At 35.1% G+C, this 63,945-nt stretch overlaps 5 protein-coding genes across 5 annotated transcripts; 2 read left to right on the forward strand and 3 right to left on the reverse strand.

Moving 5' to 3' along the window:
- The first annotated feature begins 1,192 nt into the window (after positions 1-1,192).
- LOC145617994 (uncharacterized) lies at positions 1,193-7,524 on the forward strand. The gene is made up of 9 exons (XM_081672771.1): positions 1,193-1,344; positions 1,528-1,656; positions 4,602-4,663; positions 4,762-4,998; positions 5,096-5,263; positions 5,402-5,451; positions 6,030-6,159; positions 7,017-7,054; positions 7,189-7,524. The coding sequence occupies exons 1-9, from the start codon at positions 1,323-1,325 to the stop codon at positions 7,283-7,285; spliced, it is 933 nt and encodes a 310-aa protein (XP_081528897.1). The 5' UTR covers positions 1,193-1,322; the 3' UTR covers positions 7,286-7,524.
- A 15,385-nt stretch (positions 7,525-22,909) lies between these two features.
- LOC145616863 (uncharacterized) lies at positions 22,910-26,221 on the reverse strand. The gene is made up of 4 exons (XM_081671582.1): positions 26,208-26,221; positions 23,735-26,139; positions 23,098-23,656; positions 22,910-23,054 (listed from the first exon to the last, which is right to left on the reverse strand). The coding sequence occupies exons 1-4, from the start codon at positions 26,219-26,221 to the stop codon at positions 22,910-22,912; spliced, it is 3,123 nt and encodes a 1,040-aa protein (XP_081527708.1).
- Positions 26,222-26,254: 33 nt separating this feature from the next.
- LOC145616865 (uncharacterized) lies at positions 26,255-26,872 on the reverse strand. Its single transcript, XM_081671583.1, has one exon. It carries the CDS (start codon positions 26,870-26,872, stop codon positions 26,255-26,257), a length of 618 nt encoding a protein of 205 aa, XP_081527709.1.
- Positions 26,873-29,577: 2,705 nt separating this feature from the next.
- On the forward strand, positions 29,578-41,153 carry LOC145617273 (RNA-binding protein BRN1-like). The gene is made up of 9 exons (XM_081671971.1): positions 29,578-29,929; positions 30,127-30,209; positions 34,142-34,193; positions 34,331-34,456; positions 34,625-34,704; positions 39,472-39,654; positions 39,843-40,161; positions 40,484-40,627; positions 40,703-41,153. The coding sequence occupies exons 1-9, from the start codon at positions 29,749-29,751 to the stop codon at positions 40,828-40,830; spliced, it is 1,296 nt and encodes a 431-aa protein (XP_081528097.1). The 5' UTR covers positions 29,578-29,748; the 3' UTR covers positions 40,831-41,153.
- Positions 41,154-46,416: 5,263 nt separating this feature from the next.
- LOC145616866 (uncharacterized) lies at positions 46,417-47,869 on the reverse strand. Its single transcript, XM_081671584.1, has 3 exons — positions 47,527-47,869; positions 47,061-47,188; positions 46,417-46,941 (listed from the first exon to the last, which is right to left on the reverse strand). Exons 1-3 carry the CDS (start codon positions 47,867-47,869, stop codon positions 46,417-46,419), a joined length of 996 nt encoding a protein of 331 aa, XP_081527710.1.
- Between the last annotated feature and the right edge of the window lie 16,076 nt (positions 47,870-63,945).

Below are 63,945 nucleotides of genomic sequence, written 5' to 3' on the forward strand. Positions count from 1 at the left end.
CAAAAATGAACATTGGATGATGCAATACTTCTTATAATAAAAATGATATTAACGCAATAATCCTCATAAATAAATTTTCTCTCATTATTAATTATAAAAAGTTCTTAAAATTTAATTCAGAAAATATAGTAATTTGAACAAAAAAACTCCTTGTTATAAAAATGAACATCTAATGATACATAAATGAACATTTACTAATACAAAAATGAACATGTTTTAAAAATTTACAGAAAATTCATAAATGAAAAGGGCGGGGACGGGGCACGCGCGGAGGGTGGGGGTGCATGCAGTGTTCCCTACCGTGGAGTGTAGGTAAAATTTTGTAGCACGACACAACATGAAACTCAGGGGCCGGTCGTAACTAACCCCAAGGCACGTGGGCCTAGCAAAAGCGTGACTTGACACGACCAATAGCCATCTTTGGCCTTGTTTGGCAATTGACTATTGGTCGTTGGCTGCCGGCTTTTTAACTTGGCTTGTTTAACTAGCTGTAAGTATTGGTTGTTTGTGTTGGCAAAAATTGCAAGATTAGCCGAGATAGACCGTAGAAATGGAGGTTTTTTTTAAAGTTGAATTCTATGTTCAAGTTAAAATGGGATATTGAGTTCTAAAAATTGAATAAGGGTATTTTAGTCTTTTATTATTTTTATATAAATAAATAATTCCTGCATTAGGTTATTTTATATTGCATTTAGTACTAACGGGGCGTTTGGAATGTGGGAATGGGAGTTTGGGATTAAAATGTGGGAATGAGATTGGGAATTGTTGGGAATATAGAAAAATATGACAATACTTTATTTGGGTAGTGGATGGGAATAGATGGGGAATAAATAACAAAAATACAACATTACCCTTACTAATCTTTCTCCTCTATTTTTTCATTAATGGCAAAAATGTCATTTCCTACTTATTCTCATTCCCACCCATTTATTACCTACCCTCCCTAGGTAATAAAATGGTGGGAATTCACCCTATTTATTCCCACTTTCATTCCCCACTTTAATCCCATTCCCATTTAACAAACAAGAGATTTTGTTGTTCTAAAAAAAAAACAAGAGATTTTGTTTTGTTTGGGATTAAAATTCCCATTCCCTCCCTCAATTCCCATTTGCCAAACACCCCCTAAAAGTCAAATGTCCCAATTATTCTGGGACGGAAAAAGAAGTGATACATTGAAAAGAGAGAAGGGAAACGCAAGTACGCAACTCATACTTTTACACTACCGATTATTTCTGATTTATTCTCCGATTTATACTACCGTGATTGCACCTCCATTGTTCATTCTTGTACAGATTCTCAATCGATGACCAAATTCTTTAACAATGTCCATTTCTAACTCCTCAGGTTTTTTCTTTTCACTTTCTCATTTGCATCATTTTGCTCATTTTGAAATTTCTTGTAAAAAAAAATTTAAAAGAAATCACCCATCTTGAAATCATATTTTTTTTTTTTTTGATTTTTTTTTTTGGAGATATGTGTTCTAAAAATTGGGAATTTAATCTTGAAAAAAATGCAACATAATTGCAGGTTCTGTAATGGATGTTGATGATAAGAAGAAACACAAATGGAGTTTGCCGCCATTATCAACCATTGTTTATCACTTTGGTACAAGTGGGGTTTCCGTTGCCACTGCTACAGCTGTTACTCATCCTTTAGGTTTCAATCTCTCTTCTTTTTTTTCATTTATTTATACAATATCCTTTTTCAAATGCTTTAATTTGTTTGGTTGCTTGGTTTATTCATCAATGAAATCTAATTTTGGTGATGGGTTTCTCATTAGTAGTGTTTATTGTTTAGGAGGTTTAAAATGCATTGTTGTGGATCCACATTGATAATTATTTTGTATGGATAACAAATGCTTTTAGATTGAAACACTCTGAATTTCTGCACTTTTTTTAGTACTAATTTTGACCAATTTTTTTCAAAAAATATATGTGAAATTAAAATTTTAATTTGTAAAATGCTGTTAAATTATGTTTTCAGAACATCATTTTTTTTACTCTATAGTTTTTCTTGGTAGAATATAAAGATATATGGTTAATGTTGTGCGTTGGCAAATCAAAGTGTTGCAACTAAGAAAATAGAAGTGGTTTGAATAGGTTTTGTTTATGGACTTATTGTGATGACAGGAATATCCTATATTCATGGCCAATGGAGATGTGCTTTGCTTATGGTTTTCAATTATACTACTTTGTATTTGCTTTATATGACTTTGACATGCCTACATATGATGTTCATGTTTGGGGGTTAGACATGGTTTTGAATTGTTATGTAGTGGTCTAGTGGGTAACTACTGCGGATGTATGATCCTCTAAGTCCATCCTACTAATATTGCCCCATATTTCTGTTTCGGATGTCCCATTCAGTTTTCCCTATTCCCTTAATGGTATATTTTCTCTACTCAACAATTCATGTGCCTAAAAAAAAAAATCCTCCCACATGCTTTGACTTAGCTCTTAAAAAAGTGAATTAAGGGATAATTAATCTTAATGGGACAAAAGAAGGTTTTTGTGTGTGTGTGTGTGTGTGTGTTCGTTTGTTTGTAAAATTTACGGGGTTTAGTTCATGATACGGTGGTAGCTATCTTTGAATTACAAACTTGTGGTTTAGCATTGATGAATTGATGGCTTGAACTAGATTGATAACAAAAATGCTGGGTTGCCTAATACGTAGTACACACCAATACGCGGAATAAGTGAAACTTCACAATGCGCTAGGTGGGAGTATTGTAATATGTTTGAGGTTTTATGTAATACAATTGGGTCATAATACCATATGAATAATACACCCTAAGAAATACAAAGTTTTTTTTTTTTTTTAAAAAAAAAAAAAAAAAAAAAAAAAAAAATTATTATTAACAGAAAATTGGATGAATTGAAATGAAAGACTTAAATCTGGAGTTCAGGGAGAGGAGGGGAGTATTAGGTAACCCTGCAAAATAAACAAACTAAACAGGAAAGCAAAAGAAGGAACCACCCTCTTCCAAAGCTTTTATGGTGTTTGTTTGAGTATTAACTACCTCATTGTTTAGTTTGATTGTAAATATAATCGTAGCAATCTTTTTCATTAACTAATCTATAACAAACAAACATAAAGTTGCTGAGTTCCACAAGACCTTTCCTTGCCCCCCTTGTGCCTCCAAAACACAAAGGAAACTTTGAATTGCTAAAAGGCATCTAAGTGATTATGTTTCATATCCAATGTTTTAATGCTAATTCCAATGAAATGTTACTATCTTGCAATTCAAAATACGTGCCTGTTGCCTGTCCAACTAACTTTATGGAACACTGTTCTATTGAATTATACTGTTAAAATATCCTTAAATTCATAGAGTTTGTATAAAAATCTCCACGTGTATAGAAAATTGTGAAGATCGAACTCTTTGCTGTTATTTTTTGAAATTATTGTGTGAGGATAATTGGAAGTATCTGTGGCCAAATTGCTAAATATGGACAGTCCGGAAGGGGAATAGCCTCTGCAGTATATAGCAAATTACTTCCTCCTTTCCTAAAAGATGTTCCTGTTTTTACCTTTTTTTTTTATTTTTTATTTTGAATATTGTTATAAATGTATTGGGGAACAATATCATAAAAAACTTTAAAAGGTTGATACTTCATATCAAGACAAATCAAAGATCCCATAAGAAATTTTTTTTTCCCCATATATTCATCAAGAGAGTCCAGTATTTCATGTTGGAATTTATAAAGTTTTAAGATGGGAATAACTTTAAGATATGGAGATAGTAGTTAATTGATATAGGACAATAGGAGAGCCACCCCAAAAGCTAGCTCAAGGGGAGGAGAGCCCATTGTCCTATATAAATCCCACATCAATCCCCCATATGACCGATGTGGGACTCAAGTCCCATACCTTGCAATGGATGGTCCTATAACATTCGCCCCTCCTTAAAGAACCAACGTCCTCGTTGGTCACGGCCACGTTTGGTCACGGCTGGCTTCATCCAGGCCACCACTCCGAGGTTGGCTCTTTAAAGGACCGATGTCCTCGTTGGTCACGGCCACGTTTGGTCACGGTTGGTTTCTTCCAAGCCACCAGCTCCATGGGCCACCACTCCGAGGTCGGCTCTGATACCATTGATATAGGACAATAGGAGAGCCACCCCAAAAGCTAGCTCAAGGGGAGGAGAGCCCATTGTCCTATATAAATCCCACATCAATCCCCCATATGACCGATGTGGGACTCAAGTCTCATACCTTGCAATGGATAGTCCTATAACATTAATATGTAAATTTACTCAATTCTTAGTCTCGGATATTATTCCCGTATGAAATTTCTCAGGGAGATACTGTTATTTTCTGTCAGCAAGTTGTCATTTCGTATTAGCTGAAGGATTTTCCACATGGATGGGTTTGGGAGTGGTAAGCAGCAACATTAGGACCTTTTGCATGGCTGTTAATCTTGTTTTAAGGACTTATAATACTGTAGCTTTTAATGGGTCTGATTGATAGGCTGGGTTTATTTGTACTTTGAAGATATAATGTGACCATTCAGTCTGTTCATATACAATATGAAAGTGTGAAACCAAGTATCTAATTTGGAAAATTGCCAGCACTCTGAATACATTGATTAAATTCTTGCAGATGTTCTCAAAGTAAGGCTTCAAATGCAACTTGTTGGTCAACGTGGACCTTTAACTGGATTGGTAAACATCTAGGTTTCTGAAGGTTTATGTGCCTTCTCACCTTTAATTTTGTGACATTGAAGACAATTGAATTTTCTAGTCATTTTCAATCTCTGCAGGGACACATCTTCACCCAGATATTGAACAAAGAAGGATTTAGTGCATTGTACCTTGGATTGACACCTGCATTGACAAGGTCAGTTCTATACGGGGGATTACGTCTAGGTCTGTATGAACCTTCAAAGTATGTGTGCGAAGCGGCGTTTGAATCAACAAATTTGATTGTAAAAATAGTCGCAGGAGGCTTTGCTGGTTCTTTTGCAACTGCGCTGACTAATCCTACTGAAGTTCTGAAGGTGTCATATTGTACTCTCTCTCTCTTTCTTTCTCTCTCTCTCTTTCTTTCTCTCTCTCTCTTAATGCCTTTTGTAATGAAGCAACTCTTTGCATCAGGTTCGCTTGCAAATGAACTCAGGCGCCAAAGTAGGTGCTATTAGCCTAATGCGCAAAATTGCTTCAGAAGAGGGTATAAGTGCTCTTTGGAAGGGTGTTGGTCCTGCTATGGCAAGAGCTGCTTCCTTGACTGCATCACAGCTTGCAACATATGATGAATCTAAGCGAGTTAGCAATGCTATTTTCTCTACTATTTAAACCTTTTAGATCATCATAACTTCATAAGTAGACATCGATATTATTAAACATCTGATGATCGTTGTTCAGCTCCAAATATTCTTGCTTTACTATTTTCTTGCATTGCAGGCTTTGACAAGATGGACCTCTGTTGAAGAAGGATTTTCTTTGCACCTCATGTATGCAACAGTATTTCTGGCTTTTTTTCACTTATCTGGGTGCATTCTTTTTTAGCTGTTATTGTTTTTCGCTTTTTAAACCCCAAAATGTCATGAATGTTATATCTGGAAGTAGTCCTCTTGGTTTTTGACTTCAGCATGTGGCTAATATTCTGCATTATCCATGATATGCACGTATAAATTATTTCTTTTGCTTACAAAGTTACAATTAATGGAATGCAGAGTATAGTTTGTGCTTAATCTCCAGTATAGTATTTTTAATACAACTAATGAACTAAACGCAGGATCATGAAGATCAGTATGATGTAGCTTACAGGTTAGCTACACCTCATTAATGTAAATCTTTGACATCCCATGCGAATTTGTTCATTTTATCTTCATTTGCAAACTAAATTTCAGATTTAAGAGTGCTGTGAAAGGCATTAGATGTCATGCCCCCTTCAAATAAATTATAAACAAGGGTTTAATATCATACAGGATTAAAATAGTGAGACCAACAGAGTAGCTCTTTTGTTAGAGTTTGTGAGTTGTCAACACTCTACAGGTTTCCTGGGACTGACTCTGTATATTTACAATAGGTCAAGTACTATAGCTGGGGTTGCAGGCACTCTGGTCACGGCACCCATGGATATGATCAAAACCCGTCTAATGTCACAGAAGGAATCAAGTGGCAGGAATTATAAGAACGGACTACACTGTGCCTACCAGGTACTAAGATAGTCTTCATACTATATTTCCACTTGCTCATATGTTTTATATTCCTATTGATTTCAGTGACTGCTTAAATCACAATTATTATTAAGGCGTTAACATTATGCCTTAATTTAAGTGTATAAGACCGAAACTTGTATGTGAATCTTAACCAAGAATCCTAGATATAATTGAAGCTTGGATTCTGTTGTTTCATGCATTAACAGGGAATTGAATGCTATTTTCTTACTCTGTACTTCCTAGCTAACTTATCACCCATGCTAAAATGACTTCCTTGACTTTTAGGTTTAGGTGTCACTCATAGTTATTGGTCCTACACTTAAATCGGTCCCTGTCTTCTCATCTTGGCACTATTTGCTTTTGACAACATGAGTTTTATTCTTGTACTTCTGAATAGGATGCTCATTGTGAGAAAGAGATAGTGTTAATTTTTTGCATCTCATTGCTATCAGCTGTCACAATCTGGAAATTAGCAGTGCTCCCGCGATTCCATTCTATTATAGGGTGCCTCAAAATTCTCTCTTTATTTTAATTATTATAGTCACATTGCTACAATTTCTCTTTGTATTCACTTTTATTATTTTTAATTTACATTTTACAAACTTTCTTTAATCACCTTGCATGCTGCCATCTGCAAATGTGAAATTAAATTTGAGACAGATGAAGTATTATAAATATGAAATCTTCAAAGAAGGCTTATTTTTATCTCTAGCGGTATAACTTAATGACTTGCATCTACCATAACTTGCACGTTTTTTTTGTACAGATTTGTTACATTATCAGCATTGAAATGGTAAATTAATCTTATATGGTAATTGGTATTCAATTTCATCATATCATTTCACATGTTGCAGGTTATGCGCTCTGAGGGTCCTCTTGCTCTTTACAAAGGGTGAGATTTCACATCTATATCTCTACTGATACTTGTCCTGTCCATTTTATCTCGTACTCTACAGTTATAAATGTAGTTGTCTGAGTTATGATAGCAGCTGGCTGAATGAAAACTTTGTTTCTTTTCTACACCAGGGGCTTTACAATTTTTGCACGTTTGGGTCCACAGACAACAATCACATTTGTACTTTGTGAGAAACTCCGGGAATTATCCGGACTCCGTGCCATTTAGTTCCGGCGAATTTCTGGCAGCACTGTTAAGACAAGATTCTTTTTTCTTTCCATTCATTTTTGGTGATCTGAAGGGGGGAGCGGCAAAAATAGCGCCCCTTGGTTTTGCAAAATCTGATCACCATACATTCTTCTGATTATATGTAGATTTCGTTTGTGAAGATTGGAAAATATTGTTTTGAATTATAATTTTGTAAACATTTAGTTGTTATTTCGTCAATTTGGATACTCAGCTTGTAATCAATTACTTTGGTGAGGACATGAAGAGCAACTGTCATGATGAACTGTAATGTCCTGTTCAAGCAGGCTGTCTAACACCAATAAAAGCAGTAGTTGCTAACTTGTTGGGATTTTTCTTTTTCTTTTTCTTTTTCCTTTTCTTTTGGATGTAACATTAGTTAGAGTTTAGCTAATGAAGCGATTAGTATGTAGAGAGTTTAGAAATAGTGAATTTTCTTTATGCAAACGAAACATCCTAAAGTAACTTACTGCTCATTTGCTGTTCTTTTTGCTCATTTCATAATATTCAAATGACCAAAAAATGCCGACTCTATGAAAATAGAGATTGGAATTGAGATTGAAAACAATATGTTAAAAATCTAAATCCCATGTTAAATAAGTTAGGCCTTGTTTTGTACACTTTTTTTTCATGCATGATCCAAGATTAATCTATCTATCTATATCTATAATGTGAGTTGAGCTGGCAAAAAGTTGTGTTGTGTTCATGTTTTGTCTCTTGTCGATTTCATGTTGTTCACAAAATCTATCAAAAATGTAAAATGTTAGATAATTGCATAATTTGACTACTTTAGCAAAATGAGTTATGTCGTGTCGATGTCGTGTTTTCTCTCAGTAACATCGCACGTGTTCAAGTTGTGCCGATTTTGATCGTGTTGAAAGTGCAACTGGTACTCAAAAAGATGGTTGAATTGAGTATGGGAGAAGTTCGTTAATTTATAAATTTTTTTCTCAAAATAAAGAGGAGAACCAACAGATTTGGTTCCTCAACAACGGACATAGAAACAATGCGAGAAACAATAAGAACACAGAGATTTACTGAGGTTCAACTTAATCCAGAGCCTACGTCCTCCTTACCTTAATTACTCTTATTAATCAACTCGAATAACAAAAGCAATTACAATGATTGTTCACCTAACTTTAGATTAACAATCCCCATACCTAATTCAAGGTGCAGTGTGACTCGCACTTGAACTCACAAATGCTACTCAATCACTAACCCCTTAGTGATTCAATTACAATACTCAAGATCCCTTAATAGCCCTTTCTAGCTCACAAAGCAAAGGTGAAAGGCAATACTGAACTTAATAAGGTGTGTACTTGCACTAACAATTCTTAAACTGACGAACTGTTGCTTAGGAGTGTTTTTGAACTTTTCGAATGGAATGATCTCTCAATATATACGTGAAAAGCGTCAGCCTATAAACTAGAAATGTGTTTATCTTTAAAGTACGTGCTTGGGAGATAATTCATTCCGTGACCTAGAAAGTTATATCTTAGGTTGAAGATCCTTTCCTTAATAAATCACTCGCACGAAAGAAAACATGTTCAATATTATTCTGTTTCCTAAAATAGAACTTGAATAATTTCATAAGATATATGCGAAATAATTTATTTCCTAAACTGATATAAACACGATTTCTCTTAGCTAGAATATATCCCTTTTGCTAAAATAAGTTAAGGGCAGAATCCTCAATTTTTGGAAATACAAAACATTCAACAACCAATTGTCCAAGTTTAGTAAACTGTCAATTTAGTTCTATTTCCTAAACTGGTAGTGTCCTAAGTACCAAGCCAACTTTTACTCCTTAATGAGAAGCCTTTCACCAATTCATTCAATTAATCCTACACACTTTACAACAAGAAGACTAAGGGCCTGTTCTCATTGACTGAACTGAGCTGAACTGAACTTATTAGAGCTGAACTGAACTGAATTGAATTGAAATGAATATTTTATAAGAGAAGGAAATTAGGAGTTGAACTGAACTGAAAATAATCGTATGAGAACAGGCCCTAAGTAAAATAAAATTCCTATTATAATGATCTTCAAGTTTGTTTTCAAGTCTTGAAGCTTCCTTTGATCAGTACATTAGATTTTCTTCTTTTTCTCGAACATCATTCAAAAAATGAGCCTAAATGAATATAGTAACACCTCAAGCATGTCGTATATGCATATTTATAAGTTTCTGATAGATATTATAGGATTATTATAATATTTGTCGCAGAGTAGGATATATTTGTATATATTTGTGATATAGTTTAGGATTATTATAATATTTGTCGCAGAGTAGGATATATTTGTATATATTTGTGATATAGTTTGTATTCTTATCGTACTAGGTTTCCTAACTAGATTAGGACTAGTATTGTAACACTATATATATTATTCAATGGTACACACTCCAACCCAAGGAGTTTTCCCGAAATCTAACATGGTATCACAGCCTAGATTTTTTAGGGTTCCACAAAATTAATTTTTTTTTTTTTTTCTAAAAAATCCGATCCTTTCTTTGTTTCTTCCGCACACTCTAATCCTTTGTGGTATATCTCATCACCTACATTGCTACCGTTTTTTGGTTCACTTTGACTTTGCTGCAACATTAAGTTCCTTTGTTAAATCTTATTTTGGTTTCCAGTAACATACTGTTTCGGCATACTTAGCAATGGCCAAGGATGATGACCCACAACCCACACCTCCTCCTCCTCCACCATCTAACTACTACCACCCTGCTAATTCTATTAGCAATATCAAGAATGAGGTCCCGGAAATTCTTGATCGTGACAAAGGGAATTATGGTAGTTGGGTTGAACTCTTTGAGATTCATTGTCATTCCTGCAATGTTATCGACCATATAGATCCAAAATCACCTCGTCCTACGGACCTCACCTCGGCGCAGTGGAACCGCCTTGACTCAATTGTGAAAAAGTGGATTTATAATACAATTTCTGCAGACTTACGAAGCACGGTGTTGTACAAGAATGCTACGGCACAAGAAACTTGGGATAGACTCGCTAATATTTTTCAAGATAATGGTGAAATTCGTGCTATATACCTTGAAAATCAATTTAACAATCTTTTTGTTGAGAATTTTCCAGACGTGTCTTCTTATTGTCAGAAATTGAAGGAACTCAAAGACCAACTTGCTAATGTTGGTCAACCCGTATCCGAGAGAACTTTGGTTCTTCGTCTTTGTGCAGGTTTAATTGACTCGGACTATGATGGAGTGGCTCAATCCATCACTCAAATTCGCCCTCTTCCCGGATTTGATGAAGCAAGATCAAGAATTTTGTTAGAGGAGTCAAGAAAATCGGCTAAGGAAAATTCCGGGCAAGCCTTTGTAGCGCAACACAACAACACCACCACCACCACCGCGGCAGCCGCCCAACAGCAGCAACCACCGCAGCAACAGGGTAGGGGTGGTGGTGGCGGTGGGCGTGGCAGCAAGGGGAGGGGAGGCAAACCCAAAGGGAAAGGCAGGGGGCGTGGCCAAGGGCAAAACCAACAGCCACAAACGGCCCAGGCCCAACATAACCCCCAAAATCAGTCCGCCCCAAGTCAGCAACAGCTCTGGGCTAGTTTTCAGCAGTGGGCCCAGCAAGCTTCTTGGGCCAAACCTCCTACTACTTTTCCAGTCCAACAGCAGCAATCAATTCTCGGCCAGCCGAGACCCCAACAGGCGTACTCAGCCCAATACGGGCAGCCCATGACACCAACGGAATTGGCATCCTCCTTCTCCACGATGACTCTTCCAAATCCCGACAATCAGTGGTACGTGGATTCAGGTGCAACATCTCACATGACGAATAACGCTGGTAATCTCTTGCCCTTGTTTAATTTAAGCACTAAAAATCATATTTTAGTTGGTAATGGTCATCGCATTCCGGTAACAGGTTATGGTCATGGCACCCTTCCCCATACTAAAACACCTCTTGTCCTCCGTGATGTCCTTCTAGCACCTCAACTCATAAAGAACCTTATTTCAGTCCGTAAATTTACCTCTGATAATTTAGTGTCTATTGAGTTTGATCCTTTTGGTTTTTCTGTGAAGGATCTTCGTACGGGGAACATAATAACGAGATGTGATAGTTCGGGAGACCTATATCCAGTCAGAACCACTCCGTCAGCCTGTCTTGCTACTTCCCTTACTGCTGTCTCACCTTCCACTTGGCATAGTCGTCTAGGACACCCTGGAGCTCAAGTTTTTAGCTATCTTAAGTCTAAAAATCATATTTATTGTAATAAGGAGCATGACTCCACATTTTGCAATTCATGTCAATTAGGAAAACATACTCGACTTCCCTTTGATAACTCTAATAATACTACAGTTTGTGCTTTTGATATTATACATGCCGATTTATGGACATCTCCCATTCGTAGTGCTCAAGGTCACAAATATTATCTAGTTTTATTAGATGATCATACTCACTTTGTGTGGACAATTCCCTTAAAATACAAATCTCAAGCTTTTCAATCATTTATAAATTTCCGAAAATATGTTGAAACCCAATTTGAACGTCAAATTAAATGTTTTCAATGTGATCATGGTAGGGAATTTGATAATGACCCGTTTAAGCAAAAGTGTATTGACCACGGAATGCTTTTCCGCTTCTCTTGTCCACACACATCTTCCCAAAATGGCAAAGCTGAACGTATGATTCGTACCCTTAATAATATTAAGCGTACAATTCTTTTTCATGCGTCTCTTCCCCCATCGTATTGGTTTTATGCTCTTGAAACGGCCACTTATCTTCAAAATATTTTGCCAACCAAAGCCCTTAAAAACAGTACTCCCGCTCTTGCCTTGTTTGGGAAAACTCCTTCGTATGATCATATTCGTGTCTTTGGGTGTCTTTGTTTTCCTAATTTGTCTGCCACAGCTCCACATAAATTAGCTCCTAGATCAACACCATGTGTTTTCTTGGGTTATCCTATTGATCATAGAGGGTATAGGTGCCTTGATCTCACCACCAATAAAATCATCATCTCGCGTCATGTCAATTTTGATGAAACCGTCTTTCCGTTTCGGAATTTAGCACAATTCCGCAACACTGACTACGATTTTTTGGTGGATGATCCTCCATCTCCTGATTTGTTGCATCCCTTTTTACATAGCCCACAACAAACAACCCAAACTCCCTCTCAAACCCATAATCGTGGCTCACAAACCCCAGCCCATAACCACGGCCCACCCTCTCCATCATCTACAACTCGTGGCTCACAAACCACACCTCAAAACCGAGGCCCATCTCTACCTTTAGTCAGCTCACTTCCAACCACGCCCTCCCCATCTCACCAGTCCACATCGCAGCAAGCCTGCGACAGCCCACCTTCAGCCGCGGCAAGCCCGCGAACTTCCCTGTCCAGCCCAAACACGACCAGCAGCCCAGGTTCACCAACATCAGCTTATACCCCGCCACCATTGCGTGGTGTACCGCCCATACAACCCACTCGGCCACCACCTCCCTCTCCCCGAGTTACTCGTAGCCAACGGGGAATTTTTAAGCCAAACCCGAAATATTGCAACCTCACCGTTCAACCTTCGGGTCCTCATCATCATAAATCACCCCTTCCAAAGTCTTATAAACAAGCTTTAAATGACCATAACTGGAATGCGGCGATGAATGATGAATATAGTGCTTTAATTAAGACAGGGACATGGGAATTGGTGCCTAGGCCTACGGGGGTGAATATTGTTAATTGTATGTGGCTCTTTAAGCATAAATACAAGTCTAATGGTGATCTTGAAAGGCACAAAGCTCGTCTTGTATGTGATGGCAGGTCGCAGGAAATTGGTGTGGATTGTGATGAGACTTTCAGTCCGGTAGTTAAACCGGCCACTATTCGTACTGTTCTCAGTTTAGCTATGGCTAAAAAGTGGTCGATACATCAACTAGATGTCAAAAATGCCTTTTTACATGGTGACTTGCAGGAAACTGTTTACATGCGCCAACCTCCGGGTTTTATTGATCAGAAAGCACCCACTCATGTTTGTCGACTCCGCAGGGCTCTCTATGGTTTGAAACAAGCTCCCAGAGCTTGGTACCAACGCTTTGCAAATTTTCTCATCAAATTGGGTTTTGTCATCTCTCAGAGTGACAACTCTCTGTTTGTTTTTCGAAAGGGTGATGATATGGCATATTTGCTTCTATATGTTGATGATATTATATTAACTACCTCTTCTGACAAGTTGCGTGCAGGGATCATATCTCAGTTACAAACTGAGTTCCCTATGACTGATTTGGGTCCGTTGAGTTATTTTTTAGGGATAGCGGTAACCCGTACTCCCTCTTATTTGCTACTTTCACAGGGAAAGTATGCACAGGAGATTTTAGAGCGTGCAGGTATGGGCTCATGTAAACCTGCAGCTACTCCAGTTGACACTAAGTCAAAACTTAGTGCAGATGCAGGACCATCGTTTCGGGATCCGATTTTGTATCGTAGTTTAGCAGGTGCTCTTCAGTACCTCACATTCACTAGGCCAGATATTGCCTATGCGGTACAACAGGTGTGTCTTTTTATGCATGATCCTCGGGAACCTCACTTTGAGGCATTGAAACGCATTCTGCGTTATGTTCAGGGTACCATTGATCACGGCTTACATTTATATCCGACTGTTTCGCATCGACTTATTACTTACACTGACGCTGACTGGGGAGGTTGTCCCGATACCCGACGTTCCACATCGGGCTATTGTTGTTTCCTTGGGGACAACCTCGTGTCTTGGTCATCTAAGCGTCAGCATACTTTGTCTAAGTCGAGTGCAGAAGCGGAATATCGAGGGGTCGCGAATGTTGTCTCAGAGGCATGTTGGCTTCGTAATCTTTTACTTGAGTTACATTGTCCTCTACGGCAGGCTACTATTGTTTATTGTGATAATGTCAGTGCTATCTACCTTTCTGGCAACCCGGTACAACACCAACGCACCAAACATGTGGAGATGGATATTCATTTTGTTCGAGAAAAGGTTGCTTTGGGACAAGTTCGGGTTTTGCATGTTCCTACTAGATATCAGTTTGCAGACATTTTCACCAAAGGCCTACCACGAGATTTATTTTTGGAATTTAGGTCCAATCTTAGCGTTCGCCCTCCTCCCGCTACGACTGCGGGGGTGTGATAGATATTATAGGATTATTATAATATTTGTCGCAGAGTAGGATATATTTGTATATATTTGTGATATAGTTTGTATTCTTATCGTACTAGGTTTCCTAACTAGATTAGGACTAGTATTGTAACACTATATATATTATTCAATGGTACACACTCCAACCCAAGGAGTTTTCCCGAAATCTAACAGTTTCCAACACTTGAAACGAGCTCTAATTATCATATATCTAACTTTTGAGCTTCAATAGGACATCAAACATATCAAAAATGAGCCTAAAATGGCTACTTGCCTATAATTATCAAATGAACATATTGGCTACTTGCCTATAATTTATATTATCAATCAAATGAATATATTAACATCTAGCGCTTTGTTTGGATGGCAAATAAGGATGGAAAAGAAGGGGAGGGAAATAGGAGGAAGGGAAAGGAAGGGAAAAGAAAGGGAGGCGGAGGTGAACTCCATTTTCCCTCCGAATCTCTCCAAGTTTGGAGGGATTGTGCTTATCCCTCCCTCTCCTTTCCCTTCCTTCCCTCAATTCTTTACCCAAACAAGAGAGTTTCTCCCCCTCCATCCCTTTCTCTTCCCTTCTTTTCCTTCCATTTTCTTCTATCCAAACAAATTGTAAAAGTTTCTAACACTTGAAACGAGTTCTAATAATTCTCCTATTTCAAACTTTTTTGGTTTAATATTGGCATCAAACGTAGCAAAATGAGCCTAAATGGCACTTACTTGCCTATTGTTCATTTAATCAATCAAATGATGAATATATTCCTACTAAGTGAAATTGATTGATAAGACTATGTTTTTTGTATGATGATCTCGTCTTTCGACAAGTATAAATTGTTGATAAGGAGTGACTAACTTAATGGATGTGCATACTTAGAAGGAATTGGTTAAAAAGGAAAGTTGGTTTCTAATTATATTGATTGTATGTTTGGAAAGTGATATTTATGGAAGTTGTCATAATTTGAAAGTTGCTATTTTTGGAAGGTTTTAAATATTAAGTTAGTTTATAAAAAGTATATTATAATCATGGTTTGTCCAATTAAAAAATTCCAACGCATGTTTATTAAATAAAGATCTTAAATGTACTTGACATATTTTACCAACCTGTACTTTCTATTTTGTTTGGTTTGTCCTATTTTTTATTTTTGGTAAGCAGTCGTGATTTTAGGTGTGGAGTATATATGCGTATCAAATACTCAAGATTGATCACATAGCCTAAATTTTTTTTTCCTTTAAGTTTCATAATAAAGTTATGTTTGAGTGATTAAATAACATTAGTTTAGTTTCGTTTTGATTTTCAATTAAGTTAGTTTCTTTTCCGCTGCTAAGTTTGGTAGTTCTTAAGTAATCATTACATGATCAATAATAATACACCCAAAATTCTCTCTATAGTGTATTATGCGTATTGTTGTACTTCCTCCGTCCCAAAAAGAACGACCCATTTGGGTTGATTACGCGGGTATTAAGGAAGTTAAGTAAAAAGAAGTAAAAGTATATTGGAAAGATAAATTTACATGGTGTTTGTAAAAAATAGAGAGAGAAAGTAATAAAATAACATGGAAAATCAAATTTTTATATGGGGAAGCTAATTTTGCACAAATATTGTTGCAAATTGGTGGGTGTTTTAATGCAAATGGGTCATTCTTTTTGGGACAAAGTTTTGGCCAAATGGGTCGTTCTTTTTGGGACGGAGGGAGTAGTATTTATATAGAGACTAATTTGGGGTTTTACAAGATTACCTAAGACGTACTTTGGTTGATGAACAAGGTATGAACATCATGAGTTCACCATTATACCTTTTAGCTTGACTTATTCTTGCTCCAACAACCTTCATGGTTTAATGCAAGGGTAATTTAAACCATATTTGGAACAATAATTATTAATGACATCTTAGTTTATTCGAAGATAAGAAGTAACATGAATGAGAGAAGTACTAACCAACTGAGGAGGTGTGAGTTTTGTCTTGAAAAGGTGAAATTTTTAGGGCATGCTATATCTCACCAGGGAATTATGGTAGATCCTGAAAAGATAGTACAGTTAATGGATAGCCAACAACAACCAATGTGACCGAAGTGAGAAGTATCTTAGGATTACTTAGATATTACAAAAGTTTTGTGGAAGTTTTTTCCAAAACTGCGTCTTCGATGACGAATCAAATCAGGATAAATATGAAGTTCCAACGGATCAAGAAATATGAACTAGAATTGCAAGAATGGAAGAGGTGGTTAACTATCATATCAATATAGGCACCCCCCATCGGAATGGCAGGATTCGAGGTATATAATGATGCATCGTTGGAAAGGTTATGACATGACACATGAGCATCTAATTAAAATTGCAAATTCTTCTAATAAATTGGCATAGCTTCAGTGGTACTTGAATACTTCCTAACATTTTTCATCCTTCTTCCTCATGTTCACCATTAAATAAAGACCAAGAGCATTTACACCCAAGTCTAGCAAGCCAATAGCACAATTCGACTAAATAACAACCATCCTTCATAGGCCACCAATAATCCAAATTCACGCACTAATCATCATATTAGAAAAAACGAGACATGAGGATATTAAGATCACATATCATGTTTATTGAACATATATAGATTCTAGCAATGATATATTCCAACATCTAACCCTTGTTAACAATAAATGTAAGAAAAGAGTGACTCATACGTATCTCTCATTAAAGTCATGCGCTACCACCATGTACACCTCAATTGATAATCGTCAATATTCTAGGCGTAGATTCTTCCATAGTTTGTTGCTTATCTTATATTTTGAGCTCTTTTTTTTTTTAACTTGCCACTTATTTAGATTAATACGACTGTAGTAGTCTCTAGTAAAATTGAGAGGCACTGAGTAGCAGTAATATGCCACTTTTTTGATTAAGATGATTGTTTAAGCCTTTAGAGATGCGCGAACTTATATTCCAACCGCTGATTATCAGTGGTGAGTATTTAAACCCTAATAGTGTTTCCACATCCTTCTACACGTATTTAGATAAGATGACTGTAGAAGCCTCAAGAAACACGCAAACTTTCAATCTAACCGTTGATTATCAACAATTAGAATTAAAACCCTAATAGTGTCTCCACATCTCTCTCTATATATACCCATAGATCTATTGAGTATAGAAAATTGGGATTTCAAAACCCTAGAGATTCTTCTATTCTCTCTCTCACAGTCTCACTCATGGATGGTGCCGTTTAAAACCCTAGAGCTATTGAAGATGGTGATGTTTATCATTCGGTAGCCTCAAGTCTATCATTATCGCAGACAGATATTTCCGACTCTTCTGATGATGGATGATGACTTAAATTATTCTACTTGTAGGTTATTTTTTTTTTTTACTCGTACTTACCCATATGAGGTGGTGTTGGAGGCTAATAAGCAGAATGAAATCCTCAATAAGAGGCTTCAAATGTAACACCCCGACCCCAAACAAATCAGGGAGGGGCCTATTGTCACGAAATGCGCATCGAGGGCCAACAACTGCCCCCACAGACCAACACAAGTCCTTCCGACGCATTTTGTCCTCACTCATGCGCACCCCGGGAAAACTTCCCAAGAGGTCACCCATCCCAAGACTACTCCCAGCCAAGCACGCTTAACTATGGAGTAGTCTTAGCATATGAGCTTCCTAAAAGGAAGATGCATCTTGTTGATATGAGTAGTATATCAAACTCTTTTAAAGCAATCATGAGGGGTATTACATCAAAAGTATCAGTATGAAAACGTATTAAATGGTTCTTTATCACACGTTAAAGAATAAGAGATAAAGAAATATGATGTTGTGTTGGTGAAAACTCACGATAATGTACTAACATTGGTGAATCTAGCATAATTTATAAGGGTTTGAAATATTAAAATTAAATTTGAATCAAATAAAATAAATTTTTTGATATAAATCATTTAGAAAACTTGTAAAAACATTTTTCTAATGACTTACAAAAAAAATATAATTCAGTGAGAAACAACAATGTATTTTTGTATGAAAATAATTATGAGTACAATTTTATTTAATAAATCATTACGTGAAAATAACAAATTATGAGTAACTACGTAAATATTATATTGCACATAGTTAACTCATGTAATTATGTGTATTGATACATTACTTAAAATATGTATATTATTATTATTCACATAAACATATTAAATAATTCAATGTTAAATAAATAATTATTTTTTCATTTTATAAATATTTTAAAAAATAACTTTTAGTTAAAAACAAGTGGGGTTGGTTTGAACTTAGATTAGGCCCAGTGTACTAACATTAGCTGAAAATAATATACATTTTCCAGACGTTATAATTTTAACGTCTTGCGTAAATGGTACAATTCTTATAGTACTCCAGCAACATTACAGTCCCATCTAGAGTTAAAGAAAAAGAAAAAGGTTGCCTAAGATTAATGAAAATATAGAGTTTTTTTTTTTTTTTTTTTTTTTTTTTTTTTTTTTTTGTTGCATTTTTTTAGAATTTTTGAAAGTTAGTATTCCTATAAGATTTTGGATCTATTTGGGAACCTTACTTTAATTCAAGGTTTTTGTCCCCTTTCTATTTTATTTGATTAATGCAATTTTTTTCTACGTTATAATTATGATTTTTTTTTGTCATTTTGATAATATTTGGAATATATATCGTTAATTGCATACGTACTGTGATTAGACCACTTAATTAAATACAACAACAAAGGAAAATGGAGCCCTATTGTAGATATGGAGACTCTTTTAAATATGGAGGGAATAGTGAATATTGACTTGAAATGTTGACTTGAAAAAAAAAATAGAATAACATAAATTTAACTTTTAATGGTTAAATGACCACATTGATCCAGTTTTTTGGTTCTTGAAAATTATAATCTCGGTCTTTGGTCTAGGTTAGTTCGATCTGATCCGATCTTACGTTTGTACTTTGAAAACGTAGGGTGGATTGATATGTTCGAAAACATTATGACTACATTTAAATTTTTTATATGCTACATTAAATATGAGGGATCACTACAAGAAAACAACTCATTTGTGATGGCCAAATTTCATACTAAAAATGCCAAAAACTGCTGTTAATAGTCGTAAACCATTTGTTGCACAAAGCATGTCACAAAAAATTTCATTATGGTGGTTTGACCATCGTAACTATGTGTTACGACAATTTTCGAAAATTTAACAATGACTTTTATTCCCGTTGTTGAAAATAAATGAAGACAATTTTAAATCGTTGTAATTTCTATGACAGCTTGTTACCATCGTAGGTTCCAAGGATTAAGACAGCCACAAATCGTCGCAAACTCCAAGAATTACAGCGGTTACGTACCATCACAACTTACGACAATATGTTACGCGTGGCTGATGGGGGAGGTTACGATCCGATGACCCTTAAATAGTCGCAATTCTTGATGGCGATGACAGCTTTGAACTGTCGCAAAGGGAAATCTTTACGACACCTTGAAACGGTCGTAACACGAAAATAGTGCATATGATTGAAATTAAATCAACCTTCAACCTAGAACCTGGACCTAAATCTTATTAATATTAATTAAAATATACATATAATACAAAATCACGACTTTTTTGAAAAATCTCTGATGAGAAGGAAAAAAAAGAATCTCTGAGAATGCATCAACAGCATGGTGGTGGTATGACTTAGAGAAGTGAGAAGAATCGGACGAAGTAAGCGTTGTTATTCCGAGTCAAAGTCTAAGACGTCCTTTCATTATTGCCGATATTGATTTTAAATAAACCTAAATCTAGCAAGCCAATAGCCCAATTTGACTAAATGACAACCATCCTTCATAGGCCACCAATAATCCAATATCACTAATCATCATATTGGAAAAAACCAGAGATGAGGATATCAAGATCATATATCATGTTTATTGAACATAGATTCGTTCCAGTAACAACATATTCCAACAACTAACCCTTGTTTATAATAAATATTAGAAAAGAGTGACTCATACGTATCTCTCAGCTCATCAAAGTCACAGGCTACCACCGTATACACCTCAATCGATATTCGTTAATATTCTAGGCGTAGATTCATCCATAGATTATTGCTTACCCGATCCTCGATCTTTCAGTTTATGTGACTAGTAGCTTAATCACGCATAACGCATAACTCCCTCTGTGTTTTAATAAGTGTTACACTTACCAAATCCGGTCGTGTTTTAATAAGTGTTACACTTCCTTTTTTGGCAAAAAGCTTCATTTTAGTATTATATATTTATCTCTCATAGTCCCCACCTAAACCCCCTACAAAATTAATTATCCATATTATATATGCATAAAAATAATTCAACAATGAAAAATCCAAGTATAGCTAGGGCATTAACTAATTTATATATTACGTTCAACCTTAATCATTAATATTTCACAAAGTAATATTCTTTCTTAGGGCCTGTTCACTTCAGCTTAATTTTAGTTCAGTTCAGTTCAACTCCAATCAGTTCAGTTCAGTTCAGTTCTATTCAGCTCCTAATTTCCTTCTCTCATAAAATATTCATTTCAGATTAGTTCAGTTCAGTTCATTTCCAAGCAGTTCAGTTCAATTTAATTTAGTTCAATAAATGTGAACAGACCCTTATTTAGATTACAAAAGATGCTCAAAGTTTTAAAAATTGATCACATAAATAGTACATAGTAGATATTAATAATAATATAAAAAAATTATGTGTATTATCTCCAAATTACAAGATAAATAAAGAAAATTCTCCATAAAAAATACCCCATAATAACTTTATAATCCGCAAATATAGTAACATTCACTTGTTACATAGTACAAATGTTTTCAAATACTTTTTCTTGAAAATAATCTAATATATATAAATAAAGTAGGCATTTTTGGAGAGCATTCGGCGCGCCACATAAGCAAAGGTGTATTTTTGACCAATTAAAAATTAGAATTTTATTTTATTTTAGAATTAAAAAATTCACTTGCCACCTTAATAAAAGCGACGAATGAGATTTAAGAAATTTGTCACGTAGGTAAAAACAACGAATAATGATTTATGAGGATTTAATTTATTTAAAAAACTAAAATTTATCTTTTAAAAAAATCATCTTTAGATATAGGATTTATATATTTAAGATAATCTTTATAGTGTTGATGATAAGAAATAAAAATTATTTTTTAATTGTAATTAAATTAAAATTTGTGATGCCTACCACTATAAATTGACGCATTCTACGACACACATAAAATCTCATATCAATACAAACCAAATCAAGCGAATTCTGTGTCCGTTTTAGGTCATCAATGGTTGCGTAATTCTTAATTTAATTTTTAAATTTCATGTGTTAAATCAGAGAATTAAATTCAATCAAAAATGATTGGAAAATCAAAGTACGAAGAGGTATTATATCTTTATAAATAATTTACATTATAAACCTTTTTAGTTTTTATTAATTAATTTTATGATAAAACAATTTTTTGTGATTTAGGTAGCATAATCAAGCCATCAAATTAACTTAATTTTTATTTTTAATTACAGGATGATTGCGTTCATGCCTCAATTAAAGCCAACTTTGTAACTTTTCGTCCAAAATAAATTGAAAGAAAAGTTTACTCCATTAGATACTTTTAAATTGTTACAAATAAGAAGCAATATCGCACGCATTGTTAGTGACAACAAAATAATGATTTAATTTTTTAAAATATTATTGTTCGGGCAATTGAGGATGATGATGAAATTTCAATGCATACATCTAGATTTGATTTTGTACAATTTTAATTTTTAGATCAATTTCACAACAATTTTTCACTTCCGGTAAATATATATATTGATTTCTTTTATAAGACTATAAAGATTTATTTTATATAAATTTTATTTTTGCTAACATGTTTTATTTATCCATTTTGATTAGATGGAAGAGATATGGGCGTGAACGGAGTTGGTGATTCTATCTATATAGAAATAAATAGTATACATGATTTTATTATTTTTTTTTAATATTTTTATCTTTTAAAAACAACGAATATTGATTTAGGATTTAAATTATTAAAAAAAAATATATCGTTTCATAATAAAGATTTTATCCTAATATGTAACAGATAAAATATCACATTTACAAATTTATTTTTGAAAGATATCATATTTACAATGTATTCATATTTTTAAATTCAGCTGTCATATAATTAACAACCACAATAAATAACAATAAAAAAGTCGAATTATAAATTACATTTAAAAAAATATAACTTTTGTAATAGGCAATAACATTTTAATTAAAATATTATGTGTTTTTTTACTATTAGATAGTAAAATAAATCAAACAATTTTTTTTTTTAAAAAAAACATAGAATCTATATGAAAATATATTTTCTTGAGATTTATATATGAAAAAACCGTGCATCGCACGGGCTTTCATCTAGTAAACAAATAAAAAAGGTATCTAGTTGTAGATCCATACCATGTACAACAATGCTAATACGATCTCATGACTATTAAAAAGAAATTATCTTTTTTTTTTTTTGAAGGGGAGCAAAAGACATTAAACAGCAAGAGCGTCCATAAGAACATAAGGGGATACATCAGGAGGAACATAGTGTTCCCATATTTGCTCTAAATTAAAAGGAAGAAATTTTGCAAGAGAATGAGCTACTACATTGCCAGCACGCTTCACATGACGTACTCCACTGGAGGCTAGTGTATTGAGCAGTTAAAAACATAACATCACACAGCACCGAGTCCAAATCAGTAAGGTGAGTTGCACTCCGGGAGAGTCTAGACACAACAATTTGGCAGTCAGACTTTATAACTACCTCCTTGCATCCAAATTTGCAGCCAAGTCTAACCGCCCATTCAATCGCCTTTGCTTCAGCTATCTCCACTGACCACCATGCACGGAGTCTTTTTGTGGCAGCAAACACGATCTCACCAAGGCTATTACGCGCAACAACACCGAGCCCAACCCAACCCTCTTCATAAAGCGAAGCATCAAAATTTATTTTGATGATGCCAGGGGGTGGAGGAACCCACTGATTTGGACTTGTACAGGCAGCAATAGCAGCAGTGCGGGATGAGTTCTTCTCAGGTTTTGTGCTTTCATCAGTCCATCTCAGCACTCTAGCAATCAGCAAATCAGTTGGAGTGTCTTTTCCTTGGAAAACCTTCAGATTTCTATCCTGCCAAATTCCCCACATCAAGTAGATACCTCTGACTTTTGTCATCACTTCCAAATTCTTCCAGCTTTCCACCAGGTCACAAATGGAGTAAGAGTTTACATCCTTTCTCATGACTTCACAGTCCAATCTCCACTATAAATCACGCACTCTCCAACAATCGAAAAAAGTATGTTGCCAAGTTTTGGACTCACCTTCGCACCAAGGGCAGCAATCATCATCAGTGAGATGTCTGTATTTTAAGAGTCTACGAACAGGAAGAGTATCAATGCATAGGCGCCATAAAAAATTACGGGCCTTTGGGATTACGTTTGCCTTCCAAATTTCAACCCAAGCGCAGTGGAAATTGTCCAAGTTGCAGCCTTTCCCCAACATATAAGCAGTCTTCACAGAATAAATTCCATTCTTTAAAAACGCCCACGTAATCTCATCACTTGAACATCGGCCACTCAGAGGGATGGCAAGAATCAACTTCTTGTCTCGCTCATTGAAAAATGTTTGGATAGTACTGTAATCCCACTCCATATGCTCAAAATTAATTAATTCGCTAACTCTAGTGATTTCTAAAGTCGGAGTGGAGGTTGCAAATCTGCCTTCATCATCACAGAGCCACGGATCTGACCATATGTTAACACTACTCCCATTACCTACTCGCCACAACAAACCTTCTTGCACAAGAGCCTTAGCCCCCCAAATACCACGCCACGAGTAGCTTCCACCAAAGCCCAGATAAGAGCCAAAGAAATCAGAATTTTGGTAATATTTTGCCTTCATTACACGGCCTAGCAGAGAGTTCGGATTACTCACCAACCGCCAAACTTGTCTTCCAAGTAGAGCATCGTTGAAGACCGCTAAGTCACAAAACCCCATACCCCCAAGACATTTGAGGATACATAATGAGTCCCACTTCCTCCAATGAATCCGTTTCCTCCCTTCACTTTGACCCCACCAAAAATTAGCCATAGCCGCATGAATTTTCCTAATTACCTCACTAGGAAATTTGTAAACTCCTATGAGATAGGTCGGAATTGCTTGGATTACCGATTTAAGAAAAATTTCTTTTCCGGCTTGAGATAGAAGCTTCTCTTTCCAACCTTGCAATTTCTTCCAGATTCTATCAAGAAGAGCCTCAAAAATACCCCTTTTTGACTTTCCTAGCACATTCGGAATACCAAGGTACTTCTCGTGACGCTCCACTTGCTTCATATGTAGAATGTCTAGGATCCCCTCCTTTTGCTCAGTCCCAATCCCTCTACTAAAGGACACTTCCGATTTCTCATAATTGATTTTTTGTCCGGATGTTGCTTCGTACTGGTTGAGAATATCAACAATGTTTGAGCATTCCTTTCGATTTGCCCTTGTAAAGAGAAGACTGTCATCTGCAAATAGGAGATGTGAAATTTCTGGACCTTTCCTGCTTGCTTTTACACCATGAATATCACCCCTCTTAACCCTATTCTGGATCATATGTGAGAACGCATCAGCCACAATAATAAATAGATAGGGAGAAAGGGGATCACCTTGACGTAATCCTCTAGAAGGAGTCACCGCACCACACACTTCCCCATTTATGACAAAAGAGTACTGCACCGACGTAACCAAAGTCATCACCATATTAACCCATCTTCCATCGAAACCCATTTTCAGAAGTAATTGTCTTAGAAAACCCCACTCTACCCGATCATACGCTTTACTCATGTCTAGCTTCATGGCAATGTGCCCTTTACGACCCTTGCTTCTCTTCTTCATAGTGTGAAATAATTCCAAAGCTATTAAAGCATTGTCAGTTATAAGTCTACCGGGAACAAAGGCACTCTGATTTTCAGAAATAATTTCACACAACACATCTTTCAATCGGATCACTAGACATTTTGAGACAAGCTTGTAAATGACATTGCATAAACTAATGGGGCGAAATTCAATAGCTTTTTTGGGTTCTTTAACTTTCGGAATAAGGGCAACATTTGTTTTGTTAACAGAATCTGGGAAGGAACTACCATTAAAAATTCCAGTAACAAAATTTGCAACATCATCACCAACAATATGCCAGAAATGTTGATAAAAAATTGCATGCATACCGTCGGGACCAGGAGCCTTGCTAGGGTGCATTTGCTTGAGTGCCGCATACATCTCCTCTTTCGTGTAAGGTTTCATGTGCATTGCATTCATGGTGAGAGAAATAGACTCCGGTACATTTGACAGAACCTGCTCGAGATCATGGTTGGTGGGATTTGACGAAGCGAAGATGTTGTCGAAATAATTGCTAATGATTGCTGCCACTTCCTCCTCCTCGGTTCTCCAAACACCACTCTCATCCAAAAGGCCGCTGATGGTATTTTTCCGCTGGCGTTGTGAAGCCTTGTGGTGAAAGTACTTAGTGTTTCTATCACCTTCTTTGACCTCAGCTACTCGGGATCTTAAATGCCAGTATGCTTCCTGTTTTTCTTGTAAACTCTCAAGGTGCTGCTCAAGCTCATTACACTCCTCGCAACTCTCTTCACTGATCGGCAACATTTGGGCATTGTTCAAGGCAATTTCAGTCGCTGCAATTTGCTTACCAAGGTTGTTGAAGTGTTCATCGCTCCACCTGGACAAGTTCCTGCCAACAGCAGCAACTTTCCCAAGCACATTCAGGTTTCCTGCCCCCTCCCAAGCACCTTTAATTACCTCCTCACAGCCATCCTCGATGAGCCAATACGTCTCAAACTTAAATTCTATTTCTTTTTCTTCTTCTTTTTCCCAGGGGCATCATCATATCTGAGAAGAATAGGAGCATGATCAGATTTGATGCGTACAATATGTTCAACTGAGGCATTAGTGTATAAGGAGCACCATGACATCAACCCAAGGAACCTATCTAGTCTTTCACGAATCCGGGTGGAAGGGGTTCTCCCACGTTCCCATGTGTACCAAGTTCCACTATAACCCAAGTCCCTTAGGTTACAGTCAAGAAGGGCTTCACGAAAATTCTCTATCTCTTTTCTTTTCCCAAGGGCTCCACCTTCTCTCTCATCGTATGATAGAAGCTCATTAAAATTACCCCCCAACAAAATCGGGACATCATCATCACAAAGCTGCCTAATGAGCTGCCAAGTGTGAACTTTCTCTTCGGCCTTAGCCCATCCATACACTCCTGCAAACCTCCACTTCAAGCTCCCTTCACTCCAGATATCTCCACAAATATGGTGGTGAGAATAGGATACAAGACGAAAGTCTATGCTCTCCTTCCAGTAAATGCATAAACCCCCTGATTTACCCATACTAGAAACACCGAAAGCTCCATGATAGCCTAAACTCCCTTTAAGATCCTCCACTACCTTATTATCGACCATAGTCTCAGAAATAAAAAGTAACCTCGGGCAAAACTTGTGACTCCACTTCCGAAGTCGCCGAACTGATCGGGGGTTGCCCATACCCCGACAGTTCCAAGCTAGAATACTCATTGGGTACGGTAGGGTTGGTTAACACCAACCTCCGGCAACGGCCCCACGCCACCAGGTAATGTCGTATAAATGATCTTCTTCCCAATGTGTAACTCTTGCTCTGTCATATCTTCCCCTTCCCTAGCACGTTTCCCTGACTCTACAGCAATGTTCTTCTGAATATTCCCTCCCCCACCCTCCCTTGCTACTCTTTTCCATTGCCTCGTGCCCCCTTTTATTCCCATCTCTACTGGAGTTCTCACTAGCTGAGCCTCAAGAACCCCTTCCTCACTCTCTCTGCTCTTATCAACTGGGATATTTAAAGACTCAACTCTTTTTCCTACCTCCTCACTACTCTTTCCCCCTTCTTTCAAGGTATTACTATCATGTACAACACTCAAAAACTCTGCAGATTTTTTGCTTATGTTGACAATCCCTTGCTCACTAGGTGTCTTCATAGTTCCTCTGTTCACATCTGTCCCCATCTCGCCTTCAGCACAGGTTTTATGAGTATTTTTGGTGATGAAGAGCCTTCGAACAACACTACTCAGATCTCCCTCATCATCATTCACTTCGTTTTTTGCAGCTTTCCACGGGGTAGACACACGCAGCCGTTCATTGAATTTTCTCGTGATCACATTATCATCACAATCCTTCTCCCCATGGCGTAACAAACCACAAACATAGCAAAATACAGGTAGTTTCTCATACTTTATAGGCACCTCCACTATACCCCTACCCGTTCGAAGTTCCACTGTCTTCATCAAGGGTTTATTGACATCAACATTAACACGAATTCTTAGAGATTTATTGATCCCTATGACGTCTGATTTGTCCATGGAAACAAAGCTTCCAATTTTATTCCTTAATCTCCTAGCATTGTCCTCATTATTTCTACCCTTAAAGGGTAAATCATACACCCGAATCCAAAAAGGTACACAATTCAACGGAATTTCAGAGGGCTTAGAGTTACCTTTTGCATCCTCCAATACCATGACATGGTGATCAAAGTGCCAAGGTTGAGAATCCATAACAAACATGCTTATCTTTCCAATGATGAAATTGGAAATAGAAAATTTTGTCCCCAATGATATTCGCCTCACAGCCGTGTTTTGGACTCCACACTTTTTTCATAGTATTAATTAGAGCGTTTGCATTCACATTACGAGGAATATGAATTCTTCCCACAATAGCCAATTCAATCTGATCCTTCTCGTCTCCCCCTCCTTTGTCCTCCCAATCAATATCGCATCCCTTGGCCAGATTAAGGAGTGCTTCATTACTAATCTCAGGACTCGTCATAATAACGAGAACGGAACACGGATCACGAAACAAAATCGACACGAGACTTCGAGGATGAAGCAAAAGCTAGCAAACGCTAGAAAAAACCCTCCCAAGAGAACCCTAACGATGCCCTAGAGGGAACTTTCTAAGTTATAAGTGATTTTTAGAAATTATCTTGTTTGCAAGTACGATTTATAATTTTATTATTATAATAATAATAAAAAATATTACATTTTCACAAATATCCATCCAAATCATCAAAGTAGTAATTATACAGCTACATACCTAACTTTCAAAAAATAAAAAAATGATACCATCCAAATCTTGACTTACATACATTTTTTTTTTTTAATTTTTTTTTTTTACAAAGGGTTGACTACTTATTGTGTATATATACATTAACCTGAGATTATTGAGTTCATTAAATTTTATTAAAGTTCTTCTTTGTTTTAATTAAGCAGTAAAAAAAAAATGCATCTTCCTTCAAATAATAATTTTCCATCAACATCATACTCAAATTACATAAAATGGACTCCGGAAGAAAACAAGAACTTTGAAAAATGTCTTTCGAGTATATTGGATCATCTTTACAAGATGGACAGAGATAGTCTCTTCCAACAAATCTCCAACCTTCTCGGCCGGCCAATCAAGAACTGCGTTAGAGGTTAAACTTCACTTCGACCGACTTGTGTACGACCTTGGGAGGATTGAAAGTGGCCAGGCTGATTACTTTCCACGACATTGGTACGAGGAGGAAACTAGTTAAATCTAACATAAACATGACCAAAAGATAAATAAGAAGTAAACAAATCTTTCAATTGAAAAGGAAGTATATATATATATAAATAAGAGCATGCAAAATGCATATAATTGAATTTGAGTTAAAACTAACTTTTCAATCAGCCGAAAAAACTAAGCTTTGGGATTGGACAATCTTAAAGATCGATCACATCTTATATGATTTCTAATTTATTATTATTATTTTTTTTACAATGACAAAGTTTCCAACCAAAATTACATGTGGACCCCACTTTTAAATCCAACCTGTCAACCAATTATCCAAAAATTAAATAAATTCAAAAAAAACAAAAAATAAATTAAAATAAAAACCCCTAAACACGAGGAAGGGTAATTTCGTCATTTCCTCTCCAACCACTACCCTTCTGTCTCAGATCTGTCCATCCAAATCCAAATAAAACACAAGGGTACTTCCGTCATTTCCAGCATCCACATTATTTAATTTTATAATTTCTCGTCAATCAAAAAATATAAAATAATATAATAATATTTAATATATTAGCGAAGATCCAACTTTGCAATCTAGAAAGACGCCATTTTTTTTCAGACGACCCAAACAAAGTGAAACACAGTTGCTATTTATTATTTAAAAAAATTTATAAATATTTAAAATTATTAATATTATTACAGAGGAGAGAGAAAATTCAGAAAAAATTTGAGGAGAGAGAAAAAAAAAAGCTTGGAGCTCGAGGTAGAAGGCGTTAATGGCGGCGACGGAGGAGCAAAAATCAGGTATGCGCAAGCACAGCGAAGAGAGCGTGAAGTTGTTCGTAGGTCAAGTACCAAAGCATATGACTGAACCTCAACTTCTTGCTTTGTTCAATGAGTTTGCACTCGTTGACGAGGTCAACATTATCAAAGACAAAGCTACTAAAGCTTCTAGAGGTTTTATTTTTATGCTTTAATATGTTGTGGTTTTAATTTTTGAATTTTTTGGTGATTTGATCGAGGAATTTGAGCAATGCGAGTTGATTTTGGTTGATCTGAGTTTAGATTTGAGTGTTTTTGTGTTTAATTTAGTGTTTTTGTGTTTAAATTTAGTGTTTTTGTGTTGATTTTAGTGTTTTTTTCTGGTTTTGTAGGGTGTTGTTTTGTGATTTGTCCGTCAAGAGAAGAAGCTGATAAAGCGGTTAATGGTTGTCATAATAAGAAGACGCTTCCTGGAGTAAGTTTCCAGTTGATCTTTTTGATTTTTGGTTTGTTTTTGTATGTGATCTAGTTTGATTTCTGGTATTTTGTTGAGTTTTGTTGATTTTTTTTATTTTTTATTTTTTATTTTTTCCTGTTAGTTGACTTTGGGTACATTGTGCTAATTTTGAAGCAATGTGTTTGGATTTTGATTGATTGATGTGTGCATGTTCGAACCCGTGTCAGTCGTGTAGAACTGTTGATGTTTTTGTTGTTCACAATGTAGTGTGTGTTGGTTTGGGAGGTGAGAAAGGTTGCTTATTTTAGCTGGATTTGTGGGCGTTACATTGGTTTCAACTGCATAATTGATGGGTTTGGTTTGATTATGAATGGGTATCAAGAAGTGTGATTGCGATCGAGTGATTTTTGGTCTTTTCTTGGTTTTTTAATAGTGAAGCTTTGAAGAGATCTGATTTGGATGCTCACTGTCAAGTGAACAGCTTTTGAACTTGAAGATGGTTTTCTACTGAATACAAAGTTGATAGTGAATGAGCTTCTTACTTCATCTTCACGTGCCTTTATTGTAGTTTGGTATTAGGGGAATGCAGAATAGATGAGCTCTTAACAGTTTTTAGGGATAAAATAGTCACAAGAGTCAAGTGATATTCAACTTTTAGTCAGAAAATGTTAAGAATAGAATAGGTTGGAAAGCTTAATTATATTATTGACACGGTAAAACAATATATAACGTTACAAGAAAAGTGGACCTTGTATAATCTCTTTGATAAGCTACAAGCTTTACATGAAGTAAAAAGTTAAGCATTAATGATTACCAAAGACTGTATCAAAGATTTACAAAATTGTATGTGATATGATAGTAAACAACAAGATATGAAATCTCTAATAAGATGTGAGGGGTTTTACTTTTTTGGTCAAAGTGTCAAACAGTGGGTGGAGGTCCAGGAGGTGGTTAATAGTGGCAAATATGGCATGGAGTTGGCAGAGGAGTTGTCGAGAGACAGCTTTAATTATGAAATAAGGTGGTTTAGAGAGGAAGACAAAGAGAGAGGATGTTGTTGGCAACCATTCTACTAAGAGGAGGGTGTTTGGAGTTTGGACCCATTGCGATTGATATTGCCAATAAAAATGTAGGTATTGAAGACTGTTCATTATGATGGGGGTTAGTCTACTTTATGACAAATCAGTAAATTCTTCTAGAAAAATTGTCTTTTGGAAAGATTACTTATCAGCTTATAGGCTATACCTTACTTTATCTCGATGGAACTTGTGCAGGAGAGGGATAAGATTCAAGTTGTGAGATACTTGTTGTATCCTGCTCCCTTCTTTTGTGCTTTCTGGAAAAATGAGACAACCTCTTTTTTTTTTTTTTTTTTTTTTTTTTTTGTCATTTCAAGTAAGATACAGGTTGCTGTTTCATGATTGTGTTTTAAAAGCTAGCGAGTGTGTGTTGTAACTTGTAAGAGTAAGGTTTCTTCTATTTTTTTGATGGGAGAGAGAGAGAAAGGAAGGAGGTGAAGCACTACAAATGATTGTCTGAGTTGTTTAGTTACAAGTCCCACACAGAGCAAGCCTGGTAAAAATGTTGGGTTTGGATCACGGTTCAAGTGTCGGTGAAACAATGTAGACAAAGCAAGACCTGTTGCCAGTCAGGGGTGTGAAGAGGAAGTCACAGGCTTTTATGGAGGGAAAAGATTCGGTAGTTGTAAATTCATGAAACCCTGTGCATAGATGTTATTGTTTGTGATGTTACGTTGCGAATTCATGAATCCTAAAGAATTGTTATTTGGAAGAAAATATTGGTTTCCTATTATCTTATGTAAACTTCTTAATCCTCATAATGTTCTAGATCTACTGCACCAAAAAAAAAAAAAAATGTCTTAGATCTATGACAGAATTTATAAAATAATTTACCTTGGAGGAAATTCAGGATTCTAGCATCTATATGATTCAGGAGCTTTGTTCATTGATTACTCTAAACAAAACACGATGGAAGATTATTAACACCCTTAGGAATCTAGATTAGAGCTCTTTTCATTATAAGCAAGTTTTGAGCAAGTTTTGAGCAAGTGTTACTAATATTCATTGAAGGAATAGTGACATTGGTGGTTTTTTCCTTTTATAGTTAAAAGAATGATTTTCAAGGTAAAAATGTCGTATTTGGTTGTCTTTGATTTTTGCACCTTGATTTCTTCAGATTATTTTGTTTGTTGTTTGTGTGTTCGCTTCTGCTGTGCCTAGTCTAGGTAGAAGCTTCTATGTGTCTCGTCATAAACATATGGCAACATTACACTCATCGACACAAACTTTGGGGTTTTTGCATTTGTTGACAACAACTTATACCACTTGTTAGATTGACACCAACTTGTTAAAAAAAGAAATAATATTAATGTTAAATCGTTAATGATATTGTAGTGGTCCTAATTGTTAGATAGTTAATTTTTTACCTTATTAAATAATTTTAAGCATTTATAAATGAATTAAGTAGTATGAAAATAGTAAATTATTTGTAGTTACTCTCTCCTCTTTCTTCAATCATCTTGTCAGTTTACTCCTTTTTTTTTTTCCCCCTAAATTTGTTTGTTAGTGGAACTCTGTTTACTCTTCATCATCTTCTCTCACAAATGAATACTACTTGGAAGTGGAGGTTTATCAATCATTTATTGAAAAATAAAAACAAAGATTTGAAAACTGGAGATATTAAAACTTAAACAAAATTATGGGAGTTTCAATTTTCGTATGAAAGTTATCATGGTAAAATTTTGGAAGGGTAACAAAAATCATTGATGCCAAATTTATCTTCTAGAAATTGTCTCCTTTTCAAAATTGCAAAAACTTGGTCTACTAGCACAACTATTAACCATTAATACCAAATTTTTAAGAAAAGATGATGTAGGGGAAAGTGAGTAAAAATGAGTGAAATAGAAGAAAAAAACTGAGAAATAGAGGAGATAGAAAGGATTGAGGTTCTTTACCATATACGTAATACTTCTATTAATTAGGGTTTTTATACAAAAATGTAAATTAACTCATGAAAATAAATTGTTGATTTCATAAATCATTTTATAAATGCTTAAAATGATTTATATAAAGTAAAGTTTAATCATTTAGCAAGTGGATCCACTTAGATATCATTAATGTTATTTTTGTACTTTTTGGAACAATTTGGTGTCAATCTAACCAGAGTTACAAGTTGGTGTCAATTAATGCAAAATCCCCCAAAGTTTGTGTCAATGAGTAAAATTTTGCCTAAACATATATGCTATTTCTGTTCCAATAGAGGGTGAAAAACTATGGTACCTTGATATCTTATGTTTAACAATTGAGCTTTTTAAGGATCATCTGTGTAAACCACGGACTATTTGATGAGAGTGCAATTCCATAACTCTTTTATTTGACTAAATAGCAACATAACACTTCACTAATGTTTCTTGGCAATTGAGACTGTTGGAATTTATTTTGCTATTGAAATTTCTCAGTCATGTATTTTTTTACTCGGTCTTTTAAAATTTTTACGAATTGCTAAAAATGAGTCTTCGGATATAATTTTGTTGCATCTTTCTTACTAGCTAGCATTAAAATATGGATCTCATTAGAAATCCAAATGAAAAGCCTTTATGACTAGAATGTAATGTTACCGAAATTCATGATGATGTCATTTGCATGCTTTTCTTCCGAAGGTTGCATCAAATTTGGTTTGGTTTAAAGTGCTGAATGTGTATGAAAGAATCTAGATTCTAGAGGGATGTGTAGAATGTCATATTGATGTATTCATTTTGTTCTTTGTCTTCTTTCAAAATGAGTTATGCATGTACTCTGTGTATATGTGTTATAACTACGTGATAATGTCAATATGTGCATCTCTTGCTCTTATTTCCTATAAAACTTGAGATGATTTGTGTTGCTTTAATCTACGGTTTTCAGATCTAACATTTTGGTTCTTGTTTTCAGGCATCTAGTCCGTTGCAAGTGAAATATGCAGATGGTGAACTGGAGAGACTAGGTGTTATTATATTCTTGTACCGAGTTTTCTTATGATGACAAATGTTTTGCTTTGCAAGACTCTAATGTTCATTTTTCTTTATTGCCTCAAACTTGATTCCTTGTTGACATTTTCTCCCAAACCTTTTCTTTTATCAGAGCATAAACTTTTTGTTGGCATGCTTCCGAAGAATGTTTCAGAAGCCGAGGTTTCTACTTTATTTTCTCAATACGGGACGATCAAAGAATTGCAAATTTTAAGGGGATCTCAACAAACAAGCAAAGGTTTCTATACTTTTTTACCTGTTTTTTTACATATATATTCACACACATAATGATTGCATTCCCTTAAGTCTATCAATATCTTATAACGTTTTTCGTGCAAAAACTAGTTGTTAGGTCGTACATAATTCAACTATAAGGACATTAAAATAGTTATGTCATTTGTGGTAGGTTGTGCATTTCTGAAGTATGAGACTAAGGAGCAGGCTCTTGCAGCCATGGATGCTATAAATGGGAAGTATAAAATGGAGGTTTGTCTTTTTCTGAAACTTATATTATTATCATGTGTTTTATACCCGATAAATTGGTTTCCTAGAGAAACTGTACTTGCAATTATATACAAAAAAAATTTCTTTCCACGTTATTGTTGTTACATTCTTCTTGTGAAATAAATTCCTAATTGGCAACTTCATCTCAAATTTAACTTTTGTGTCACAATGCATTGTCGTTTTTTTATTCAAATGATTAATGTTTTTTTTGTTCAGATTTACTACTAGATCTATAACGTGTGAGTAAAATTTTAAAAATACTGATTCAAAATTTAGATCACACTCGCTTGATTTTTTTAATTTATTTTTTTATGTGCCCCATTTTCAAATTTAAAAATCCCCACTCACATCATATATTTATTTTTCTCTCTTCCTTTTAACCCCATTATCATTTTATAAAATTTCTCCTCACATTATACCTAATTGTCTCGTGAAGAATGCTTCCTCCCTTGACACTAATCAAATGAATTTGCTAGCACACCACCTTAGCACTAAAACTTAAGTGTCGCTGACAATTGAGCACACAAGCTAACTCTCATGCTAGTGTGCTCGAACATTCATTTAGCACCCTCGTGCCTAGTTTTCCTCACACTCTAAGCATTTGAAGGAAGAAATTGAGTTGCAAGAGATCATAAGTGCTTAAGAATGCTTCCACCTATTTATAGTACTCCTCCTATTTACAAGGAGTATCTAGAAAATTCCTAACCTCCTCAAATGAAGGGTTCTAGACTACAACTATCTACAGAGTTCCCACCTCCAAAGGAACATACATAGAAGAAGGTTTCTACATCCTTCCTACCTAGAATGCTAAGGAGAAGCCTAGAAGATTTTAGAATATTACATTACTTATGTACATACATAGAAGAACCTAGAAGACTTCTATTATGTACAAGACCTACCTTGATTATTCTAGAGTCATCAACACTGGAATAGTCTTCAAAAGAACCTCATAGATAAGTCCAGAATCTTCTAAAAGCTTCCTGCGTTTTCCAAACTACATGGTGCCAAAATTTTTACATAAGGACCTCATCTCGAAAAACTGACACTTCTATTATCTTCCTTGGCCCAAAATACGTTGGCCCCAAATTTGGGCCTATTTGGACTTTGTTTATGCCCCAAATGGCCCATTATTGTGCTACTGTGAATTTGGTGTTCACTAATATTTTAAGGCTATAAGCTATAGCTAGATAAAGCTCTATAAGGGGAAGTGTGCCCTGCCGCAAGCCTCCTACCCATGGTTATCTTGTTGCCTAGTGACTCAAATGACACCCATGGTTGGTGTGGGACATGATCCGTGACATAGTGGTTACCCATTTATATTTATCTGTTTTACCTGTTCAAATTTTTTTTCTCGACCATACACTTATGTTTTACTTTACTCTTTTGCCTAAAACTCTAGGCACGCTATAGTGAGAATTAAAAAGAAAAGAGGGAGTATGAATAATATTTCGAACATATAATTTAAGATTTAGAACATGTGATTAAAAATTAAGAATACCTGATTTAAAATTTAGAACAAATAATTTAAGAATATGAGTAAAAATATATAACACTTGATTTAATGTACTACCTCCGGTTCTATTACTCGCAACAAAGGGGTATTATTTGTGAGACATAAAATATTCGTTGTTGCGAGTAATAAGAACCGGGGGTAGTACTTCCTCCGTTCTTTTGTTATTGCACCATAAGAGTTTGGCACAATTTTTTTGGTAGTGGAAAATAGGATGAGAGAGAAAGGTAGAAATACAAAGTTGCCCATGTAATTGTATACACAAAATAAAAAGTAAGTGTTGAAAAGTAAGGGTATATTAGGTATTTATAGAGTGAACACAAATTTTTCTTTTCCTAAAATGGATATAGTGCAATATTTGTGAAACTTCCTTAAAAGGTAAGTGGTGCTATATTAAAATAACGGAATATATATATACGCAATATATAATATTTTTTTTTATTTTTTTTTACAAGTACAACACCACCATATAAATCCACCTTTTGTATGTAAAGAGGAGAAAGGACACTTAAATGAGCAAAATGGATGATTCAGTAAATAAATAGTGAACGGTTAGATAAATGAAGAAAATAAATGTAATTACAAGTGTAAACTAGATACTTTAAACATCAGGTCAATGTGCTGTCCAAGCATTTATAGGAAGAAAGACCTGTTTTTTACTATCATCTTTTTGAAACCTAACCTGCCAGTTTTTTTTTTTTTTTTTTTTTTTTTTTTTTTTTGGAGCTGTATATTCTTTGAACTCTAATTGTTCATGTCATGCCTTAATCTTCTTTGGCCCTCTTCTTCTATTAATCCACTATGAGGATATCTCACATTGTCTTACTTAGACATTTGGACACCTTCTGTTATACATAGCCATCCAAGTTTTATTTTTATTTTTCCTTTCCCTTTCATCAATATAAGCTATCTCTACCGATTTCTTTTCGCTTCATTTTTTGATGTTACTCTTTTTGTATGGTTTGGATTGTTTACTCATCCACTGAAGTATCTTCATTGTGGCTGAAATCCACCATTAGCTTTTGGATGTGGGTGTTTTCAATTGGAAAAAGAGTAGTCATAGGCTTATAGTGGCCAGATTACTATTGGTTGAGTTTACCCCAAAATTTATAGGATCTTTAAGAGTCTCTATGTATGTGATAAAAATTCCCTAAGCCTCAAAGCACTTCCAGTCCTCCACAGCATGTCTCTATCAGCTCAGTCAAACAATGCCATATGTATATCCATTGATCTATCACTACAATATTCTATCAGGAATACCTGGTGTTGCTTACAATGCAGATCGGCTCAGCATGAAAGAGCCTGGTGGGCTGAGATATGAGTAGCACTTTTCATCATCTTTTCAACATTTTTTCACATTATTTCATGTAGTTAAGTAACTCTATAGAGCCTATACCCTATGGTTGCTGCTATTATAACTGTTCCCCTTTATCTTGTATATAGATAGTTAGGTAATATCATGCTGACCTGCTGAGATTGGCATAAACGGCATCTACCCAGATTATAGTTTATCATTAAGTGTTTGGTTGAGCATAAGATGTCTTATTCACCTAGGCACCTCCAGACTTCGATGGGTATTTAGTCAGACCCTAGCGCCTTCCACTCCACCTGGCATAAACTTTCTTGTAATGTGCTGTCCAAATCTGTAGACTCTTGATGCGTTATAGATATAAGTTATCCTCTTGTTTAGCGTTTTTCCAGTAGGAAATGTTATTTAAGGATAAAAGCACAAGAGAAAGCGTGGAATCATAAGCTGAGTAAAAACAAGGATAGTGGAGGAGTTTCTAATTGCTGTCATAAGAGGATTGTTGAGAAGTCATTTCTTGTCTTAGCTTGATTGAGATACATCCATCAATCACAAGCGAACCATGCCCCTGTGCATTGTTGTGCACATGTGCGTCTTGTGCCTGAGTAACGGCACTCCACCACATGAATAGTTAGATGTCCTTATTGACATGGTGAAAATGACCTAATACAAATCCTAACTATATCTGAAATTGCATGACTATTTTAATCCAAGCCAAAATTGACCCAGGTGACCCAAAAATTTATGACTAGTATTGATTTTTTATAAATGACAAGCTATTTTTTAATAACCCAAACCCAACCAACTAGAATTAAACCAAATAACTCTCCATCAAATACCCATTTTGACACCTCTATCTGTATTACATTGTCGATCTTTTGTTCTTATCTGTATTGATCTTTTGCTGTAATAGTCGAGCTTTGGCTTTTTCGATATTTGCAAATGTGAAATTGACTTTAATATTAATAGATAGATATTAAACGTGGGCCTAGGCCACACCCGCAAACCAAGAGAGAGAGTTCACTTCACAAGTCCAAGGAGGTTCCATCCCAAAACCATATGGCAATAGGAGAAGTAGCCCCTTAGCCTTATAAAGTGATTAATTCTCTCTTCTTCAACCAATGTGGGACACTTACATGTGGTGACACTTTAGAGGTTTATTCTTCAACAATAGAAGATAGGTGTCATTTGAATTTTGTTCTGTTAATTATCGATAAGCAACAATGCCATTGTGAGTGGGTATTTTGATTTGCTCTTTATATTGGCGTACTCTGCGCAAATTCCTTTTACTTTGCACTAGAGTTTACTTTCTTGCATTAATATTTGAAAGGTGTTGGAAAGCAACCCAAGTACTAGCCACATTTCAGGAGTCCATTATGTGGGTGCTTGCACAGCGAAATCATTTAGATGTAGCTAAAAATGCTACACAGAAGTGGTCAAGTAAATTCAGTAAGATCGTTGGAGTGTATGACATGAAGATTGAAAACTCCTAACATAATTAGGAGTGCCTTTTTGTATAGTAGTGAATCAGGAAGTTCAGTTTAATTACGTTATGTTATGCTTAAGAGTTTTAGTAGGAAGAATTTACTTAATTTCCAAATTTATACTTTCCTCATTACTTTGGAAGTGTTATGGTAGTTTACATCTTTTAGTTGGATTATAAGATTTTTTAAGTTTCAAAAATAGAGTACGGAGTTTTCTAGGAGAAAAGCGCATTGTAGATCTTATTTTCAGTGTATTAATTTGAGAAGAGCCGGGTATTTTTGTATGTTCTCTATATTAATTTGTTGAGAAGTTTTTGGCAATGACTCACTTCGAAAACAGTTTTGAGATATGAAGTCATCATTTGGATCTGTCTTTTTTTCCTCTGAACTCAACTTTCTGGTTGTCATTATTTCATCTGAGGGTAACTGTGTTTTTTTTTTTTTTTCAGGGCTCAAATGTTCCCTTAGTTGTCAAATGGGCTGATACTGAGAAAGAAAGGCAAGCTCGAAGGACTCAGAAGGCCCAGTCAAGAGTGTCAAATGTGGCAAATATCGATCCATCACAACACTCTTCTTTATTTGGAGCCATGCCAATGGGTTATGGTCCCCCATATAATGGATATGGTTATCAGGTTTGTTGTCTGGCCAAGTTTATTATATAGTCCCCTCCCACTCTAAATTTTGTTTGTGGAGTCAACATATTTTGTTATATTTCTCATATTCAGTTGAAGCATCATTGTAATTCTTCTGTTGCTAGTTTTATTTTGATGCTTACTCACATTAATGCTTTTGTCTGTACGTTGTCTGTCCATGATTTTAGGCTCCTGGTGGGTACGGACTTATGCCATATCGCTTGCCCCCAATGCAAAATCAATTCCACAACATGGTTCCTCCGGTAAATCAAGGAAATGCTTTACGTGGTGTAAGACCTGATCTTTCTCCCGGGGTAGCACCAAGAAGTTACGTTGGGTCTGGTTATCCTGCACTTCCGAATCTTCAGTATCCTGTGGCATATCCTGGAGGGATGGTGAATCACAGACCTGTTAACAATTCTCCTGGATCCATGCCATCTAGTGTTGCAAACAGTCCCTCGGGAACGTCTCCTGGTGCAGGTTCAAGTTCTGGAAGTCAGGTTGAAGGTTGTTACAGCTTCTCCTTCACTTTTGTTTTCATAATTCCCTGTTGCAAACCTTTTATGATTTTATGAATTGCTTTAAAATCAAGTTCATGATTTACAAGAATTTTTGTATACCAATTTATCGTACTAAAATTTAAGGTGAAATCAGATTCAGCATAGATTTTTGAAACAAAAGAAGAAATGAATTTAATATTACACTAGATTCTGAGACTACCATTGTTATTTCTTATATTCGGATAATCTTACTTTAACACTGTTATTAATAATCTTTTCTGTGTTGTATATTTACTTTTGATTAACTATTTTCATTTTTCCATAAATAGGACCACCTGGTGCTAATTTGTTTATATACCACATTCCTCAAGAATTTGGTGATCAAGAATTGGCAAATGCTTTTCAGCCATTTGGAAGGGTCTTGAGTGCTAAGGTTTTTGTTGATAAAGCTACTGGCCTCAGCAAATGTTTTGGTACGGTGTCTCTTTTTTTAACTTATGCAACCAACATAGTCAGAATGCTTGGATCTTATTATTTGTTTTCTACAGGGTTCGTCAGTTATGACTCACAAGCAGCTGCACAATCTGCAATTAGTATGATGAATGGCTTTCAGTTAGGTGGTAAGAAGTTGAAGGTTCAGCTAAAACGAGATAACAAACAGAACAATCAATATTAAATTGGTGGTATATCACGCATTCGAGAATTGTCGTCCACGAAGTCTCCATTCAGGCAAAAGATGTGGGTGGTATGGAGAAATGTGGTTCCAACTTGCACTACTCCACCCTAATTGAAAGTCCACATTGGGGATGTAAATCTCAGAACGTTGTAGCTGTTGGTGCCAAGACGACCAATTTAATTGTACTTTATGTATCATGAAATTCATTTGGATGTTTGATTCTTAATTTATTGATTCTTCCTTGAACAACTCCTGCAGCTATGACTCTGTATATGTCTGCAAAAGGGAAAAAAGAAAAAAGAAAAAGGGTCATTTCTTCATTATTTTTTCCCCTGGTCTCAAGAATGTTTACTGATTTTTATCTGCCCCCACCCCTTCCCATCCCCAAGAAGTAAATTTCTTTACATTACTGGTTGGTTTTGCTTGGTCAGTGTTTCTTCAAGCTTTTTATGTGTCTCTCCTGTTGGATGTTGGGGTGCTTGTCCGTCCAAATTTTCCATACAAGTTGGATCACATATTTTTATCTGCATGGGCTATCCACAGCTCCAAGCTAGGCGCATGAAGGCATGTTTTAATCCTTCCAGCCCTACAAATTCAGGTAACATCTTTAACAAGTATTCTCATGTAACAACTGCTCTCAGCTGCTCAATCCCTGTAATTATGTTGATTATTTGATGGTGACTATCTAGGCCTATGTTTGCTATTTGCTTTGAGATTAATTATTCTGGAGATATGCGATGAAGAGAAAACAGTACATTTCAGGTACATCTGATTAAAATTATGTCTTCGTGTTTTCTTACAGATGTGATATGAGCATATCAGAAATCTCAGCATAAGTGTTTGATTAAGGTTCAAACTGCACGTGATAGAACTTTCTGTGAGTATTTCTAGCTTTGTGAACAGAATTCTCTGCATCTAGACATGAGTTGGTGGATCTTTGATAACTTTGCTAAAATTCTAGCCTAAGGTAAAAGTAATTACATGATTAGATTCGAGAAAAATGTTAATCTGTGGGAGGGGGAGGGGGAGGGGGGTAATTCTATATGTCTAATCTTCAGATTCAGATTAAAAAAAAATGTGTATAATATTTTAATAATACATTTTTTTTTTTTTTAATATAACTATTTTTATGTCCACAATTTAAAAAAAAATAAGAAAGTTTTTCTTAGTTGAAGATTAGACATTTAGCTTTTTGGTTTGTGAAACCCCTAATTTCATTTTCTTTACATACCATGGGACAGAGCCAATTATCTGGTTTAGCACGTCAGTTTCTTCAACAACTATGAATTGACATGCAATTGATAGGATAGCACTGTGCAACATTTCGTTTTCTTTTGTTGATTACTAAACTTTCTAACAATGTTGACATAATTTTATCAAAAAGAAAAACAATGTTGACATTAAGGAACCACAACTTATAGGGTAGTTTGAAAGCTATATTGTTTTGAACCACTTCACACCAGATGATATTTTAAGTGGTCAATTTTCAAGTACGATTATTGATCCTTTGAACACCCCGATGATGGATGTAATAGGCTATAATCAGTTTGTCCTGTGGGTTATTATGTCGTCATGTGAATATCAACTCAAGTCAGTTTATCCTTTTCTAGACTGTTATCAGCATAACCTAGTATTCAATATTGACATGGTAAATTTCTACATAAGTTAAATTTGCTTAATTAAATGTGACAGGCGATCCATTAATGACTGTAAACACTGCATGATTCATCTATGGTAAGACACTTGAGCTTCGTTCTTGTAGCACATCGGCTGTATGCTGTTAACAGTATATTCACACACGGTTGCTGTCTACCATATATGTTAATCCGAAAGTGTATCAGGGTTATCTTGTCGACAGAGTTTATACTCTATTCATGGTATCTATGAATTGTGCAGGCGTGTTACCGGGAAAATTTCCTGTAAATTTCACCTTTGAAAATTGAAATTCTCCATTTGATATCATAACTTTATCCACTAGTTGAGCTACTACAGCACTCCATACCTCTGGGATGAAAGTCCAACAGCTGGAGTCCGAATGTTTCGCAGTGGAAAATACAATGATTTGAAAGACACTAATAATTAAACAGGATTAGCAATAAATGCGGGATAAGCATATATTAAACAACCACCTAATATTTGGATTGATTATGTCTCAAGTAACTAAATGCCCTACAAGACACGAGTTAGTTTACTTATGGTAGTTATATTCCAAAGTGCTCTATAATACCATGATTTTGCCACCTTTTCTTTCTAGATTTCGTTGGTCGTCTTTTCCCACAACTTATACTCGTACTTTGTTTATTTTTTCTGCTTATCCAATGTCGTTTGGTTTACGTCAATATCAACGGTCTTTTCATGTGATAAAACTTGGGTAATATCATTAATTTGACTTCATTGAAATACACAATACAAAACTGCGGCGTATAACAAGTCATTTTGAGTTTATCAAATTGATGTTGATATTATGATATATACTTCCTCTATTCTTTACAAGGTAATATATTTTTCCTCGGTATTTTATTACTTGTTTTATATTTTCATATTAAGAGTTTTAGGAGAAATAGTGGAAAGTACTTGTAATAAATATGATGAAAGTGAGGATGGTTGAATAATAAAAAATAAAAATAAAAAAACTTTAGAAAAAAAAAGGTAAGGAAAATTTGCAAATTACAGCCATTTAAAACTTGTATTTTGCAAATTACAGCCCATTTAAAAAATAAATTTCAAATTTGCAGCCCAAAAGTTGTTACAAATTGTAAATTGCAGACTAATTTAATTTTTTCATTGGTTTGCACGTCAAAAAGTGTCCGTGTAAGGTTTTAGTGGTCATTTTAATTCTTACGGATCCAAGTTTAGCTCGGAATTGGCAAAAAAATAACTTAAGTGCCTCGATTTGTAGGCATTAATTTTTCCTAGTAAATGTGAGGCACTTACGCTAAATTTTTTGACAATTTCGAGCTCAATTTGAGTTCTTAAGGGCTAAAATAGCCTCTAAAATCTTAATCGAACATTTTTTGACAAGCAAACCGATGAAAAAATTGAATTGGGTTGCAATTTATAATAACTTTTGGGCTGTAATTTGCAAAAATATTTTTAAATGGCTGCAATTTACAAAATACAAGTTTTAAATGGCTGAAATTTGCAAATTTTTCTAAAAGTGAGAATAAGTGAAAAGGAGATATATTATATTTTCTTTTTAGGAGTCAAAGTTTATCAACCTTGACCATGGATTTCTATTAATACTACCTCCGTTACATGTTATTTGCTACGATTTGACATAAAGTAGAGAGGGAAAATGTCTAATTATTATTGCAAATAATTTGTAACAGAGGTAGTATATATAAAAAAAAATCGATATTTGGGATCTTGTTATATTAGGGCCTGTTCTCATACTATTATTTTCAGTTCAGTTTAGCTCCTAATTTCCTTCTCTCATAAAATATTCATTTCAGTTCAGTTTAGTTCAGCTCAGCTCTATTAAGTTCACTTCAGCTCAGTCAATGAGAACAGACCCTTAGCTTGACCATATTTGCCACAATAAAACTACTACCTCCGTTACAAGTTATGTGCTACGATTAGACATTTTCCCTCTCTGCTTTATGTCAAGTCGTTGCACATAACCTGTAACGGAGGTAGTATTTTACAATTTGTATTTATATGAAATATATTGATAGTTAAACATGTATTTTGTGACCGTCGAAAAGCCAATACTGCAATAAATTAGGGACAGAAGTGAGTATTGATTCCTCTAAAAAGGAGTGGATGTAAGGTTGTAAAAAGTTTATAATTTATTGAGGCTTAGTAGATGTAAGACCAAGTAAAAAAATTTAATTTGAGTGTTCAGTATTAAGTATACAACTTATTGAAAGAGCATTTTGAGCTCAAAAGCTCAAATAATGAGCCTTTTAAAATTGGTTTATTGAATATTTAACTTTTAGCTATTACATATTTCTTCCGTTTTTTTTTACTTGTAACACTTCCCTAAAAAGGAAATGTCATAATACTTGCAACACACTATAAAAGGAAAGTTGCTTTAGGGAAAAAACTATACTATTTCCCTTATTTAAAGCACATGACCTACTAAATTACACTCCTAACAACCACTCATCCCATTTTAAAGTGTATTATATTATGTGAACCCCACATTTCTTAAATACCGTGAAAAAGTGTGTGTTGCATCTAAAAGAAAACGGAGGAAGTACAATATAAGTGTTACTCTCTCCGTTTAAAAATACTTGCTCCATTTCTCCATGCGCGGAATTTTAGGAGAAATTAGAGAAAGTTACAAAATATGGAGGTAGTGGGGTAGTTGTGAAAATAAAAAATTATAAAAAGCAAAAGTAGTAGAAGAATAGGAGGAGAGAGAGTATTATGTTGGGTCCACTAAGTGTGAAAAATGAATTAAATATTGTAAAGGCTTTCCAAAAAAAGAAATGGAGCAAGTATTTAAAAACAGCCGGAAAAGGAAAGTGGAGTAAGTATTTAAAAACGAAGGGAGTAATAATTAAAAGTTTTCTACCAACTACTTTTGTACAATTAGCTAATAGTCTAATACTAATCAAATCAGTTAATACAATTAAATTTATCAATTAACTACCAACTAATACTATGGCCATTATGACTTATGGTGGGTAAGAAACGTAAGGTAGTAAAAACAGATTGCTAGGAACGAAGTAAAGTCATGCTAAATTGCTAATCACATGTGCCTCACAAAATCATACGTTGTATAACTAGTTATCTCTTCCAAAGTATGACTGAGGTTTATATTTACATGTTTCATGAATATCATTTTGTATAATGAATTTTAAAATCAACTTTCCCCTGTTTTCAATAATTTAAATAAATTTTAACTATTATTTTTAAATTTATTATTCTGTAAGGATCTTGCTAACGGATATTTTCGGAGCGTTAAATAACCCTTTAAAATAGTTTTTAAAATGGTAATAATTTGGGAATGTATGTCAAAATCACGCAATAATTGATGTAACTAATGTTTTTTTCAAGTTAATATTTCTATATTTAACTATCTTATCCAACACCTCCATGACATTCGTTAGCCTCTGTCTTCCGTATAATATGGTTTCCCGTACATATGCAAATTCACTGATATGGGTCTGTTCTGTTCACCTTATTTGCACTTATTTCAGGTGTAATAAGTTCAGATAAGTTCAGTTAAGTTCAGATCAGGTCTAATAAGTTTTAATAAGGGTTAACCAAGTACAAATTACATCTAAAATAAATTTTAACAAGGTCTAATAAGTTCAGATAAGTTCAGGCAAGTTAAGATCAGTGAAAATCAGATAAATATAACATACTAGTAATTAAAAGTATCAAGTGACGTACTCTGTAACTCTGTAAGTCCGTATAATGTTAGGCAGCTTCTACATATTAATAGCTTCCACGTTTCAAATATGTGACGGCCATCTTCCACTTGTTTTGTTCAAGTCAAAACACCGCACGCGGCATGCTTATGAAGAATAGTAATGGTAATGCATCTACGCTCCGACTTATACTTACTGTTGGACCGTACTTATTCAACACAAATTTAGTTCAATTTATTTGGATCCAAATAATCTTCAGCCGTATTCAAGTCAAAGTAACTTTGAGAGTCAAGATCGTAAATGGGTTTGAATGGTTTGGACCTAGCCAGGCTATCTCAAAGGCCCAAGACTTAACAGCATGGATATGATTAGCAATAGGGGTTGATTTCTTATTAAACACCCATTCATTCCTCCTAAGCCAGAGTCTCCAAGAAATTAATGCAAAGGTTTGGTTCCAAGGAAGCTGAAAAAGGGGATGGGGAGTGGTGACATCCAAATTTGCACAAATCCAGTCATAACCAGTGGAGTGCTGACCTATGGAAGGGGGGGAGACAAGATTCCACATTTCCTGAGCTCTGCTACAATCTCTAAGAACATGGATAATAGTCTCAGGGTTACCAGGACAGAAGCTGCATGATCCAGAGGTTATAATGTGCCTAGTATGGAGGTGGTCTGCAGTGGGTAACCTATTCCATAAGCCTAACCAGAGGAAGAATTTGACAGGAGGGGGAATGGCCAAGGGCCAAACTTTAGACAGATCATCCTTATGAGGATGAGGGTGGTTATTTTGCTGAAGCCAAAGGTGAAGATAGGCAGTCTTTGCATCAAAATAATCACCCTTGCCTAAGGCAGAGAAGATCTGATCCTCCCCAAAACAGGGGGAATCATACTTTGGATATGAGAGATGACATGAGGAGGAAGGAAATGCTTTAGAGGGGAGGGGTTGAACTGCCCCTCAGACAGGATGTGGTCAACAGTGAGAGAGTCAGCATGCTCACTAAGAGGCCCCTGGACTAGGCTCCTTAGTTTCCCAAGCCCTGTCCAATTGTCATTCCAAAGGGAACAGATATTGCCTTTGCCAATTGCCCATTGAGAGAAAGAAGTTAAGAGCTCCCACCCCTTCCCTATGTCTTGCCAAATATGGGAGCCATTGCTAAATTTGGTTGGTGTAGACCTATGGCAATATTTCTCTTTGATTAAGGTTGCAGCCAGGTTATTTGAATTTTGAATTTTCCATCCCAACTTAGCCATGAGGACAGTATTCTGGGTGTGAGTCAGCCTAAAACCTAGCCCCCCCCCCCCCCCCCCAAATCTTTAGGACAGCAAATTTTTGACCAGGCAAGCATAGGGGTTTTCCTCTTTTCAGAGGTAGTACCCCAGAAAAATCTGCTACAAATCTGGTCAATGGCAGAAGCAATTTTCTTGGGGAGCATAATGGTCTGCATAGTATAGGCAGGAATTGCAGCTAGGGAAGACTTGATTAGCACAGCTCTACCAGCCTTGGAAAGATTTTTTGCTTTCCAAGCATTTAGTTTGGAGTTCAACTTTTTGGTGATATGGCTAAGCTGGGAAGGAGATGGTCTCTTATCAGTGAGAGGAAAACCCAGGTAAATGCCAAGATCATCACTAGCAGCAATGGAGAGAGTGGAGGTGAACAGGTCTTTGATAAAAGGAGAGGCATTTTTAGAAAAATACAACTTACTCTTAGCATTGTTCATGCACTGACCAGACACATCCCAAAATTTAGAAAGGGTCACTAGTAGAAAAAACAAAATGGCAAGCGGTTCAAACCCCCCAATGGCAAGCGGTTTTGAACCGCTCCCTCTTGGGGGGCTTGCCATTGTCCATTTAAATGGCAAGCGGTTCTGAACCGCTTGCCATTTGAAGAGAAAGGGCAGCGGTTTCGGCGCCAAACCGCTGCCCATTAGGGCTTAAAAAATAAAAAAATAATTTTTTTTTTTTAGTTTTTTTCACTTAAATTGACACACAATCAAAATATATGTAAAAAAAATTAATATTTTCATTAATGAATTGTTGTAATATTACATTTTCGTCCAAAAAAAAATAATACAAAGTAATACAAGCCACCACAATCAACCACCACGCACTGCCACCAACGCCACCACAATCGACGCCACCAGCCCACCACCGCCACCACAATCGACGCCCCCTGTATCTGAAACAATTAAAGAAAAAAGCTCAAAAAATTTACTCATGCAAAGAGAACATAAAAATTGAAATTAAAACCCACAAAACCCACTAATACCACCACCAAACCCAATAAACTCTGTAATTAACTATTTAATATCAACTACATTGAACAAATCTAGAAAAATTAAACCAATACCTAGAAAAATCAATGGAATAATACAAGTAATTAAAATCAGAATTTTGAAAAAAAAAAAAAAAGAAACTAACTCTAAATTCTTACCTAAATTAAATTAGATCTGAAATTACACAACCTCATGAGTGTCGGTGTTGGTATTGCTCAGATTTGGTCGGATTTTTGCTCGAATTTGGTCGGATTTTCGCTCGAATTTGGTCGGTTTTGCTCGAAGTTGTGCTCAGTTTTTGCTCGACTTTGCTCGGAATTGTGGGTTCGAAAAATCTGGGGTTTTTTATGAGTTTTTTTGCTTGAAAATCTGGTGCTGCTTGAGATGAGAGGAGAGAAGGAACGAGATCAGATGGAGAGAGGAGAGGAGAGAGAAGGAGAGGATAATGGAGAGAGGAAATCAGATGGAGGAGAATGGAGGAGGAGATGAGAGGAGAGGAGAGGAGAGAGAAAACGTGGGGAATGAGGTGAGGGAGGAGATAGAAGGACGTGAGAAAATGAGGTGAGGAGATGAGAGAGAAGGAGGCCGCGTGAGAAATAGGGTTTTTTAGCGAATGGCAAGCGGTTTATGGTTTGAACCGCTTGCCATTTACATTTTGGTAAGCGGTTTATGGTTTGAACCGCTTGCCATTTACATTTTGGTAAGCGGTTCACCCAAAACCGCTTGCCATTTGTTTATATCAGTTTTTTTTTTTTTTTTATTTTGGGTGTTTTTGGAAGCGGAATTCAATAACCGCTTGCCATTTGGGGCTTCCCATTTAGTTTATTCTACTAGTGGGTAGATTGCATACTAGCAAGGGTACCAGGAGAAGCCTCTCCAAACAGCAACAAATCATCAGCAAACATGAGATGAGAGACAGGGGTATTATGTTTTCTAAATCTAAAAGGGATCCAAGTTCCCTCATGGCAAGCTGACTCTATAAGAAAGGAGAGGTAGTTCATGCAGATAATAAAGATGTAGGGGGATAGGGGGTCCCCCTGCCTAATGCCTCTAGAAGCAGAGAAGTCAGAAGAATTGACACCATTAACCTTGACATGGAAGCTAGGGTTTGAAATGCAATGCATGATCAGCTGAATAGAATCCCTATCAAATCCAGTCCTAGAGAGACAGAAGTGAATAAAATCCCATTCAAGTCTATCATAGGCTTTCTCCAGATCAATTTTGATTGTGAACCAAGCTTTTAGACCTGATTTCTTTTTCATAGAATAGAGGATCTCAGAACTGCCAATGTTCTTGCCCAGGTTGAAGTGGACTCTAGCCTTTGTATAATAGTTGATGCTGCTTTTAAAAGACAGGGGAATACTGCAAGCTTTGCTTGCATTTGTAGAGATCAGCAACAGAACTGGGTCAAAGGTATTGCAGCTAGTACTTGGGCATCCTCTGCCCTCATGGATGAAACTATGGCTATTCATGCTGCTATCCAATGGATCCTGATAGAAGGCTGGGAAGATGTAACAATCATCTCTGACTCCCAGGCTGCAGTCAATGGAATCACTAAATTCAACATAGCCTTTGATGAACTGGGGAATCATTACTCTTTTTGCAGGGCCCAACTAAGAGGGATATCAAGGGGAAAGCTATTCAAGGGCCCCAGGGGTCAGGTCAGGGAAGCAGATGTGGTGGCCAAGCAAGCTATGCTCAATCTAAAAACATCAACTAGGCTGGAATGGAACTACAACACTCTGCTCAGGACTTGTGTAATTATTAACCCTCCTGCTGTTGGAGTGGACTTATGTAATAGCAGTAGCGTTTCTTTTGGCAGTAAACTTATTTCTGATCACAACTTAGAACAATATTTGGGTGTGAGTACACCACTTTTGAACCCACCTTGATAATGGTGGTGTTAACTGTAAGGTGGCCTATAGTGAGGCCTAAAACTTGTAATGTTGCTACTATGTTAACCGTTTAATGCAGTTCACTCTTCTACCAAAAAAAAAAAAAAAATATCGTAAATGGGTTTGATCTTATCCAATATCTCTAAATCCGACACTATACAATAGACCCATCATTAAACTAACTACTCCCTATGTCCCATAATTACAGGCAAATAATACTATTTTAGATGTCCCAAAATGTTACTCCTATTACTAAAAATAACACCCAATCATGACTTACTTTTTTACCTTTTCCATACAAATTACACACATACCTAAAAAATCATTACTTACTTTTTCATACAAAATACACACATACCTAAAAAATTATTACCTACTTTTTAACTTTTCCATACAATATTCTCTACTTTTTATCAACATTCTTCACTTTTTAGATTTTTCATACAATATTCCTCCACTTTTTCCATCCTCCTTAAAAACCGCACTTTTTAGAATTATTTGCCTGTAATTATGGGACGGAGGGAGTAGAATTTAGCCCGTGCAAAGTGCAATGCACAAATTAAATTTTTGGTTAAAATGTTTATTACTCGTATAACAGGTTGTTTAATTTAAGGATTTTTTGACTTTTACCACAAAAAAAAATCAAAAAAATGTTTTTTACCACCAAAACTTCTAAAACTTTTATTTTACCACCAAATAAAAAATTAAAAGTTGTTTTTTACCACCTGTCGTCAAAAACCTAACGGAATTTTTTAAATTCTTCAATTTTCGTGTCAAACACATGCTCTTTAGGGGTTTTGGGGGGCACTTTGGCCCTTCGAACCCAATTTGAGGTCAGAATTGACAAAAAATGGTCGAAAATGTCTCGTTTTGCGTGTTTAAAAAAACCTTGATTTGCGTGAACACGCAAAACGAGGCATTTCCAATCATTTTTTGTCAATTTTGACCTCAAATTGGTCCCATAGGACCAAAGTGCCCCCCTAAACCTATGAAAAACATATTTTTCGCACGAGATTCGAAGGAAATTTTTTTAAGCCGTTAGATTTAACAGTTTTCTTGACGTTTGGTGGTAAAAAACAATTTTTAGAAATTTTTTTGGTGGTAAAATAAAAGTTTTAGAAGTTTTGGTGGTAAAAAACAATTTTTTGATTTTTTTTGGTGGTAAAAGTCAAAATTTCCTTTTTTTTTTTGAAGGAAAAAGTCAAAATTTCCTTAATTTAATTTTACATTGAGACTGCTCATCAAGTAATAACATAATGAAAGATTAAAAGTAAAAAAAAATGTTTTTTTTTCATGTAAAACAATATATGAAGTGATAATAAATTTTCTATTGTATAAGTAATTAATAGAACCAACCAAGAGACACAAGTGAACCATTAATTGTATTTTTGAAAGAAACTAACTTCATGTTTGTAAAGAAGATAATCACAAAATACATTCACATTTGCTACCAGCGGAGGCACCCTGCTTCACATTTACTACCGCTTTAATTTTTTATTTTATTTTAATACCACCCAAATCCCAAAATTTTAGATATCACTACCATTTGCCTGAGGCCGTTACTATTTCCAGTGGAGTCCAACCACTGTCCAACCACCTCACCGCCATCACTCCATCTTCAACCACCCTCATTGCCACCATCCAACCTCCATTTCCCATCAATGTCGGCGCCCAAAGAAGCCCACGGCAGCCGCGAACTCCACCAGCAGCCAACCTCCTTCCCAAACGCCACCAACATTTCTTCCACCACGCGAACAACCACAATCACCTCGCCACCGATTCCCCCTTTCCCCCAACCGAAAACGACCCTTTCCCCTTCCCCCAAACCTGAATCGACCCCCCTCCCCTTCTCCCATCCAAAAACCGCTACCAATACCCTAAACCCATTCTGCGAAACCACCCAAAACGGATTTTAGGGTTTTGTTTTCACCCGTTCAGGGTGGTTTCGGCAGCGTGCAGTTTGGGAAATGGCGGAGGTGGTGGTTTGGGTTGTTTGTAGGTGGTGGTGTTCTAGGCATAGGGCTTTCGGTGGTGGTGGTCTGGGTTTGGGGGTTAGGGTGGTGTCGTGGTGGTGGTATGGGGCGTCGCTGGGTTTGGGGGTTACGGTGGTGTCGGTGGTGGTGGTCTAGGGGTTTGCCGGCGTCAGGGGAACATTTGGGCGCCGGCAAGAGGGGGGGAAGGTGGCTGTTTGGTGGTTTCGGTGGCCGGGATTTTTTTGATTTTAAGTTTTTTTTTTTTGTTAAAAATAAATTAAATTATTATTTAATGAAATATTGAGCCCCATTTAATGGAATCTTAACGGATTCCATTAAGTAGTAGTGATTTTTAACAAACTCTGATTTAGGTGGTAGCAAAATCAATCAATCAGTAACAATATACTAAAAGACATACCAGCAATGACACGTGTCATCTTCTGGTGTGTCCTTAATATATATATATATATATATATATATATATATATATATATATATATATATATATATATATATATATATATATATATATATTTTAAATAAATGTTTTTAAAAATTGATAGAAAATATACGCAAAATATTTACTTCCAAAATTTACGGAAAAAAAAATCGTAGAATAATATATTTATAAACTTAAATATCTAACAATATCTTTGTATAAATAAATTCCTATATTACTAATTACTTTTTAATGTATAATGACTATTTATAGTAAAAAAAAATCATGAATATATATTTTTCAACTTAACATAGTTGGTGAATGAAAAATTATCATATTTGAAAAAAATATGTCATCAAGGAACAAAATAGAAGAAAGGTATATAATATGTATTAAAAAGATTAAAAAAAAATATACTATTAGTAGCTTGATTTGAGATTAAAAAAAAATACTTTCTCCGTCCCTTTTTTGCATTCCTATTTCTTTTGTAATAAGACAGAGAACAATAAAACAAAGTATAATGGGAATTACAAGACATTAATTGATGTCTTTGAATAAAATAAAGATTGAATAATATTTAATGATGCACATGTCATCAATCCTTTGAAAAGAAAAAGGACCAATAACATTTTTTGGTGGAAAATAAAAGGACCGACTATATTCATCTAAAGTGATGCACATGAATTTTGAAATTTTTAAAGTCATTTATAAGAGTGAGAAAGAGAAAATAAGAGTGAGAAAATAATGAAAACATTAATTACAAAATATAAAAATAGGGATAATTTGGAATATTTAGTAAAAATTTACTTACTACTCGTAAAAAAGGAAAGTAGGAATGTAATTTTGAATACCCAAAAAGGAAAGCAGTAATGTAAATAAGGGACGGAGGGAGTAGATTTTAAATTGATACTTCGTGACAAAGATTGAAAAACTTAAATTGATACTCCGTGACAAAGATTGAAAAACCGTGCATGGCACGGGATCTAACCTAGTAAAATAAAAAATTAAAACAAGGTGCTTTCGCTGGTAGCATATATGAAAATTTCCTAATAATTAAAAGACAAGCAATAAAAAAAAATACTAGTATACCCATAAGAGTGAGACACGTGGCAATGTATAATGTTTGCAAAAGTAGCTGTTATTAAATATTAGCATAGATATTCTACAATTAATCGATCGATGCATCATATCTGAGTGTTCAGTGTTCAGTGTTCATAGTCATAGTATAGTAAGTTAAAGTAACATAAGTTTCTCACCTTAGATTTCAAGTTAAGTTCCTTTAACTTCTAGCTAATTTATACTATAAATGGTTACCTAATTTCAAGCTAATTTTGTTGTGTGTTCCATTTCATTATTTTGCCATCGCATACATGCTATTTATTCAGCCAAGCTAATTTCCCGTTTTAACTCTAACGGGGCGTTTGGAATGTGGGAATGAAAGTTTGAGAATTAAAATGTGGGGAGGGATTGGGAATTGATTGTTGGGAATATAGAAAAATATGACAATACTTTGTTTGGGTAGTGGATGGAAATAGATGGGGAATAAATAACAAAAATACAAAATTACCCTTACTAATCTTTCTCTTCCATTTTTCCATTAATGGCAAAAATGTCATTTTGCACTTATTCTCATTCCCAACCATTTATTACCTACCCTCCCTAGCTAATAAAATGGTGACCTGGTGGGAATTTGTTAGGGATGATATCGAAAAATATATGAGTGATATATTTTCCGTATTGATCTTATTAGGAAAATAATATATTTTGTTTATTATATGTTAAGATATTATTAAAGTATATCATTTAGGAAGGTTGTTTCCTATCTTATGTTCTAACCTATTGATGAATAAGAAACAAGCCATTCTATTCACTCTTCTCTATTAATTTGTCATGGTATCAAGAGCAGGTTAGATCTTGAGATACTTCACAAAAATTCCCCCTCCTGCCGGTGGGTTAGAAAATTAAACTCACCGGCAGGATTCATAAATTTTACCCAAAAATATTCTAGCATGATTTTGCTCCTTTTGGATATGAGTTTGATTTTACTCTGAAAAACCAATAAGAGATTTGAGTGTGGTTTACTCTGAAAGACCAATAAGAGATTTGAGTGTGGTTTACTCTGAAAGACCAATAAGAGATTTGAGTGTAGTTTACACTGAAAAACCAATAAGAAATTTGAGTGTGGTTTACTCTGAAAAACCAATAAGAAATTTGAGTGTGTTTTACTCTGAAAGACCAATAAGAAATTTGAGTGTGGTTTACACTGAAAAACCAACATTTGATTGGAGCTCGGTTTTGTTCTGGAAAAACCAAAAATTATTATATTTGCAGGTTAGAAAAAAATGATGATGACAGATGAGTTCGAAAAGATGAACGTTCTCATCATTGAAGGAAAAAAAAAATTGAAGGCGACATCACCAGAGTGTGCATCTCGGCTTCAACAATTTGAAGAATTTCCAATCGCAATGTTCATGTGACTGCCGTTACGATGTCGTTACGATTGCGGGAGGGTGTTAGGGATAATATCGGAAAATATATGAGTGATATATTTTCCGTATTGATCTTATTAGGAGAATAATATACTTCCTCCGTTACGAATTACTCGCAACAAAGGGGTATTATTTGTGAGATATAAAATATTCCTTTGTTGCGAGTAATATGTAACGGAGGAAGTATTTAGGTTTATTATATGTTAAGATATTATTAAAGTATATCTTTTAGGAAGATTGTTTCCTATTTTATGTTCTTACCTATTGATGAATAAGAAACAAGCCATTCTATTCACTCTTCTCTATTAATTTGTCAGAATTCACCTTATTTATTCCCAATCTCATTCCCTTCTTTAATCCCAATCCCATCTAACAAACAAGAAATTTTGTTTTATTTGGGATTAAAAATTTCCATTCCCACCCTCAATTCCCATTTACCAAACACCCCCTAAGGGTCAAACTAATAGCTCGAGACAATTCAAACTAACTAATCAAATCTAACCTACAACAATCGGAGAAACCCTTAATATTGATCCTGGAAGAGTGAAGCATACATACAATGATACAAGTAGACAACCCATTTAGCCATTCTTAAATAACAAGCATAATTCTTAAAAAAAAAAAAAAAAAAAAAAAATTTAAAAAAAAAATAACAAGCATAATAATGGTTTATCAACTTGTCGGAGAGTGGTTGGTTAGTCCATCATTTTAATATAAGCTACTCCATCCCGTTATAATGAAGAATTGAAGACACTTACATTTCATTATTTCAAATTATGTCCATCTACTTTATCTTATTTTTGCTGAATTGAAATTATTTTTACTGAAAGAAAATTATACTCCATATTTGTTGAACTTAAATTATTTTTACTGAACTTAAATTAATTTTAATGAACTGAAATTATTTTTGCTGAACTGAAATTATTTTTTACTGATTTTCTATTATAATTCTTTTTTAAGAAAACTGAATTTTACTGAATTGAACTTATTTTATCTGAAATGAAATTATTTTTACTTCATATTAGGTGAAGTGAATAGTGCCTTAGAGGAGCTTAGCTTTTTCTAAAATCAGATTTCTACCATTGAATATATTAGGAAAATAATATTGCATTTGTTATTAAAAGTTATTTTCAATAATTACTGTTTGACATAATTAAGACAATTCACAAATTTTTTTATGTGGCTGGCCTGCCTGGCCATACCGTGTGACCGAGATTCCTCGAGTTACTTGGTCAAGGGTTACTCTAGTTATTCGGTCAGGGTTTACTTGAGGGGTTCGGTTAGAGGTTACTTGAGGGGTTCGGTTAGGGGTTAATTGATGGATAGATCTGGTCAAGGGTTACTCAAGGCCGGGTTACTCGGTCAAGGGTTACTCGAGGGGTTACTCGGTCAGGGGTTACTTGTGGGGTTCGGTCAAGAATTATTCGAGGGATTAATCGATTAGGGATTACTTGAGGGGTTACTTGGTCATGGGTTACTTGGTCAGGAGTTATTCGATCAAGGGTTACTTTAGGGGTTCAGTCAAGGATTACTTGAGGGGTTAATTGGTGAGGGGTTACAGGGTAACTTGAGTAACCCTTGACCGAGTAACTCGAGTAACCCCGGCCGCACAGAAAAATCCCCCAAGGCAATTAGATATACCAGGTTGATTTAATGGGTATATAAGAAAAAAGTGGATAAATTAAAAGAGAGTGTACAAATGTCATTTAGTGTATAAAATATTTTGGAAAAAAATTGAATCACTGAGTGAAATTATTCTGGGAAAGAAGTATTGAAAAAGCTATATTGGGTCATTGTGGGACGGTGGATCATAGGTTTCACCTTCATTTTTTTTTTTTTTTTTTTTGACAAGATTTTTAGTTTTATTTTATTTATTTATTTATTTTTTTTTTATTGAGGAAAGGTTTCACCTTCATTTTAAAAAAGAAGAATTTGGTAAATAACATTTGATAAAAAATACTAAGTAATTTAGAATTAACAAAAAATGGTCGAATTGTGTGTTCTATTCACCTGATTTTCACTGATATGAACTTATCTTAACTTATCTGAACTTACCTGAACTTATTAGACTTTATTAAAACTTATTTAGTTGTAATTTGTACTTGGGTTTCTATTGAGATAGGAAGATATATTGTGATAGGATATTATCATATGAGATATTATCGTGAAAAGATATACGTAAGATATTGTAATAGAAATTAGGAAGTTAAAATATTTAGAAATATTAGAATTAGGTAATCCTATTGTCTATCTATATTGTTATGTGGCCGACTATTATGAATGGGAAAATACAATGGAAATGTAGAGAGAACTATTTTCCCCAATATTTAACAGAAGTAAAGGGAGGGGAAAAGGAGGAAGAGAAGGGAAAAGAAAGGGAGAAGGAGGTGACTCCATTTTCTCTCCAGATTTCTCCAATTTTGAAAGGATTTATGCTTATTAAAGAAAGAGGGGAAGATGAATTATTCCCTCTCTTTCCCCCAATCCTTTACCCAAACAAGATAATTTGTTCTCCTCTCTTTCTCTTCTCTTTTTTACCTTCCATTTCTTTCGATCCAAACAAAGTGTTACTACTCTTTATTAAATATTGCTTCTATTTAATAATGCAATGTTATCGATTGGTATGACATTGGTAGACACTAGACAGTGACCACCTGTTAATAAACTCTTAAATTTGCCACCGATATGAGGGGTAATTTGATTAAAAACAAACAATATATATAAACTTTCAAGAAAAATAAAAACTCTCATAAGGTTCCTAGAGACAGGGTTGATAGGGTACATTGTCTTGCTACTACTGCGGAAGACTCTTTTTGTCTTTTAAAGATTGCCACATTTTACATATTTGTATCTCCCAGTACTATAAGTGGGTATGGAAGACCCCTAACTATCTCTTCACAATTTTATAAATTTTATATTGAATCCACGTATTTTCTTTTTCACCAACTCACGTGCTGACACTACTAGAAATCTAATTCCGTCGGAAACATAGGAAATTCTGACGGATTTTTATTCCGTCGGACATTTACGACGGATTTTTTCCGACGGAATTAAAATCCATCGAAAATTTCCGACGGAATATTCCGTCGGAATATATTTTAAAAAAAAATTCTACAAACCCTAAAATCAGCCCTCCTTTTATTTCACCCCTCAACCGTTTTTTTTCACTTCCCCCTTTTCATTCTCTCTCCTTTCTTTTGCTGTTTCTCTCTCATCTATGGCTTCCTCTCCTTCTCCCCCTTCTTTCTTCGTCATCTCACCCACGACCCTACGTTCTCTCCTTCGTACTTCCTCTCCGCCGCCGTCTCACGCCGCTGCAACCTCAATAAATCCCCTTGCCGCGCCAATTGTCTTATGTTTTTGATTTTATACGGTTTTTAAGGTTAAATTCGACAGTCAAAACTCTAGATCTAGAGTTTTTATTGTCGAATTAAGCCTTATTAACCATATTTGGTGAAATTCGAATAATTAAAGGTATGCTTTGATGTTTTTAATGTTATTTCTTTTGTTTTAAAGTTTTTTTTTTTTAAATTTGGTGGTTTTGGTGGCTCGTTGGTGGTTTTAGGGTCAGTTTAAGGGTGGGTCGAGGGAGGTGGTGGTGGGTGCCGCCAGGGCTAAAGGTTAGGGTTAGGGTTTGGGTAGTGAGAGAAGGTTGGTTTAGTTAGGGTTCGTTCTGGTCTGGGTTAGGGGTTTGGGTGTTTTAGGTCGGGTCTGGGTTGGGGGGGGTTTGGGTCTGAATTTGGGGGGTTTGGGTCTGGGTTAGGTTGGGTCTAGGTTAGGGGTTTGGGTCTGGGTTAGGTTTGGTTTTGTGGTGTGGGTTAATTTAGTGGGTGGTGGTGGTCTGTAGTGGCGGTGTTGGTTTGATGTGGTTGGTGGTGGCAGTGGGTTAGGGTTTGAGAAGGTTGGTTTGGTTGGGGTCGACAGGGCCTTTTTGGGTGGTTGGAGGTTATGATACGCCGTGCCGGTGGTGGCACAGCGTATTTTTTTTAATTTCCCGGAAATAATTTTCGACCGAATTTCCGTCAGAAATTTCCGACCGAATTGGAAATTCCGTCGTGAATTTCCGACGGAATTCGCAGGTACCAGAAATTGTCTTGCGACGGGAAATTCCGTCGGAATAGTGTTTCCGACGGAATTTTCGTCGGAAAAGGTGGTTTTTCCTACCAAGGCATTTCCGACAACCGTTTCCAACGGAATTCCGTCGGAAACACCTTTTCCGACGGATTTCAAGGTGTTTTCGACGAAATTTTTCCGTCGGAAATGGGCCTTTTTCTAGTAGTGTGACAGGCTTCAATTTCGCCTCCCCTTTAATGAAGTAGACGTGTGTAGGGAAATATTTTAGGGACAAAGAGAGTAGTAATTAAATTTTGTTAATACAACGTCAAAAAACAAAAGAGCAAATCAACACAAGATAATAAGACATGTAGATGAAAGTGGCTAATTAAACTATTATAAACAAAGAAGTAAATATTAAGAAGTAAATAAATAAAAATAATAAGGGTACACTTTTTTTAAACTTATTGGGCGTACTATTTATGAGGTTAAACTGAAAAATACTTTGATATGATACAAAGAAATCCTAGTTACTTTGGCGGAGCTTGATTTGATTTAATGAAATTCCCCCCTCGTTTGCTTTAAAAAAGAACAAAACCCCATACATAACATACTCTCTTTTTTTTTTTTGAAGGGCCATACATAACATACTTGTACGTGACAAAGCTTATCAAAAGCGATTTCATTAATTTTTATTAGTAATCAATGATAATAAAAGGTATGCGTTATAAATTACATAATAAAAAGCAAATGGATAGACAAAAAACATGCTAAGTACATTAAAAATTCAATAATTTAAATACCATCTAGATGAACATATAAATCTTTTTATAAAAAAAAAACCTAAAAATAGAGAGAAAGTTAGTTCAATATTGTATTTGGCAAATTGCATAAATAATGGCATGTGTATAACGGGAAAACGCCAAAAACAGGGATGCATTCTTCTAGATAGTTAGGCAATTGTTTATCTTTTTTCTTTATTCAACTCCTACAAATAAATGTGCCTTCTAGAAAGCCACCACACTTGTTGGCCCAAAACAGTATCAACTATACGAAATGATTGGTCTCCCACACAAAGCTATAAAGTTCGCCCATTTCTATATTTATTAAAGCACAATATATACCCACCATTTTTTGTCATTCTTTTTTTATTTTTATAATATAAATTTGTTATTTTTTAATAGAAATATTATGAAAGTTACTTCTAAAGTTCCATAATTAAAATATTATAATGAAAAGTGATCCAAGAGCACGTCACCCTTGTTTTGCTTTTGTTGTCTAAGGTTATCTTGTTGTACTATATATAAGTATCTATATTCATCAAATCTTAGTCTATTATTTAGAAATTCCTTCTTTAAGACAACCTTACAAAAAAAAGTTACTTATGGAAAAATATGGTGATAGGAAGAGGAAATTGGTTGTAGATCTCTCCCCTTTCTTTCTATTCGAGGCGGCCGGTGATTCTGAAGGTGATCTTGATCAACATCATAACATGATGGGAATGGGATCGTCATGTCATGACAATGAAGAGGATGATGCACAATCGTGTAGTTATGATGTATGGGACGATGCTAGTAATGCATCGTCCCATCATCATATCAATGAGTCTAAGAATGATGTATGTAGGTCATCATCGGAAACACATAGGATCGCGACTCTTGTTCATCACCATCATCATCATCATGGTCATGACGACGATGATGATGATGATGGTAAGTTGATGATGAAGGGTTCAAAGGAAGACATGATGTATAGTAATATAAGTTACTCATGTACGGAAGATTGTAATAATAAGTGCACATCAGAAGTTATGTCAACCGCAAATAGCAATACCTCAAGGAAGTCATGTATTGATTCTATTGAAGGAAAAAAGATGAGTGAAAAGGAAAGGAGTAGGCTCTTTTGGGAGACTTGCTTAGCTTCTTAATTAGATTCATTTCATTCTTTAATTTTTTATCTTTTTTTTTTTTTTTTTTTTTTTTTTATATATATATATATACTTAATCATTCTTAGCTTGTTTAATTAATTAAGAAACTGGATTTCGAGTTTAACATATACTCCTTCGGTCTAAAGTTTATTGTTACATTGATAGTTAAACTTAAACTTATAATGTGACAATAAATTTGGCCGAGATAAAAAGTAAGTATATAAATGAAAAATTCCTACATAGTATAAGATTTTTTTTTGATCTTCATGGGAAGGGCTAAAGTGGGAAACCCCAAATTACCCTTCCCACCAACCAAAGGGGCAAAGGCAGGGAATGATTTAGTTGAATAGTTGGTGCTTTTGGTTCACTATTATTGTCAAACGTGTTGAACAAAGATGCTTATTCTTTGTAAGCATGCTTTCTTATTTTGAATCTAAAGTTGTAAGTATTCTTCTCCACGTACAAAAGTACGAAGATTGTACATACTGATTATACATAAATTTGATTTTAGCAATGGTTGTGTTTTTCGTCATTTTGACAAATTTTCTTGTTTATGAATTCCCCTTTAATTTTTTGACAATGTGTTTACCAATTCCCCTTATGAGAAGGACTAATGTTTTTCTTTTTCTTACTTTATTATGAATAAAATGTTGCCTTAGGTACTTGGAATACATGAATTTCATTACTTTCCATTTGTAACTTTTGACTACAAAATGAAGTTTCAACGAAATGTGAGGATAAAGAAACATACAGAATGATGAGTCCAATTGTATGGAGTATGCCTCCATTTTTTAATTTTTTTTTTATTTTTTATATTAACTAGGTACGGAGAATAAAAGAGAATCAAGGTTGGCCTAATTAATGATGTCCTCCTTTCAACTTTATGAGAGGTTCGATTGTCACTCTATCAAGTGAGATCACCAAATTATACCATGTTAATTTAATAAGAGACTAAAAAATTAATTAATCAAGTACGGGGTACCTGTTAAAATACCTTTATAATACTTAATTTATATATATATATATATATATATATATATATATATATATATATATATATATATATATATATATATATATATGAGGGATCCGGTGAGAATAGGTTCATATGTGAGAAAACATACTTATATGAGAACTGATTTAAAATTTTGAACACGTGAGTAATAATTTAGAACTTCTACGCGAGTAATAATTTAGAACATTTGATTTTGGATTTACAATGCGTGATTAAAAATTTTAAAAGCCTGATTTGAAATTTAGAAAATTTGAATAAATTTTAGAACATCTGATTTAAGATTTAGAACATGTGAATAAAAATTATGAACACCAGATTTCAAACTTAAAACATATGAGTAACATTTAGAACATGTGAGTAAAAGTTTGGGACATACTAGTAATACTTTAGAACATATGATTAAAAAATTTAGAACATACGAAGTATAAAGTTAAAATTTGAAACAAAGTTAAAATTTAGAACAAATAGTTTAAGATTTAGAAGATGTGAGTAATGATTTAAAATATTTGATTTAACTCATTTAAGATTTAGAACACATATATTAAAATTTAGAACATCTGGTTTAAAATTTAGAATATATGAGTTAAAATTTAGAACATGAGAGTGTTCTCACATATGAAAGATTTCTCATATAAAGAGGACTTCTCACATAGCCTTCCCTATATATATTTATTTATTTATTTATTTACATGGTCTAACTTTTTAATAAATAGAGATGTAAGTAGGGCAGGTTAAATAGGAGACCCACCCCATCTCCGTACCATTGATTTCTGGTTTGGCAGGTTGTTTGACACTTTAGTTGTATGACCCGCTATGTGTTATGGGGCAAGGTGAATGTTAATTAAGTCGTTGTCGCCTCGTCCCCCACTTTTATAGGGCGGAGATTAGGCGAGTGGTGGGGCAGGGAAGTTTGAGATTCAATGGGTTCGGATATTAAGGCAAAGAGTGTGACATGGATGGTTTTAGATTTGCGTCCATCAGATAAGGATGATGGGGATGAATTTCAAATCCACTACGGCCATGGGGATGAGTAGGGGTGTCAATGCGGATGATCGGATCGGGTCTGATATGGTCGGGTCGGGTAAATTTTTAAAATTAAGTCATACTAAATTGTTATATCCATGCGAGTCCAAATCTGAATCGGATATTTTTCAGATCAGGTCGGGTGTGCTTTTGACACCTCTAGGGATGAGGATGGGGTGCGGCCCAAATCCATTCTACTGTTTGGGCCGCCTTTATGGTTGTAATTTAATGTGAGCCAAATTGAATGGGTCCATGTGAGGGAGAGTGTGAAAATGCTCCCTAGCCTTGTGAAACAATACATGTGACTGGATTAAAAAAAGGGACCTTAGTTTACATTTGAAAATTGTGTTGAGGCATAGTCTTGCCAAACAACACATGTTAGTGAATCATATTAATAAAAGTTGAGAGAGATCGATAAACAATATCTAAGGCTAAGGAATCACTTTTCCAATTGTCGTATCATTTTGAGATGAAACCTTCCTGAATTAGAAAAGTAGATTATCTCTCTTGGTTATAGGTGCAGACACTATTTAACAAATCCCTGATATAATATATCAAAAGACATGGGTATCTGAATTTTCAATCCTTTTGGTGAATACACTTACAAATTCAGCAAATCTTTGTTTTGATTTATAGTCAAATTCAAATATTAGGTGCAATAAAATGAGTCGCAATTAGTGTCGGGGATGTCAATGAAAAAGACTAA

This window comes from Chenopodium album, chromosome 26 (assembly GCF_948465745.1).
Source record: "Chenopodium album chromosome 26, dcCheAlbu1.1, whole genome shotgun sequence".
Classification (NCBI taxonomy): domain Eukaryota; kingdom Viridiplantae; phylum Streptophyta; class Magnoliopsida; order Caryophyllales; family Amaranthaceae; genus Chenopodium; species Chenopodium album.

Coding starts and splice junctions, on each gene's coding strand:
- LOC145617994 (XM_081672771.1), top strand. CDS start 1,323: ATGTCCATTTCTAACTCCTCAG. Junction 4,999..5,095: donor ATCCTACTGAAGTTCTGAAG/GTGTCATATTGT, acceptor TCTTTGCATCAG/GTTCGCTTGCAAATGAACTC. Junction 5,264..5,401: donor CATATGATGAATCTAAGCGA/GTTAGCAATGCT, acceptor CTTGCATTGCAG/GCTTTGACAAGATGGACCTC.
- LOC145616863 (XM_081671582.1), bottom strand. Junction 23,657..23,734: donor TTGCTGCCCTTGGTGCGAAG/GTGAGTCCAAAA, acceptor TGGACTGTGAAG/TCATGAGAAAGGATGTAAAC. Junction 23,055..23,097: donor ACTGATTTGGACTCGGTGCT/GTGTGATGTTAT, acceptor ACTAGCCTCCAG/TGGAGTACGTCATGTGAAGC.
- LOC145616865 (XM_081671583.1), bottom strand. CDS start 26,872: ATGGTCGATAATAAGGTAGTGGAGGATCTTAAAGGGAGTTTAGGCTAT.
- LOC145617273 (XM_081671971.1), top strand. CDS start 29,749: ATGGCGGCGACGGAGGAGCAAAAATCAGGTATGCGCAAGCACAGCGAA. Junction 34,457..34,624: donor ATCTCAACAAACAAGCAAAG/GTTTCTATACTT, acceptor CATTTGTGGTAG/GTTGTGCATTTCTGAAGTAT. Junction 40,162..40,483: donor TTCTGGAAGTCAGGTTGAAG/GTTGTTACAGCT, acceptor TTCCATAAATAG/GACCACCTGGTGCTAATTTG.
- LOC145616866 (XM_081671584.1), bottom strand. CDS start 47,869: ATGAACAATGCTAAGAGTAAGTTGTATTTTTCTAAAAATGCCTCTCCT. Junction 47,189..47,526: donor TTGTAGCAGATTTTTCTGGG/GTACTACCTCTG, acceptor ACAATTGGACAG/GGCTTGGGAAACTAAGGAGC. Junction 46,942..47,060: donor AGCATTTCCTTCCTCCTCAT/GTCATCTCTCAT, acceptor CTTTGGCTTCAG/CAAAATAACCACCCTCATCC.